The following is a 72,089-nucleotide window of genomic DNA, read 5'->3' on the forward strand; positions in this document are numbered from 1 at the left end:
TGAGCCATAAGGCTCACACGAATGGGTCGGATTCTGCATGCAGATTTCCGCAGCGGAATACCTACGATAATTTGTGGAACTAATTGCAAATGATTGCGAAGATTGCAGATGCGAGCATTTATCCGCGTGGGTGTACGCTATGCACAGCATAGTGTCTGTGTGGAATCAAAATCTCTATTGCTCCCCTCCAGCCGTAATTCAGTTTTTTTAATCTATTTTACTTCGAAGCTGTGAGGATTTCTGTCGCTCATACACAATGTTAATTGCATTTAGGCAACAGAACATTCGTATCCATTGACTTCAATGGGGGTTGTCCGTGCAGAATCTGCGCTAAAATAGAGCATGATGCGATTTTTCTTCCACTTGTGGAATACGCAATTCATTTCCGCGATTGGGAACGAAAATGCATGGCTTTCAACGTCTATGTTTTACCGTGGATAACCCCCGAGGACGGCAATCAAAATCCGCCCATGGGAGCCCAATCAGCCCAGCCTAAGGGTGACCAGATCTGCACCTGATGTAAACAGCATGAAGACATATCCCATGGCTGCACTGTTGGGATTCAACATGCTGGTGGTGTCATGGTCTGGGGAGTGTTTTAATGGCATGGCCTAGGACCATATGGTATCTTACCACAATTCTTCAATGGTGAACAGTACAGAAACCTGTTAGCTGACCATCTGAATATCTTCAGGAAGTCTTCCCAAACTGCAGTGCCATCTTTCAACAGGACCATGCTCTGTGTCATGGAGCTCAGATCACTAGGGAATGGTTGGACGAATCCGACAGTGAATTCTCCACACTGCCTTGGGCCCCAAACTCACTAGATTGTAACCCCATTGAACATGTTTGGGATATGCTGGAAAGAGCTGTGAGATCTGCTCCCACTTATATATTTGGGCCAAAATAATGCTACTGTAGGGACTTGTAAGAAAACGAGGACCCTTGAGATGTGAGATGCATATTTTGGTCAAAATATCAATATCTCATGTTTATTAGTATTTAGCATTATTTTTGCTGTAAGCAGTCTGGGTTTAAATGCTGGGGAACCTGGGGTGTTAGAGCCGGTGTGGTTCCACCTTTTAGGTGCAGGGCAACACACCGGGCTGAATTGTATGTGGCATCATTAAAAAGCTGTAAGCCTGCATGGTACACTACACGCATCAGTGGGTCTGACACCCTCTGTATGCCTTATCTATGTGCAAGTATAATACTAAGCAGCCCCTCTTCTTCAATATATGGTAGGTGGGTGAGTGCTGTCAGCCATTCTATGGACTTCGTTGCTTATTGACTGGAGAAAAGGTGTTTCTGAACCAGGAAACCGGTGCAAAACCACTAATGGGTATATATTGGTAAGTTGCCCATTTTTCTGTCTTCCACGGATAAGAAAATTGCCAACATAACATGGTCAACCCCTTTAAACGACATGATGTGACCTAATGATAATTTCTGGTTTCCTTTTCCTGGCGGGAGGGGATATCGTGGACCTGTAGGGACTACATAGGGCTCAGTAGAATAGCTCATCTTCCCATACTATGCTTATTTATATACTGTATTTGATAAAGTTGGTACTGTGACCCTCTTTTTTCCTCCTATTTATTACCATTAAAGGGTCAAGTAAAATGCAGGCATGCAGAACTGTGTACATACCAGTAACCCCTCTCTGTCACATTATTGATAAATATGATAAAATAACGTGATTCCTAAAATATGATGCTTAATATTAACTCTTTCTATTCCTCTCTTTATTGATTGTAACATATTATGCAACATATATCTTTAGGTATAATGTTGCTAATTACACTTACAACACTCTCAAGCATTGGATTAGACTGCAATTCTGAATGTGCAATTTGCTTTCATAGCGCCACCTTGTGGCTCCTTGCAGATTTGCTGAGATGTGACAATTCAGAGGGAGTGTCTTGTTCTTATTGATGCGCAGAGCAGCACATAAAACATTACAGAGGATCTGGAGGCAAGGAGCAGCCAGCATTCAATGAAACACATATTAACCCTTGAAGAACAGACCAAGGACGGATTATATAGCTAATGGATGTCTCCCAAGGCCTTACCCTACATTGGTGCTTTGAAGAAGCTCCCTTATGCAGCTGATGCCCCTTTTTTACCCCAGCTGCCTGAGTGTAAATGCCAATGCCTACACTAGGTAGCCCTCCTACTCCTCCCTGTGTGATGCCTTTCAGGAGACCAAGAATCCCTCAACTATCATGGGAAATAAGCAGACTATATTTACTGATGAACAGTTAGACGCCTACCAGGTAAGGTCCAGAAGTCTGCCATGAGTATGAATGGATATAATATGGGCTCTGTGGGGTGGGAATCTGTAGCCGCGCTCATAAAGTATATGTTTCTTCTTCTAAATGTCATGAACATGAATTCATATACACACAGACACATGTTTGTGTATAGGTTCATGATCTTGTTATATAGACATTGAGCATACATTTCATGCACTGTTAATAGGGTTGTGTTCTATAGTATATAAAATCTAAAATGTAAAGATGTGTTTCACTTACTGTATATATTATTTTGTCTTAATTAATATATTTTTCACTTGTGAGTATTGCGTTAACCATTAATATTGTATATGAACTATGTCCAAACTCCATTAAGTTGTTGTGATGCGTAAACACAGCTTACAGGAAATGATATGTTACTGCTGTGTGACTCACATAGAATGATCATTAAATGGGTTTAACGTAAATCCTCTTCTAAGGACATGGCAGAATGACAGCAGGACATTGCCTGGTACAATTGTAGGAAGGCCATGGTGAGTGGAGAACATTATGTGGTGCTCGGTGTCACTGGCAGAGATGGAATATGGCAAGAAGAGATTGAGGTTGCATGGCAAAAATGAGGGCTTTTCTCAAAATGGGAGCTTGTGGATGGGTTTCAGGTAGCAGTATGGATAGCGTTGGAATGACGGGATTGGGATACGTAGACTGCTGATACCAGGGAACGGTAAAGAATATAGAGATGCAGTTTACGGTAGATTATATCTATGCTATAAACAACACCCTTTCATTTTCCTTTTAGGACATCTTAAATTACTTGATCATGTATCTGGCCTTGTTTCAAGTAGGGTAATAATCTAATCAGGAACGCCCTCCACCATCCAGAGCAGAGATTTCCTGTGCCTTTCTGCTCATGAGAACTGTCAACCATTGAAATGTATGAGTACCCAATTATTTCATTGGGCACCACCATGTAAAGCGCTATGACATTGAACATTTACAGTGTGGTGCTACTAGCTCTTAATCAGTGGAGGGCCCAGCAGTTGCATCCCCCACTAGTTTATTCCCTGGGGTAACACAGCTTTTCCGGTTTTCCAAAGTAGACACCCTCTCAGGTAAGAGCATAAGGGTATCTCCACTTGGGACAACTGTCAGGGGTCTTACAGCCGTCCCATGGGCTACTGCCCAACTATTGACCCTGTGCTTTACTCTGGAGTGATAGCCGTTCAAGTGGATGGAGGCGGAGTGGGCCAGGGATCGTTCCCGCCCGCCTCCATTCACAGTAAACAAGAGTAAATCAAACATTGAGTGTCTACTGTTTAGATGGCTCCTACAGTCACTTGGGTTTTAGTTGTGAAGGCTGAATGATTTCTCGCTCAGTACCCTTTTGGCGGCTACGTGTACACAGGACGATTATCGCCCAAATTCTGGTGATAGTTGCCCCATATAAAGGTATCGTAACTATCTGTCCAGGGATTGTGAGGCCTAAGGTGTTATGCCCACGGACTGGGCAGGATACGCCCACAGATTTACGCCGCAGGAGTACCACGGTGGTAAACAAAAAATCCCCACTGGTGATCGCGGAAAACGTGTTTTTCCGCAGTCTCCATTAATACATCTATTTTGGCTTAGGATGACGAACAGGATCACAGTAGCAGGAAAATACCAAATGATACACAGTCTGCTTTTTATTATGTATTCTTACCAGCGCAGCAGCATCTCTGGATTGTATTTAAAGAGGTTGTACCATGAAAAATATTCTTTCTAGTTAAAGGGGTTTTCTAGGCAAATAATATTGATGACCTAACCTCAGTATAGGTCATCAATAGTTGATCAGTTGGGGTCAGTCGCTCAGGACCACGGCTGATCAGCTGATCGGGTGCCTGTTGTAAGCACCCCAACACACAGGAGCATGTAGTGGAAGCCGTTAGCTCCGACCCCTATGTAGTGGTCTTCGCTTGTAACTGCAAACACAGCTCCCACTGATTCTAACGAGAACTGCGCCTGCAATTCCAAGTGACGCCCACTACATCAGGGGCAGAGCAGCATATGCTCCATACCTCTATATGTAGTGGGGCTGACAGCAGGCAACTAATTGTCTGAGCTCCCGAGCGGCGGACTCTAGTCAATCAACTTTTAATGACCTATCCTAGTATTTCCCTGGAAAACCCCTTAAATTCAGACCATAATTATAAACATTTGTGTATTTATTTGGAGCAACTACTTTAAAAAGTTTCTATCTCCAAATATTCCAAGATTAATGTTAGAATAGCGTCACCTGCTGTTTCTATTGAACATCTATTCTATCTCCAGTCCACCTCAGTCAGCATGAGTTCACACATTGCAGATCTGCTGTGGAATTTCAATGGCAGATTTCATGCTTACATTCTGCAGCAATGTACAGTACAGTGTAAATGAGTAGGCTTCTAACAAATTCCATTTACTGCTGAAAAGTCTTGCTGCAGATTTTGAATTTTGCAGTATGCTCTATTTGTTGTGAAAATTGTTGTAAAATGGTGTATTCAATGATTGGCTGAGCGCTGCCCCTGATTGACTGAGTGCTGTGACCATTAACAGGCAGCGCTCAGCTGTCATTCAATGAATGGCTGAGCGCTGCCTGTAATTGGCTGAGCACTTATCCAATCAAACTAGCACTTTCTGGAGGCTGGGATTTTTAAATCCCCGGCCAACAGAAACTGCTTCAGAGCAGTGTCGGCATGGAAGAGAGAAGACGCGCCAGAGCCTCTACAGCGGCGAAAGGTGATGTATATATATTTTTTACACCAGCTAGGGATGATTTTCAGGGAAGGGCTTATATTTCAAGCCCTTTACCTGAAAATCACTGCAGGGGATTGCCTGCATCTTTCAATTGCCTGATTTTAATTGGGCTCGCTGCAGTAGCACCAGCCCCTTTGAACGCAATGGGCACAGAGCTTAGGTCACGTGCAGTTTTAACATGTGTGGTGCAGGGGTTTTTTGCGCACATATGTGCGCAAAAAGAAAAGCTCGACTGGCTGGGCCCTAAGGGTGCTTTCACATGATGCATATCTGCTACAGGCTTTGCACAGTGGAAAATTCACAGCGAATATGCTGTAAATCTGCAGTGGCCAAATTTTCACCGAAATGGTGGGGATTTGGCTATGTGTTTAATTGTGGAAAAGCTGCTGATTTTAAGCATTGTCTTTTAAGAGTTGAAATCCGTACCCTAAACAGACATTTAGAATCTACAGTGTCTTCTAAAAAACATATTGGATTATTGTGAAAATTTCCACACCAAGTAAAGGAGTTTTTTAAATCTTGACATGGTTTGTACTGTAAATGCTGTGGAATGTCTGCTACGATTCCAGTAGTGGAAATTCAGCAGCATTTCCATGACATGTGAGGATGGCCTAAGGCTTCTTTCACACGGCTGTCCTTTCACACGGAAAATGTACCCATTCATTTAAGTTTGATGGTCTGAGTTTGATCACTGGAAGTCCCATTTTTGGGCAAATCTGGCATGAAAATGGGGCAAGAAATGTGCAGTATCTCATATAGCACAGAGACAACATTCTCGGACAACTTGCATCGCCCATGTAAATGCAGCCTAAATGTTCTTCTTTAACACTACCGTTATTCATTTCCATTCCATTTCCTGTTCCATTTTTGAGAAGAGAAACGGAAATCAAACTGAATTAGGCTTTTCTGTTCATTTCCCCATTGATTTCAATCGGTTTTCAGAAAAACTGAAATTTTCCGTTGTTTCACTTTCGTTTTCAAATGGAACAAATGGCACAAACATCTGCGCAATTTGTTCCATTTTGAAAACGGCCTGAAATTAAGGGCTCATGTCCACGGGCGGGTTTGAATTCCAGGATCCGCGTGGGGCACCCGCATGGATGATCCGGAGTTTAAGCTTCCCATAGACAATCATGGGCGCCGCTTAAAGGGGTTGTCCCGCGGCAGCAAGTGGGTCTATACACTTCTGTATGGCCATATTAATGCACTTTGTAATGTACATTGTGCATTAATTATGAGCCATACAGAAGTTATAAAAAGTTTTATACTTACCTGCTCCGTTGCTGGCGTCCTCGTCTCCATGGTGCCGACTAATTTTCGCCCTCCGATGGCCAAATTAGCCGCGCTTGCGCAGTCCGGGTCTTCTCCTGTTCTCTATGGGGCTCCGTGTAGCTCCGTGTAGCTCCGCCCCGTCACGTGCCGATTCCAGCCAATCAGGAGGCTGGAATCGGCAATGGACCGCACAGAAGAGCTGCGGTCCACGGAGGAAGATGATCCCGGCGGCCATCTTCACCGGTAAGTATAGAAGTCACCGGAGCGCGGGGATTAAGGTAAGCGCTCCGGTAAGCTTTCTTTAGGTCCCTGCATCGGGGTTGTCTCGCGCCGAACGGGGGGGGGGGGGGGGTTGAAAAAAAAAAAACCCCGTTTCGGCGCGGGACAAGCATGCAGGTTTGCTTTCGGGAAAACAAATCGCAGCGTGCTCCATTTTGCCGCGGATCCCGCAGGGACGGCTTCCATTGAAGTCAATGGAAGCCGTCTGATCTGTGGCACACCCGTAACTTTCACTCTGGGTGTGCTGCAGGTCCCGCAGGAAAGCAGGGGATTTAAAAAAACAAAAAACCCTCAACTGCACATGTGCCTCCCATGTGCAAAGAGGAGATGACGGACAACCCGCATGCATCTGGACTGGTAAGTAATGTCCTCATGCTGCGGGCAGGGTGGGATCCCGCGGCGGTGCTCCCGCTCATGAAACCCGACCCACCCGTGAACATTAGGCCTAAGAGTTTGCAGTGCTCACATAAGCGCTATGACCCTTCAGCTGTGTTTGTTGTCTTTTGACACCTCTTGGCAGCTGAAGAAAGGTGCCTAAATGTTCATAGATATCTATACATCCATCCTCAGCTTCCAAGAGGAGACAACAGGCGACAAAGACAGCCAAAGGAGGTGAGAGCTGAAGCGCTTTCATTTCAATTATAATCAGGTTTCTCAGCAACCCGGGCCAAAACTTTTGATATGTCATTCTGATATGTCAAAAAAGTGTTTCAAAACTGCAGTTAGTCTTCTTAGTGTCCAAAGGATAGCACAGCTAATTATTTACAAAAATCAGTCCGTTTTGGTTTATATTGTTCCATTTACTATTATGTAGTCTGATTATTTGGTAATTACACAATAAAACACATCATTTATTCTAAGGCTGGGTTCTCACTGGGCGGATTCCCGACGGAAATCCCGCGGTTTGGCCGCACGAAAAACCACGAGATTTCCGCCGGGAGAACCGCTGCTTCAAAACCCGCGGCGGTTTCGAAGCGGCCCAGCCGCTCGCTCTTCCGCTGCGGCCAGCGCTTCCATAGAGGAGAGCGCGGCCGCAGCGGGAAAAAAAAAATCTCGCCCACATGGCTGGCTAATCCCAGGATTAGCGGCCGCATGCGGATTTGCCGCGGCGAAATTCCGCACGGAATTTCCGCGGCAAATCCGCCCCGTGTGAACCCAGCCTTAAAGTCCAGTTTGTCATGTATTTTTTTTAACAATACATTTTTATAAACATTTCCAGAGTATACAATCCACGCAAACGTATATTGATTTACATCAACAATCTCAATTATTACAACTTTATGGGGAAGGGGACGTAGAGGAAGGCTGGCGGAAAAGGTAAAGTTGAAGAGGGAAAATTGACAACCTTGGGAGGTACCTCACAAAACTTGTCGTGTATTTTAACCTATAGTATGACACCCTTGGGATGGTAACACACACAGCATTTTGAGGAAAAAACACAGTAGCCAGATGTTAGCTGTAGGTCAATAGGAAGTTTGAGTTACACTAAAAATTGCATTCTTTGTGGAGTTCTACCTCAATTTTTGTGCATTTTTTTGCGTCTATTGAATTATTTTTCAAAATCCATTTTTTTCTGGCATTCTTCAATAAATGCCTGTGCAAAACAAAACATGAATTTCATAGTGTTTTGTGCAAACCACAAAACATGTGCCTTAGAGGTTGGTTCTGAGGGGTGTCATCCATCCATGTGGATTGAGTTCTTTATGAAGGCAGAGGTTGCCTGATTATGAACAAGATGTAGTATGTTTAGAGTCACAATGCTTTGCCATATATATACAGAGTGCTATCTTATCCTTAGCACAGACCTGAATTATTCATCCCAGAGACTCTAGAGAACAGACCTGGAACTCTAGACAATGATAACATATCCTCCAGAACGTTCTGACAGCCTCGCTCCCATCCCCCTCCACTTATTAACACTGTGATGGCTAGTGATGTACGTTAAATAACACTGCACATACAGTAGCACAATAACATCTCTTGCAGTAATGACACCAATTACACATGTGCTGCTGCAGAAACCACATTTACCTCTATTATAGTCATCCGAGAACGGACGGACTTACATTCTATGAACTACATTTGCATTTTGCTTTTATGATGTGATGCACTATTAGTACTATGCATATACTTATTCTTACAACCAGCATGTTTAGTACAGTGTTGCACTTGTATTTGTCTCTATCTAGTAGGCTCACAATCTGCTTTCTTTCTCAGTTTCGCACTTTGATAGGAAATCAAAATTCTGAGATCACTAATGAAAATGACTATGTGAACTTAAAGGGATTGGCCAACTAAAAGCATTTATTACTTAACCACAGAATAGTTGATAAAGGTTTGATTGCTGGGGGCCCAACTTCTGGAACCATCGGAGATCAAGAGAATGGTGTATCCCAAGTGTTGCAGTGGTGCACATGCTCCATTCACCGTCTATGGAAATTGCCAAATGTTCTCATCTTTCTCCCCGAGTCCCATAGATGTGAATGTAGTGATGATCACGTATGTTCAACATTATTCTATTCTCCCAGGTGACTTGCATACTCTGTTCTCAACATTCTAGGGGGTCTTAACAGTCAGACACACCTCTAGAAATGAAATATTTGTTGAATAGAATAGAATGGTAGAGTTGAAAGGGACCTCCAGGGTCATCGGGTCCAACCCCCGACTCAATGCAGAATCATCACTACTAAGGCTGCCTGTCCACAGGCGGGTTTTCATTACATTCCCCGTGGTGATAATACGGCCGCAGGGAACGCAGTGAAAGCTATCCATAGCGTTGCTATGAAGAGCGTTTCCCCCGTCCTCACGGGTGGCAATTCGCAGCATGCTGCGAATTGACCACGATTCTCCGCGGTCAGCCTATCTGTCAGATAAGCTGACAGTGGAGATCCGCCTGCCGACTCCTGCTCCCGGGCAGCGGTATCCCGCGGTGGATCTCCAATGCCCGTGGACAGGGAGCAACGCCCGTGGACAGGGAGCCTAAATCATCCCAGACAGATATTTGTCTTGCCTTTGTTTGAAGACTTCCATTAAAGGAGAACTCACCAGTTCCCGTGGTAACCTGTTCCACTCAATGATCACCCTCAATGTCAGAAAGTTTTTCTAATTTGTGTCTCCTCTCTTTCAGTTTCATTCTATTGCTTCTAGTCTTTCATGCCATTGCTTCTAGTCATGACTTACTGTATCCTGTGGATTGGTGATAAATGTTTTTTGGTGGGATAACCCCTTTAAACTGGGTTAGACTTTACAAGATTTCACGAAAACTGATTATCCTTTGTTATAAGAGTATGATGTGAAAATGTTCCAAAGAGTGTCTTGTGGTGTTACTGAATGCTTGGCCTTTTCGTTCTTTAATTGCCCCCATAAATGTTTGATGAGTTTGAGGTTAGGTGGCTGTAGAGGGACGTCCATGGCGGCACTTCTTACTCTTCAAGTAATACTTTTTTCCTCTAAAATGAGGAAAATTGGCTTTTACCTCATGGGGTTTATTTTGGCCTTCTCTGGATCAACATTGTAGGATACTAGGCTGAACTGGATGGGTGCCTTTTTTCAGCTGTAGGGTATATTCACATGTTATTTGTTTGTTTTCAGTCTTGAAAAATTTGAACCAGTTTTCATGTGATTTTTCACAAGATTTTTATGCATTTCTGCAAATTTTTTTTTGCTGCCCAATTTTCAACCATTTTGCACCATTTTGCACATGATTTGTACACACTTTAAATTAAATAAGCACGCCTGCTGCCTTGGGGTCATATTTGACTCCGATCTCTCATTTACCCCCTACATCCAATCTCTTGCCCAAACATGTCAGCTGCACCTCAAGAATATCACAAGAATCCGCTCTTTTCTCACCCTAGACACGCTAAAAACGCTTATTGTTGCCCTCATCCACTCTCAGCTCGATTATTACAACTCGTTGCTGATCGGCCTCCCCGGCACCAGACTCTACCCTCTCCAATCCATTCTGAATGCGGCGGCCAGGCTCATTTTCCTGTCCAGCCACTACTCGGACGCCTCTGCCCTGTGTCGGTCACTGCACTGGCTGACCGTTAAATACAGAATTCAATTTAAACTCGTTACCTTCATCCACAAAGCCCTCCACAGCGCAGCGCCCCCCTGTATTGCCTCCCTCATCTCAATCCATCACCCAGCCCGGGCTCTCTGCTCTGCTAACGAAACTAGACTGCGCACGCCTCTAATTTGAACTTCCCATTCCCGCCTCCAAGACTTCTCCAGAGCAGCACCGGTCCTCTGGAACGCACTACCAAAGGATACCCGGGCAATCCAGGACTCGCAGAACTTCAGGCGTGCTCTAAAAACGCACCTCTTCAGGGAGGCATACCGCATTCCCTAAACAAACCCTTCTGTATCCACCTGATAACATGCTCCCTGACCTACTGACTGCAATCCCTGCTAGCCATCATAAACCGCTCCTGCAGTCATACCGTTTCTGCCATCACACAGCTAAATGTCTGACCATTGTCTATGTGTATAGCATCCCCCACTCTCCACCTCGCCATGCCATACACATCTCCAGCCCTTTACCTTCTGTATCCCCCATTATCTGTAGTATGTAAGCTTGTTGGAGCAGGACCCTCACCCCTATTGTTTCCATCAGCTGATTACTATATAACCGTGGTTCTGTAATTTTTGTACTTTTGTCTTTCTGCATTCCCCCAGTCTATGTAAGCACTGCGGAATATGTTGGCGCTATACAAATAAAGATTATTATTATTAAATAAAAACACAATGGGTTCTGCACACTTACTGGTTCTGCACACTTCTTTTTTAAGGTTACCATGGTTGCATGCGATACAAATGGATTGCAACCTCATCAAATGAGTGCAATCTGTTTGTTTTTTTAAAAGCACTGATAGACTTCAATGGGAGATTTTCATCTGAAATCGCTGCAAAATAGTACATTCTGCAATTTAAAAATTTTTTTTGGAAAAATCATTTGTGTGCATATACCCTTGGTTATTAACTATTGGCGTGTCTTGAGCCATTATCCTCCTTCGGTGTGAATCCTTCTCCACAAAGAATCTACAATGTTTCATTATTTGGCTACACAGTAGTATCAGTCTGCCTTCTATATTTTATTACATAAATTCTTATGTTACTGCCTGATATCTGAAAATTCCCTATTTTCTCCTGCAAGCTATTGTGAAATGCTATGCTTTAACCCCTTAAGGACATGGCCTATTAGGAGGGCGCAATGGTTTTTGGGGTATTTTCATCTCCACTTTTCAAAAGTCATAACTTTTTTATTTCTCTGTTGACATGGCCGTATAAGGCCTTATTCTTTTGCGTGGTGAACTGTAGTTTTATTGGTACCATTTTTGGGTGCATATAATGTATTTAAAAATTTTATTTATTTATTTTTTGAGAGCAGGGAGAGAAAACGCATCAATTCTGCCATTGTTTTTTATTTATTTTTTACAGCGTTTTCACGCCCAGCCGATATACGTCGTCTCTCTTTTTGCAGGGGAGGGGGGGAGCCTGGAAGAGCGAGGAGTAGTGCTCTGAGCTCCTGCCCGCTCTCGGCCTCCTCACCGCCCCTCTGCATTATTTGCAATGGGGAGAGGCAGGACAGGGGCGGGGCTAATTCTTGGAATTTATTTATTTATTCATTGCAAATAGTGCAGAGGGGGTGGCGAGGAGGCAGAGAGGGGGTGGGAGCTCAGTTCCTGCTCCTGGCTCTTCCATCCTCGCCCTTCCCTGCAGATGAGGATGACGTATATCGGCTCGGCGTGAAAACTGAGCCAATATACGGTCGTCTGAATCCACCCTTAATCATACAGCATAAACACAATTTTTGTGCTGGTCAGTACAATTACAACCATACCAAAACTTTTGTAGGTCTTTCCACTTTTGTACAATGAACCCCCTTTTTTGGAAATCGAATGCAGTGATGCAAGAACAGATATCAAAAGTCCCATTACCTTTTTTATTTTTTTAGGAATGGAGCTCTGTGAGGACTTGTTTTTTTTGTGTCACGAGCTGTAGTTTTTATTGCTACCATTTTGGGGTACACATAGCTTTTTTGATCACTTTTATTGTACTTTTTCGGAGGTAAAACAAACAAAATAAGCATTTTGGCATTTCTTAAAGTTTTTTGCTGCACAGGATAAATAGTGTGCTCAAATTAGAGTATAGCTCCTTACAGACACGATGATATCAAATATGTGAGGTTTTATTACATTTTTACATTTTTTCATACAGATAGGGGAAAATGAGCAAAAAAGTTTTTGTGTGTGTTTTTATCAGTAATCTGCAAGATAAAAAGTCTGACTGTTGGGGTTTTCACCGTTCCTGAGAATGAAGGTCCCATGTACCCCTCCTCCTCACCCGCAGTAATGTCAGATTGAATCAAGTAGCATTCGGGACATGCATGGTGCCACTCCATCCATTTTCAGTGGGACTGCTGGAGATAGTGTCATGTTTGCAGTTATTTCCATGAGCCACAGTGAAAAAGCGAAGAGAGTGGCGGTCACGCATGCACAGCATGCTTCATTCCTTTTTAATGGGACTGCTGGAGATAGCTGAACGTTTGTACTCGGCTATTTCCCTCAGCCCCATTGAAATGAATGGAGCCCTGCCATGCATGTATGACTGCCGCTCAATTCGATCTGATATCACTGTGGGTGGGTACAGCAAGCCCCAAGTGATGTGAAGAGCGGGTATGCTTACCGCGTTCTTGGGATTGCTGTGGGTCTTGGTGGTGAGACCACCACTGATCAGGATTATATCATCTATCTTGTGGATAGGTGTAAAAAGTTAATTTCGGTACAACTGCTCTAACATATGGCAATTACTTAGCTTTGTTTTCTCTCCTGGGAAGTGGTTTAGAATCTATTTATCCTCTGGCACTAAGGCTGCCTGTCCATGGGCGATAGTTCATTGCGTTACCAGCGGTGATAATCTGGTTGCGGGTAACGCAGTAAACGCTTTCCATAACGTTGCTATGAAAAGCGCAGCCCCCTGTCCACGAGCGGAGAATCAATATGATTCTCCGCTAGTGGGATTCAAATTGCGGCATGCCGCAATTTGCCACGATTCTCCACGTGAGCCTATCTGTCAGCTCTCCCCTCTGCTCCCTCACAGCGGAATATTGCTAGTGATACTCTGTTGTGGCCGTGGACAAGTGGCCTAATACTACCAAGCATCGGAGTAGCTCTTGTTTTTTTTTTTTTTTTATTCAGCCCATTTCAGTATCTGCAATGATGTTTTTTCTCTCAGCGCGCGAAGCTTTATGTATGCTGAACTCCTGATAGTGTGATCAGTCACTATGGATCTGATCATACTCTGAGTGCCATCTCCTTTAGAAAAGTTCATTTGATACTGGGGAAGCCCTTCTTCACTTAAAATAATTGTTTTATTTCTGTCACTTTTCATCTAGATCTTATATAATATTTTCCACTGTCAAGATGCTAGGTTCTATGACGTTAGGGCTCCTTCATACAAGCGTGTTTGCGTATGCAAAATTTGCATGCACAATATGCAGAGAATAGAGCTATAAGGCAGAGTTCACAAGGGGAGGAATTGCCGCAGAATTTCCGTGCGAAAAGTCCACACAGCAATTCCGCCTGCGGCTCCTAATCCCAGGATTAGCCAGCAAAGTGGACGAGATCTTGAAAAATCTCATCCACACTCTGCAGCCAAGCCGCACGAAAACTGACATGTGGCGTAGAATTCAATTCCGCAGCATGTCTATTAATTTCTCTTTTCCACAGCGGCCTCTGCATGGGGAGAGAAAGCCGCAGCGAAATGCCCACGGCAAACCTGCTCCAAAACCCGTGGCTAAAGGTCGCTTCCTTTAAAGCTGCGCTTTTTCAGCGGAATTCTCGCGTTTTTTTGGTGCAGCCATTCCGCGAGAATTCTGTCCCGTGTGACCCCAGCCTAAGGGCTTATGCAGACGACCGCATATCGGCCGGGTATTCACGCCGGCCGATATACGGCGTCCCTCTCTGCAGGGGGAGGATGCTGGAAAAGCCAGGAGCAGTGCACTGAGCTCCCGTCCCCTGTCCGTCTCCAATCCACCCCCTCTTTGCCCCTCTGCACTATTTGCCCCCTCTCATTGCAAATAATGCTGAGGGGCAGAGAGCGGGGTCGTCTGAATAAGCCCTAAGGGATGTGCTGGCTGGGATCTGTTGTGCTACATAGGTTTCCAGCAGCACAGCCCCACAGGTATGGAATGATTGAGCTGTCTGGGTGTGGTGTTCTCCTGCTAGCCAATCACCAGCGGTCTGGTTGCAGATAAATATCCGCCCTCTGCAAGAGAAAGCTGGGTTTGTTGGTCTTGCATGCCTGTTTTTGTGTTATGTGTTTGGACAGGGGCTTGTCCAGTGTTTGTGCAGGGGGCCAGACATTAGGTGTGGATAGCCCTGTTCTGTGTATATGTTGTAAACAGCTACATGTTCTGTATGTCTGTGCTGGTGGCTAGACATGAGGAGTGAACTGTCCTGTTCTATGTGGTTGTTCTGTCTTATATGTTAGCCCTAGTTTGTTGGTGGATGATTTGTTTTCTGTGTGCTAGTCTGTCTGGTTCCGTGTATTAACCCTTCAGGGATAGTCAGGACCAAGGTTCCAGTGTGTGGTCGCCTTTATCGAGGCGATCGCCTTGATTATTAGGTAGGGTCCTGCCATTCTCCCTGCAGCTTGGGGTCAGTTGTCTTGCTAGTGTAGGGACTGCGAGACACGAGGACCCTTGATCACTAGGCTCGCGGCTTAAGTGACTTGGCCAACTTACTAACTAATCCCTCGTATTTACCACAGCAGTTCCATCTGTTATGTGTGCTGGTATGCAAGGTGAGTGTTTGTTTTTCTGTTAGCAGTCCTCATCTCCAGTAACGTTCATGTGGGCCTGGTACTCACTTGCCCGCACGAACGTAACAACAGCCCATTGATTTCAATGGGTTCATCCACGTTTTCTCCTGCACACAAATTTCGCATGCATAGAAAAAAGTCCTGCATGCTCTACTCTTGTACACATTTGTGCACCAAAGGTCCCCACAGAAGTTTTTGGGGTTTGCGCAAATGTGCACACAATACGCAACGAGACGTGCAATACAGTGCGCAATTCAGTGAAAAAAGAACACATCTGGAACTCATTAGGCTCAATAGCCAAAAATTTCATAGGGATAGCCTTTTCTTTGAAGCTTAAAGGAGATGTCCCGCGCCGAAACGGGTTTTTTTTTTTTTAACCCCCCCCCCCGTTCGGCGCGAGACAACCCCGATGCAGGGGTTAAAAAAACCACCCGCACAGCGCTTACCTGAATCCCGGCGCTCCGGTGACTTCTCTACTCACCGCTGAAGATGGCCTCTTCCTCCGTGGACCGCAGCTCTTCTGTGCGGTCCACTGCCGATTCCAGCCTCCTGATTGGCTGGAATCGGCACGTGACGGGGCGGAGCTACACGGAGCTACACGGAGCCCCATAGAGAACAGCAGAAGACCCGGACTGCGCAAGCGCGGCTAATTTGGCCATCGGAGGCCAAAAATTAGTCGGCACCATGGAGACCAGGACGCTAGCAACGGAGCAGGTAAGTAAAAAACTTTTTATAACTTCTGTATGGCTCATAATTAATGCACAATGTATATTACAAAGTGCATTATTATGGCCATACAGAAGTGTATAACCCCACTTGCTGCCTCGGGACATCTCCTTTAATGGTTTGCAAGGTACTACTGCATTTCTAAAGTGAAACAGACTATGAAGGGCTGTGGGAGAAGATTGTGTAAACTGAATATCCTAGGCCCATGTTTCAAAATTTATTGTGTCTTTGGAAGGTTTTTCACCCGAAATTTGCTGTTTTTATTTTGCCTTGTGCTTAGAGTTTCCTTTTCAAAAGTTTCTTGTGCTGTTGTGTCCCATGTGCAAAAAACCATGCTCTGCGAGCGCAAAAATTGCAGTAAAATACGCCGATAAGCGCTCAAAAAGCCTTGCTCATAGTGCAAATATGTTGTGCTGAGGCTGCTCAAACGCATACACCTGTGTGAAGGAGGCCTAAATAATGATAATCGCCGGCATGTTTGGCAGTTCTTTACATGCAGCAACAAATAAATAAAATACATGAAAAAATGCTACAGAAATGGAGGTCTCTGTCCATAAAAGCTTACAATATATGAAATGTAATACTGAAAACCTAAGGCCTCATGTCCACGGGGAAAATGTGATTTAAAATCCGCAGCGTTTTTCTCGCAGCGTGATCCACGCCCCATAGGGATGCATTGGACACCCGCAGGTAGTTAAATACCTGTGGATGTCATTTTCCCCTGAGGCGCGGATTGCGTGTGCGGGAAAACACCCGCAGCATGCTCCATTTTTAGTGCGGGTCTCCCACAGGGATGGCTCCCGCAGGCTTCTATTGAAGCCTATGGAAGCTGTCCGGATCCGCGGAACACCCATACCTGAATTTCTGCTCTCCAGCGCAGTAGTGCGGGAGAGCAGGAGTTCAAAAAAAAGAATAGAGTGCCCGATGCATGCGCCAGGCCGAAGAAAGAAGATCCGGCCGCAACGGAGGAAAGATCTACATGAAGAATCCACGGCGGGCCTGATTTTCCCCGTGGACATGAGGCCTAAAACTACATAAGACTTTTTTTCACTGTTTTGTAACATTTTTGCCAGTAAAACTGCAGTATTTTTGCCTTGATTATGAAAGATGCCAAAATAAAAAGTAACAAAACTGGGAAGTTCAAATTCATGAACCTAAACAAGCAGATGAGTAGATCACATTCACCTCACCTGACATCTATTGCCTGACTATGGCCGCTGTCACGCGGTCGTGAAACTCACGCGAATATGAACCCCATTATTTTGAATGGAGTCATATACACGAGCAATGCCATGCGGGAAAAAATTGAGGCATGCCCTATTTCTGCGCATTGATTTCAATGGGATCTTTAATATATCACATGGCTCTCGCATGCTGTGCGATGTGTATGTGAATGCGATGCAAGGTTTTCAATCCTCTATCGTGCGTCAAACTCTTGCGACAAGATCAGGATTTTAACAGATGTAATGCGTTTTTGCCTGCATCCATGGGTAAATCATCATGGGTATAGGTAGCCTATTGCTAAAGCCTATGCTAGCTTGAAGTATCATGCATAAGTTAGGCTGGATTCACACAAGCGTATGCGTATTTACTAGAGATTGTAAGGCCTGGGAAAAAAACTGAAAAACTAGAAGACAAAAAAAAAATTCCTATTTTTTTCTTCCAGTGCCAATTTTTATGTTATATAGTTTGAATACCATTTCATAGATATATTATTTAGCATTGGAAAATAACATATTCTACGCCCTTTTTTTCCCCCAATATTTCTGGAAAAAATATCTTTGGAGAAAAAAAACGAAAAAACTTTTTTCCCAATTTTTCAGGTTTTTTCCCAGGCCTTCCCATCTCTAGTATTTACACATGCATTTGCACAGTGTTTTTGCAGATTGGGCATTGCGTATCTGTGTGTGCAAGTGCGTTTTTTACTGTACTTTTTGCGCTTGCAATTGTGTGTGCAGAAAAAACACATAACAATGCTCTCAGCCATTGAAATGGCCAATTAACGCAATGAGTTTAATGTGTTCTCAGTAATGGGAAAATGGCAAGCAAATCCTACAGCTGCCACAGAAGTTCCAACCCCACCCATAGAGAAGAACTGCAATGTGCGCACAACTTCATGTTGCTGTGAGGTTGCATCTACTCACCCCAAATTCATCATGGCATCCATCCAGAGGTATCAGAGGACCCGAGGTGTGCTAAGAAAACATTCCCTACACCGTTACTCCACCAGCCTGGACTGTTGAAACCAGACAGGACATGTTCATTGATTCATGCTGATTGCGCCAAATTCTAACCCCCTATGGGCATGGTGTTACAGAAATCGGGATTCATCTGGTCAGGTTATATTTTCCCACTACTCACCATTCAGTGTTCAATAGTACAGTCATATGAAAAAGTAAGGACACCCAATGTAATATGAGCGCTATATAATGACTAGAGGTAGTGCCGTTCCCTCTATTTGACCCGGCGATCGCATGATTACCGGGTGCCCACTAGCATGGCAGAGCTGTTTTTGTTTTCCTCCCAACTTACAAAAAATCATACGGTAGTTATCATTATTTATCCATCGATGTAGCCGTCTGAGGGATTGTTTTTTGCAGGGCAAGTTGTATTTTTTAATGGTGCTATTTAATGTGCTACGTTATTTCTAAATGGACTGAAAAGGGAAAAAAATAAACTCTGCAATTTACAGGGGGTGGTGGGCTTGTTTTATGGCGTATACACTGCTGCAAATATGACGGGATAACTTTATTCTATGTTGTGTATTTTCTTTCCAGGCGATGGTCACCGTGTGGAATAAATAATGTGTTACTTTGATAGATCTGACTTTTTTTTACAGACACAGCGATACTTAATCTCTTTTTTTTCTTCTTGTGTTTTTTAATTATAAATATAGGAAAAGGTTTGTTTTTTTTTACTACCTTTAATTTTTTTAAATAAAACCTTTTAAAAATCTTTTTTCTCTTATTTTTCTTTAAGAACTTGCGATGGTTTGATTGCTCCTGCAGTACAATGTAATACTAAAGTATTACATTATGCCGCAATCTGACAGACAGTCTACCAAGCCACACCACAGGCATAGCTTGATAGGCAATCAACAATGGCAGCGCCGGAGGCCATCAAAAGACCCCAGGCTATCATGGCAACTAAGGGCATCTTGCAGTCTTATCGCAGGGCGTCTGTTTGCAACCTCGCGAAACTGATTGAGGGATTTAAATGATGCTGTCAATACCGACAGTGGCATTTACAAGGTCCTGTGTCATTAAGGGGTTAAATATGCACAATTAAAATCCGATGCAAATGTTTGGGACAGACTCACACAAGCTTCTTTTTGTTCCATATTATGCGCATAATATGGAATCTAAATATCCCATTGACTTGCATTGGGGTATGTAAACGTGTTTTTTCCACGTAAAAAAAACAAACCAGAATGTCCTATTTTGGTCCATATTACTGACTGAAATAGCACATTGCAATCAATGGGATTGCGCAAATATATGCCTATTTACTGCGTATTTATCACATAAAAACAATGGGGTCTTCTTGCATTTTTATATGTGCAGACATATGCAGTGATCACTGTGAATTTCTGTGCCAAATAATGCACAAAGGTGAAATTACAGTTTCGCCGTGTAAATATGCAGCATATTTACACGACTGAATATGCTATGCCTGTGTGAGTGAGTCCTAAGGCTGGGTTCACACTGGGCGAATTTGCCGCGTAAATTCTGTCCGGAATTTTGCCACGGCTAATCCGCCTGCGGCCGCTAATCCCTACATTAACCAGCCATGTGGACGAGATTTCTAAGAAATCTTGTCCACACGGGACGGCGAATCCGCCACGGCAAAGCGGCAGAAGCCTGCGCTGCGGTGCGGATTTGCCGGCCGCAGCAGGTTCATTTTTTTCTAATTCCGCTGTGGCCACGCTCTCCTATATGGGAGCGCCGGCCGCAGCGGAAGAGCGAGCGACCAGGCCGCTTCCAAACCCGCGGCCAAACCGCAAGATTTCCGCCGGGATTCTGGTGTGTGTGTGAACCTCATTCTTAGCACAAATACGTTGCGCTGAAGTGTACGCATTTGTGCATACGCTTGTGTGAAGGAGCCCTTAGACCAGGTTCACACATGATGCCTGCAGCCTAGATGGAGGATAGTGAAGTAGTGCAACAAATAAAGTTATAAACAGTTACTATAAATGTCTTGACTGTGTCTGGACCCGAGCAACAACATACCTGCTAGGTGGTGCTGCTGGAGTTTGTTGTTCTACAGGGTTCCAGGAGCACACCTGCACAGGTGAGAATTAATTGAGCTGGCTGGGTGTGGTTGTTCAGGTCAGCCAATCCCCCTGGGTTCGGGTGTAGATATAGGTTCACACATGATGCCTGCAGCCTAGATGGAGGATAGTGGAGCAGTCCAACAAATAAAGTTATAAACAGTTACTATAAATGGCTAAACTGTGTCTGCACCCGAGGCACAACATACTGTCGCGGCTTGACGGTCTCCACAGCATTGTGGCATGGTGGCCTTGACGCAGGCCAAGACCTGGCGCCTTGTTATGCAGGACTAGGGTTAATACACCATATGCAGAGACTGCTGGGTCCTGTCTCTCTTTGCTGCCTGGATGCATGCTGGGTTAGTCATGCTTGCAAGAAGGTTGGAGGTCTGGTTTGCTAATTGCTCTGCTAGTCCTTAGGTGTTAAGTAGCTTTATATTATCATCCCTCCCTTTGCTCAATGCTGCTTATTCCGTTCCATAGAGGAGTAGTTGGAGTGTGGAGCACCTCTGTTCTGGGTGTATTGCTACTTCCAGATAAGTGCTGCAGTTTCCTTTTCTGTTGTATTTCTGCTTTCATTTCTGTATTTCTTTGCTGTGTCTGTTCACTTATCCAGGGGCTCCTATAGGGACAATCAGGGCCCTGGAAGAAGACCGTGCGGCCGTCTTTATCAAGGCGATGACTCCGCTTCTAGGCAGGGACCCTTCACAACCCCCTGCTAGGTTAGGGCCAGGTTTCCTTCTCCCTGGAGTGGTGTTACTGTTCAGCTTAGCATGGTGTGCTTCGGTTTCCAGCAGTGGGTACGTTATTTGATGCCATGCTAAGCATAGTACTCTTGTGTCGCACGGGCTTTACATACTCCTGTTGTGGTGCGCACTGTTCTACAGTGCATAGTATTTTCTACTGCAGTAGTTGTGAATGTTACTCTGTGTCCGTGCCGAGCGTAGTGCTCGTGTGCCGCACAGACGTGACACATACCTTGTATATCGCAACTCAGATTCTAATTAGACACAAGATGTATTACCATATGAAGGAATACTGGGGATGAAAAACTGTCACTCACCAGTTCTATTCCAAGAATGGAAGAAGACTGGAGGACGAAAAGATGAGCATATTTCCCCAGTTGTATCTACAGTAATGCTTCGGCCCTGATAAAGACTCAACACATATGCAAATAAAATAGAGAATGGATGCATGAGTTTTCTTTTATTCCAAGGCCACTCCCAGGCCTTCACCAGTGACCCGCATACACTCCATCAACACTATTGAGTAAGCTGCTCGAATACGATAAGCTCCTTTTTAACCGGCTCATTTAACTCAGATTTTGCCCCTGCTGCACATTCGGTATGTTCTGGAGATAGAAGTCATTGCATCTCAGTAGGACTGTGCTGTGATTAACGCACTGCTGCTTCTAAGGTCACTGGAAGTTCTTGTTGCATTGCATGCATTTAATTCCTTGGTTTTTGGAAAGGGTCATTACAAAGAGAAAGGGATTTGGAAGGAAATTAGCAATAAATCTATATTTGCATCATTCACAAATCCCTTTCTTCCTGTCTGACTCAGATACAGTGCAGTGAGCCATAGCTCTTGTCCCCAAATGCACTTTACTCTGTATGCATGTGTGATAAATCACTTTATGACCAGTTTTTATATCTAGAACTTTAGTACATAAAACATCTCCTCCCCAGCTCTGCATTGACGTTGCAAGCCTCTCCCACCTGCTCCATAGAGACCGTATTGACATCTAATAGGCATCAGCACAATATTGGAGGTAGTTTCAATCAACTGTTTTCGTCTAAAGTTAAAATGATGTCCATCATCGTGATTGTCGTAATAACGCTCTCACTCCTCTTCTGTAACTGAAGCATAACATCAATGATAGAGGACGTACTATATGCCCCCTGTGTGGGGAAATATGCATAAACATCTTTGTAATATTTTGAAGAGTTCACAAATAAAGTACTTTGATACTTAAAAAAAAGAATATTTATGAAACACAGATATTTCGCAATAATGTAACTTACTGGGTGATTTACTGTAACATGGTGCTTCAAATTAAGGCAAGAGAAGTGCAGTACAAGAAACAAAAGGCTGTTTAGAGCTTTCTAGAGATATCAGTGGCTTCTGATTTCTCTAGTGTCCCAATTTGGTAAGGGCTGTAAGTGCTGTTAGTGTCACAGGTGTATTCTGCCGCATATTACGTACGTGGGTTTTGCACACTTAATACGTGGTACCAATCTTTACATTACTTTCAATTGTGCCTCTCACCCACAGCGTATGAAATGCGTGTACAAAAAAGGATGCAGCATGCATTACCTCGGCACATATTACATGAGCAAACACGCCAAGATAGTGTATGGTGATTGTTGGCATTTGGCAGCGCACATGGTGCGCTGCCAAAAAACACTTGCATGAGACAGCTCTAACTATTTGTAATACATTACCTTCACACTGATGAATGAGTCTCCAGATCTTTTTAGGTACCAGGCTGTTTCCATGCTGTCAATCCGTCTCCTCTATGCAAAATTGGCTATTTTAAAGCACCAATAATTCCAGGTTGCTATACATATGAAAAAGGGGGTTTAAAGGGTTATTTCCATGTCAGTGAGTTAAGTCCTATCCACAGGCTAGGGCATAACTTGCTAAACGGTGGGGTTCAGACTACTGGGATCCCCATCCCCGAACTTTTAAACCCTGCACATCCAAAAATGTGAGCAAGGAAGGCTGCGGATTCCCGCCTGGGCTCCATTTATTTCAATGGGACAAGGGATTGGCTATCTCAAGTACTCCAATTCAAGTAAAAGCAGTGGAGGTGCACATGCGCTGCCTCCTTTGTCCACTCTTCAGGAGACACCATGGATGAAATCTTGAGATGGATGAGGTCCTAAGCAATCAACACTCCACTGATTAGGAAGTTATCCCTAACTTGTGGATATGATATGAGTTACCGAGATGGGAAAAACACTTTAAGTGAATTACGCAACATTAAAACAGGTACAATAAAAATGAACGAAATGAGTAACAGACTGATACAGAGGGAGAGCTAACAATCTATAAGGGAAGAGCGAAGGAGACAGTAGGTAGGGGTAGAGGCTCCTATATGGTAGTGTGGGGGCAGCATGGTTCTTGTAGGTTGTAGGTTTTTCTGAAGAGGAGGGTAAATATGTGCATACATTATAATCTTGACCCGAAGCCCTTCTTGAATGATGTATTCCATCTGTATGAAAGGGTGACACATGGAGTGGTCACTCAATCAGCACAGCTGGCAATGCTTTCTATTATCCCAAAGAGTCTGTCAGCGATTAAAAAGGGTGTCTTATGCCACTTTCCCACAGCGGCGGGAGCTGTGATCCCTAGGCACTGGCGGAGTACACGGACCCCCACGACACTTAAATTTGTTCAAGATTTGTGTCACCTGAAATACATGAAGGAATTAATGTCAGAAGACTACCCAGAGAGCAGAGACTGCATGGGAAAGTGGTTAGCTTGGACCCTTTTCTTAGAGACGGCAGGGTAGGTAGATCAAGGCAGTCTCAAACATTGAGTTAAATGACTACAACCAGATAGGATACGTATTAGCATTAGGACCCATCTGAGAACTTGGTCACCTTGACGTTGGTAGATGGGCCAATGTAATTCGATCGAATTACATACCAAGAACCTTGCATGATTTAATGCGGTTAGAGTATTGATTATAGGTATGTATAACTTTGATAGTAAATTTATTTTGCATGCTGTTGCCATTTTTAGTTTCTGCTTCTCCTGTATGTTGCAGTCATGGTTTGACGTGCACCTATATATTTCTATTGAGATATAATTCCATTGGGTAGTGCTGACCTATTTTATCTTTTTTTTAGCTAAATATAACACAATTTATTTATCATTGTGCTTCAATTACTTTATTTTTGTAAATTAATACAAAAACTTTGATTTCTCTTTCAGGACTGCACTTTTTTCACACGCAAAGAGATCCTCCGGTAAGTAGAGACTAGGCATATACATGGAAATCATAGGGCCCAACAATAACAAATCCACAATATACTACACCTTTATAAAAAAAAAAAAAATGAATGCCCACAATTTGTTTTAGGGTGAAGTCTGTGCTGGTTAATTTCATAGTACAATGTATATGTATAAGAAAGTTCTGTTTTCCGTCTCAATAAATGACATTATTATGGCTATCAGCGGTAGACCCTTTCCCTCCAGAGATCCCATAGCAATCATACATCCTGCTTCTAATGTAAGTACAATACTCTATACGATCTAGTATTTTATTAGCCTCCAAAACTAGCAGTAACTTAACTAAAAGGATTAACTCTATCTTATTGTCATGTCCCAGGACCTGTAGTTCTATGGGTTTCCAGGAGCACACTTCTGCAGGTGCGGTTGATTTGGCTGACTGATCGCGTGGAGTTCTCCAGTCAGCCAATCATCACTGATCTTGTGCACATAAATAACCAGCCCCCTCTTACTACAGGGTTCTGGTCATTTTGCCATTTAGCCACTATTACTTTCCCACTCAGGACTTGGTGTTGTGTTATGCATGCTGCTAGTTTGAGTTGCTTTCCCCACTTTCCCTGAAGATGGTCTGGATACCTGATCTTCCTGTTTGCCTGTTTTGCAGACCCCTTCTCCCTTCCCTTTTATCAGATGCGGCCTCCAGACATCTGATGTCCTGTACGTTGTCAGGTGATATCCGACAACATGTTTCTTTTATGTCAGATTGGTGTCTAACTCTCTTATCCCTTTCTTGGTGTGTGGACACTTGAACTAGCTCCTGTTTTATTTATGCATGTATGTGGTATTGAGTGGGGTTTCCCTCTGTCTGTGAGGTGACCACACTTTTGGTGTGAACAATGACTTGTTCAGTGTATGTCTGAAGGTGTGCACTGCACTTGGTGTGAACAATGTCTTGTTTTGTGTGGTGTTGCCTTTATGTTGCAGCCACTTGATGCGAACAAGGTTGTGTTCTATGTATGTCTGTAGGTGTTTACTGTAATTGTTTCCAGCAACAGAAACCAAGTAATCTTGTAGATATGATAACTTTTAATGGCTAACAAAAATACATGATGTTAATTCAAGCTTTCGAACCTACGTAGGGTTCTGCTTTAGGCTTAAATGAAATAGATACGAAGAGGCATATATATATATATATATATATATATATATATATATATACACACACATATACTAATGACAAGGCACAGACATGGATGTATTTAATTTTCACTTAAAACAATACTACAACAGAAATACAAACATCTTTAACTAGTCACTGTAGGTGTTTACTACACTAGATGTGAACTGTCCTGTTCAATGTGTATTTTGTTGTATTTCCCTTGTCTACTGTTCCTGCCTGTTACCATCTATGGTGAGCCAGCATGGGGCTGTCCTTATTGGGACAGTTACCCTGCTTGTAGGCAGGACTCCCTTTTTGTGTTTTTAGTTGTCTTGTTAAAAACAGGGACTTACAAGACAACGAGGACCCTTGACGTGGGCTTGTGAGCTTACGTATTCTGGCAAAAATACAAACCAATATTTCATACGTACTTATTCATATTTCCATCTGTTTGAGTTGTAGTGTATTTGGTAGTATTTTGGCATCAGTTGTCTTTGTGGTTGTCTGTATGCTCATTTGGTTTATTTATGTTTTTGGCATGCATTCAAGTGCATATTCCTCCTTTTTTCCCTTTCCAGCCTTTGTTTGGGTTGCATTTCTGTAGGTCGTTGTTCCCACAGCCTGCACTGACGTAACACTTATTAACCATGGAAAGCATTTGGAGAAAAACCCTAATACTATGGGAAGAAAGCCACTAATCCTTAAGTCAAGAGCTTACAAACATGCATCCAGTAGCACACAAGCCATAAAAGCAGACCAGGCAGTTGCTTTAGGATCCACGGAGGAGGGAGCCCTAGCACGGGTGGCCTCCTCCTACTCCTCAATGGTTGATAAGTACTTAATAAAGACTCCACCTCCCCATGAGCCCTGCAACGTTGGCAAATAAAGGCAAGGAGCTAGTTAGAGAGTCATGTTGCCATTTCCACCCTTAGGGGATAAGATGGGGGCAAGCAAGCACTAGGACTTTCATGCTTCAGACAGGTATTTAGGAATATATGTAGTGGGGGTGAAACAGTTGCAAGGCGGGCCCTATTGAGATGCTACCTATGCGGCCCTCTCTAGTCTTCGTAAGTCTCTGGGCACAACTGTTAGAAAATATAAAGCTGGAAGATTGAGCACTGATCACTGGAGCTGACAAATGCGAATAAGCTCATATTGTATGGTTAAGCCAGGGATATCTCTATGACAGGTTTGCTATACTCCTTCAATTCTGTGCTTTTATGTGGCTGATTCCTCTACATTTACAGAATTCTGATTTCTTGATTTCATCTTTGCAGATGTCACATCTGTGCCATGTAACTGTATCTTGGCTCATGACAAAATTTGCACCTCTTCTTATCCACCATCTTTCTTGTAACTTTCTTGTTATTGAATCTCATGAAATGTTTCTTTCCCAGTGTATGCTGTCTAGATTTCCTATTTACCAACATTTTCAATATCTTATAATATATATTTAGATCTTTTTGTGACAAGCTGATCCACACACAGTTCTGGTTAAGTTGTATTCTCATTCTGTTCTTTTTGTGGACGTGCATATTTTAATAGTTTTGTTTTATTATATGATTTTGGTGCTACATATAAAAATCCTCACTCTATACTTCCAACAGGTCACTGCTATCTTGACAACATATAGTGACTATCCAAGGACACTTTCTCAAATCTGCTGGTGGATAACAATGAGATTAATTGGCAGCGATTCATTGTTATTGACCTCTATTGGATAGGAGACTGGTTAAGAAGACATCTGACATACATTAGGTTCCATTATGTAAGCTAAATAGTCCTACTAGGGTAATATACAGGAACTAGAGATGAGCGAGCACCCAAATGCTCGGGTCCGCGTTATTAGAGTCGAGCTTTTCGCAAAATTTGAGAGCTCTACTCGAGTAACGAACCCCATTGACTCGAGCATTTTTGTATGTGGAACGCAGGGTGCCAAGCTTTTTTTTTTTTTTTCTTGGTTCGTCTCTCCCTCTCCCTCTTCCCCTCCCCCTCCCTCCAAAACAGGCACGACACAGCAGGGAGGAGCCAAAAGCTGGGCCGGGGTCGAATGCGATTTGATGCTCGTTCGAGTAACGAGCACCAATGAGTACGCTAATACTCGAACGAGCATCAAGCTCGCCAGAGTATGTTCGCTCAACTATAACAGGAACATATCGTATGGCATATGTCCATGTTTAATGGTAATAGCTTTTAGGGATTTTCAATTCCTCTATATGTTATAACTGTTTGCAAATGACTGATTAACGATGTATGAATTAGCTTATATGTTTTATGGGTCTCTTGCAGGTTACACGGAAGGTTCTATGAACTGGCTCCTAACATAGTTCCGATGGATTATACAGATGACCCTGATGTCAAGCTACCAATACAACTTATTCTTAGTATGCCTGAACTAATGGTGGGATTTAGCCACTTGGTTGAATGTCATAAAAAGAAGGAACATAATGCTGATGTTGTGCTTTTCAGGCTTTAAGCTTTGTTATTGCAGAAATAATCTCACTAGAAAACTTTAAGGAAGCACAGACTACATCCATACAATATGTCTGTTAGGCCGCATGCACACAGTAGAGCCGGATTCGGCAGAGGAATCCGGTACTGGCAGCGGCGTCCGTGCGTACCTGCTTTCTTGAATCTTCAACTGTACTGCGAATGGTCAGCATGGTTTGCCATCAGATGTGCACAGTACAGATTTTTTTTTTGTAAACTCCTGCTTTACCTGCGTCATCGCCTAGCGACCTTTCCGCAATACCAATTGCGGAAGGGCTGCAGATAAGACAGTTTCCTTTTACTTCAATGGAAGCTGTTCGCATGGAATCCACGCAAAAATGGTGTACGCTGCAATTTTTCATCCGCGAACGGAAACGGCAATTGGTTTCTACTTGTGTGCATGAAGAATCACTTTTGCATAGCATAGCGGTATTTACTGCGGGATCCGGAAGCGGGCGCCCATTTCGAATTCCGCAGTTCAAATCCACCCGTGTGCATTCACCCTATCTGTGATCGCATGTCACAGATTCGTCGACATGATCTACATACCATCACAACAAAAGGTCTTCTTATAATGATGCTGATATGCTAATTATATTATGTAGGCTGTAAGATACTTTTTACGAAGAATGCTTATTGGTCAGATTCTCGCTGGATTGTGCAAACCTGAACGACAACACTGGTCATCAAAATAAAACTTTTTTTCCCACCATAAACAAGAAAACATTTTTCTAAACCAACTTTTCATGCTGATTCCAAATATGCATTTGGGTTTTTCCCCTACCACGTCAAGTTTTTGAAATATGACCCCTATGATTTTTACCAATTTTATGTATATTTTAGAATATACCAAGAATGGAATCATCCCAAAGTGCACCTAAATAACATGTATCATACACATTTATCAATTTTCCATTTATATTATAGTTTTTACTAAACAAAACAGATTTGTAGTAATTTTATATCGCTGTCCTGAAGCTGTAAAAAAAACCCCACAGAACTAGCAAAACATTTTTTTGCATTTTCTAGGCATGCCAACAAATACATTTAAGGCAGGTGAAATCCAATCTGAAATGAGAAATATTGATTACATAGTACTCATATTACAACTAATACTGAAACATAATGCATCCCTTCCCAAAAACTAGACGTGCTGCAAAAACAAAATCTTTCTAGTTCACCTGAAACCAACTCGGATGAAAAACATTTGTTGACCAGTGTACTCGTTCAGTGTAAATGCTGCTAGCTACTGAATGACAAATGATATTTAATTCGCTTATCATTCGTCATTCAGTTTGTGCAAGCATAACAATCGAACAATGATTGGCCTGTGTAAACAGGCAGTTGTTCATCTAAGAACGACTGCCTGTTTACTGTGAATGTGGTCTTTTTGGGTCGTCAATCTTTTATGTTTCAAGCAGCCACTTTATGACATAAACATCATTATAAATGATATGTATCCTTGAAGAAGATCTGCTGGTTCTCCTGACAGGTCTATATTGGTGCATATCTGCATTCCCTGTAACAACACCATGATGAAACTAGTATTTTGCTGTTTTCTACTGTTTCTCATATTTCTTCCAGTATTATAAGCACCAAGTATTAGAAACTGTAAATAATGTGTCAATAGGATGTCTCCCTATATCACTCTAGGTAAAGGAAAACAGGCAGCATCCACAGTGCATAATGTACAAATAAAACAAGACTTTATTCCCCCAGGTCCATGACAGCGACGTTTCGATCTCACCTGAGGTCTTTGTTAAGCTGACTATACATTTACAGAGCCCCATATATATAATAATCACATATCCAATCACATTAAAACAATCAAATAAAAGACTCCCATCACCAGCTGTTGATCTCTCCGCTCACCAATGGGAGGCATGCATCTGAATCATGGCATCAGCTCAGTTTCTGTTAACTAAATGCCATATGTCTGTCCGGCATCCCTCAGTTCACATCGCACATGCGTGAGATCTCGCAATCACCCCGAGACCTCCCAACTCGGGGCACCAGACTCGTGCATGCCCATGTTTATATAGTGTATCGTGATGGCCATGTTACTATGAGCTCAAAGTCCACAGCTAACTATACCCGTATCTCTCTCGCAATGTGTCACTACAGCGCATGCGTGGAAAGCACCGCTCATTCTGTTTGTATGAATAATACTCCCTATCTCCAAATGCCCCCAATAGTCATCACATAATTGACTGGGACTCTTGCAATTGACTACCCATGTATATATGGTGACAAAACAATTAATTTATTTGGAGTCCAAAATGCATCTTAAATTCAACACAAACCACTAAACCCCTCCCCCCCTTTTGTTCTCCCTTCATTATCATCTCCTTTTTCCAATTTTTTCCTGTTTGTTTGGGATTTTCTTGCATGCAGCATCTTAAAAAAATCAAAATAATAGATTTAATTACCATATATACTCGAGTATAAGCCTAGTTTTTCAGCACATTTTTTTATGCTGAAAAAGCCCCCCTCGGCTTATACTCGAGTGAGGTAAAAAAAAAAAAAAAAAAAAAAAATGTAATACCTGCAATACTTACCTCCCCAGCAGTGCGGCAAAATGCTTAAGAATTCCCTGCTGTCATGTCCCTGCTCAGCTTTGAATTTCCCCGCCATCAGTGCTGTGTAGGTAAGCGCTGTGATTGGATCGATCGCCAGCCAATCACAGCCTGCGCTCAATCATTCACAGCCATTCAGTGGATGACATCACTGAATGGCTGTAATTGGTTTATCGAGCGCCGGCTGTGATTGGCTGGCACTCGATTCAATCACAGCGCTTACTTACACAGCGCTGATGGCGGGGGAATTCGAAGCTGAGCAAGGAGATGACAGCGGGGAGAATTCCCAAGCAGCATGCCGCACTGCCGGGGAGACCATCGTGCCGGGAACACAGACACCGGCTGGGAGGAGAGTAAAGCATTTCTTTTTTACTTAGCATATACTCGAGTATAGCTAGGCTTATACTTGAGTCGATAAGTTTTACCAGTTTTTTGTGACAAAACTTATTGACTCGGCTTATACTCGGGTCGGCTAATACTCGAGTATATACTTTGTTCTTGGGACAAATAATCAATAAATATATGTATAAATGTAGAATGTGTCAGGGGTAGTTCTGAACTCCTGAATACTTTCTTATTCTTATGGTCTCTGCGAGGGATAAATTTGAGGTTACACTACTTTGTAACCAGATGAGTTGGAGAGCGGCCTCCATATATATTTAGCTTAGAGGAACTGGCAATAGTTCTGTAATTTTAAAGTGTCTCTTTAGGTGTTTTAATTATTATAATCAATGTGATGCTTTTAATATAGATTGGAGCCATTTGTTCATTGATGAAATAGCCTGGTGTGACCCTGGGCAACTTTGGCTTTTTTTTGCTCTACATCAGAGGTAGACCTAAATAAACTTTCCTTTTTGTTCTAGGAAAATCCTTTCAAGGAACGAATTGTGCAGGCATTTTCTGAAGATGGAGAAGGGAACCTTAGCTTCAATGACTTTGTAGATATGTTCTCTGTAATGAGTGAGATGGCTCCCCGTGAGCTGAAAGCAATCTATGCCTTTAAGATTTATGGTACTGTCATTATATGTAGCATGATATATTAATTTATAACTGTATCTGCATCTGAAAATATAACATGTTTAATGAGATTCATCTAAACATTACAAAAGTCTATAAATATAAAAACAAAATGTTATCAATGTATGCTGCCATAAGGATGTAGCGCTGCCACATTCCCCCTTACAGAAGCAGTGGCTCTACTACTGTGACCGGCGGCTCTGGCCACATAGAGTAAGCCCCGCCCTCTCTTGCCCAGTACCCGCCCAAGAGGGAGAGTGGGGAGAGAGTAGGAAGCAGGCACTTCAGGCACTGTGACGGCCCCCTCTGCTGGCCAAGGAGATGGCTGGGGAGGAGGAACAAAGAAGGCATATGGAGGTGCCAATTTGAGCCCCACCCCCTACCTGGGAGGTGGCCGGGCAGGGGGGGAGGGGTTGCAGCAAGCACTCGGAAGTGCTTTAGCGGGGTTCTGCCTTCATAGTGATACAGGTGGTGAAGTGGCTAGCACATCATGGCCCAGATCAGCACCTTCCATAGGGAAAAGTATAAGGCTTAAACCTTGCCCTTCTTATGAGGGTTGAAGGTTGCCATCTTGTAGGTGTAACATCCGGTTAAAGTTAACAAGCAAAACATTTAATTATAAGTTTCGCTAGTAAACGTGCTATAACACCACCATCCACCTGCTTCACTGCTGAGAAATAAGACTGGTCGATAAGATGGTGGTGAAATGAAGCAAAGTAAGAAGAAAAGAGTAGAGAGTAGATTGATGATAGCAATAAGAGCAGACAAGACACTACATGCAAGAAAGAAGACAAAGGGAAGGTGACAATAATACAGTGTTGAAAAATAAGACAGATATGAAGCAAGTAATTGGAAAGGATACCGTATATACCGGCGTATAAGGCGACGGGGCGTATAAGACGACCCCCCAACTGTCACCTTATACGCCGGTATTCAGTGGAGAAAAAAAAAAAATTTTATTACTCACCTCCCCCGGCGTCCTGTCGCGCTCCGGCAGGATGTCGCTCGCTCCGGCAGGCTGTCGCTCGCTCCTCGTCCCCGCCGCAGCATAGCTTTCTGAATGTGGGGCTTGAAATCCCCGCTTCCAGAAAGCTAATACACACGCCGGCAGCCATGACATCATTGAATGGCTGTGATTGGCTAAAGCACACGTGGCTTCAGCCAATCACACTATTCAATGACATCATTGAATGGGTGTGATTGCTAACACGTGCGCCTTCAGCCAATCACAGCCATTCAATGATGTCATTGAATAGTGTGATTGGCTGAAGCCACGTGTGCTTTAGCCAATCACAGCCATTCAATGCTGTCATGGCTGCCGGCGTGTGTATTAGCTTTCTGGAAGCGGGGATTTCAAGCCCCGCATTCAGAAAGCTATGCTGCGGCGGGGACGAGGAGCGAGCGACAGCCTGCCGGAGCGAGCGACATCCCGCCGGAGCGCGACAGGACGCCGTGGGAGGTGAGTAATAAAATTTTTTTTTTTTTACACTTTTTTTTTTTTTGTATTACCGGCGCATAAGACGACCCCCGACTGCAGAGCAGATTTTTCGGGGTTCAAAAGTCGTCTTATACGCCGGTATATACGGTAATTAGTGGCATATATTAGGGTTCATGGCTTTACTAGAAAGGCATTCTGTTTCACAATGCTGAGAAATGATTGAGAACAAAGCAAGTATAAGATATGTCATATATCTCGCCAAATCAGGGACTTGCATTGAATGCACTTTCCATTATTCCACTGCTGGTTGAGCTTGTTGTTTGCTACATCTTAGCAGACTGAGAAAGATATACTTTATTGACTATATACCGGGCTGAAGATGCAAGCCACAATTAATTTCTCTCTGGACTACAGTTATTCATGTTGTTGATTACAACTAATTCTAGCTTCTGAAAGACATATATGTAATCTCATTCCTCAGTGTTTTTGATTATGAACATGTGTTCTCTTCTTGTCTGTTGCTTAGATTTCAACACAGATAACTTTATTTGTAAATCTGATCTGGAAAAAACCCTCAATAAGGTGACACGAGAAGAACTTGAGGAGGAAGAGGTGACATTGGTTTGTGAGAAGGTTATTGAGGAGGCAGATATGGATGGTGATGGAAAACTGGCATTTGCAGATTTTGAGAATATGATCTCTAAAGCACCAGATTTTCTCAGGTAATTTTATCTTTGAGCAGAAGAATAACAAGTATATACTGTATCTTAAAGGGGTATTCTGTGGGGTTTTTTAACTGATGACATTTCTTCTAGAACTCTAGACTATTAAAAGGGTATTCCAGGCTTTTTGAAATGGTGACCTATCCTCAGGATAGGTCATCAGTAGTTGATGGATGGGGCTCCACCACTCGAGACCCTTGTCCATCACCTAATCGCCTGTACCGCTGTCACTGTAGTGGGCTGGATGGAGTCATCAGCAGTCAGCGCAGGAAGTGGAAGCGCAGTGCCCCTTGCACTTCCTGCTTTGCCTATGGTCAGCACGTCACATTCTGTCCTAACCATAAAACACACAGGAAGTGTAAGAGAAGTGCTGCACTCCCATTAAGGCACATGGAGGTAAAGTATGGCACCATAAGATTCTGTGGGTGCCATGTTATTAACCATATCATAACTCAGAGGACATATTAATGATGTTAGGAATATAATTAAAGTGATATTCCTACTACAGAAAGTGCTCGCATAACTTAATGTGATTGGATTACCCCTTTAACCATAGTGTAAATATTTTGTATTACTGAAATGCCTACCAGTGTGATATCAGGTAATGTTTATACGTTTTTTTCCCCAAAAGGAAGGCCTACCCCTGAAAGTAAGCCCTGCCCTGGTTTTCGAGGGAGGCTTGAAATATAAGCCCTCCCCAGAAAATAAGCCCTAGCTAAAGTACGTGAAAAAACATCAATACTCACCTAGTCCCTGGTGCTGCGTCAAGCTGTCGTGTCCTCTGCACTGAGCTATCCACTTCTTTCTGCTGACGGGGCTTTGAATACTCCACCTCCAGCAAAGCGAGTACTGTGATTGGATTGAGCGCCAGCCAGTCAGAGCCGGCGCTTGATCATTCACAGCCATTCAGTGAATGACATCACTGAATGCCTTTGATTGGTTTATCGAGTGCCGGCACTCACTGGTTGGCGCTCGACTAGGGATGAGCGAGCGTACTCGTCCGAGCTTGATGCTCGTTCGAGTATTAGGGTGTTCGAGATGCTCGTTACTCGAGACGAGCACCACGCGATGTTAGAGTTACTTTCATTTTCTTCCCTGAGAAATTTGCGTGCTTTTCTGGCCAATAGAACAGGGAAGGCATTACAACTTCCTCCTGAGACATTCCAGCCCTATCCCACCCCCCTGCAGTGAGTGGCTGGGGAGATCAGATGACACCCGAGTATTAAAATCTGCCCCGCCCGCGGCTCGCCACAGATGCATGCTGACAGAGATCAGGGAAAGTGCTGTCCTGCTGTAGCTGCTATAGGGAGAGTGTTAGGTGTTATATTCATCTTCAAGAACCCCAACGGTCCTTCTTAGGGCCACATCTGACCGTGTGCAGTACTGTTGAGGCTGCTTTTAGCAGTGTTGCACAATTTATTTTTTTTTGTATATCGGGCGTGCAGACCATTGCGTCCTCAGTCTGCAGTCATTGTACAGAGTATAGGGGCAGTACTGGTGAGGCAGGGACAGTAGGAAAGGTGAAAGAGATATACTGTCTATATAGGCAGTGGGCTTTTTCAAAAAAATTGGGGAAAAATACTATATTTGCGCTGCCTGTGACCGTCTTCAGTGTACTGCGTGTCTACTGGGGGTAGAAGTCGCTAATTAATACCCAGCTAAGCGTTACAGCAGACTTGCGCATAATTGTTTCCTGGCTCTGCTGTGCCCGTTACATGACCGCCGTCATCCCGCCAGAGGGAAACAGTATACATAATATACGCTGCATACAGTGTCTGTCTGGTGTTTCACCTCACCATTTAAAAAAAATAGAAGCAAAATACTTAAAGCGTACCACTGGCCTTTGGCCACTTGACTGCTTCTGCGCTGTGAATTCCAGTAGCTGAGTCATACGCACCTACGTCTCATTACAGGCTTGCGCATAATTTTTTCCTGGCTCTGCTGTGCCCGTTACATGACCGCCGTCATCCCGCCAGAGGGAAACAGTATACATAATATACGCTGCATACAGTGTCTGTCTGGTGTTTCACCTCACCATTTAAAAAAAATAGAAGCAAAATACTTAAGGCCTACCACTGGCCTTTGGCCACTTGACTGCTTCTGCGCTGTGAATTCCAGTAGCAGAGTCATACGCACCTATGTCTCACTACAGGCTTGCGCATAATTGTTTCCTGGCTCTGCTGTGCGCTCCGTAAGCGAAGTCAGCCTCCAACCACAGGCCAATAAGCGGCACATTTAATTACAGGGTTCTGTTTCTGCTCTACTCGTAATACACCATGCTGAGGGGTAGGGGTAGGCCTAGAGGACGTGGATGCGGGCGAGGACGCGGAGGCCCAAGTCAGGGTGTGGGCACAGGCCGAGCTCCTGATCCAGGTGTATCGCAGCCGACTGCTGTGGGATTAGGAGAGTTTCTAGGGGTCCCCAGATTCATCTCACAATTAATGGGTCCACGCGGTAGACCTTTATTAGAAAATGAGCAGTGTGAGCAGGTCCTGTCGTGGATGGCAGAAAGTGCATCCAGCATCTATCGACCACACAGTCTTCTTCGCCGTCCACTGCTGCAACTTTGAATCCTCTGGCTGCTGCTCCTCCTTCCTCCCAGCCTCCTCACTCCATTAAAATGACACATTCTGAGGAGCAGGCAGACTCCCAGGAACTGTTCTCGGGCCCTCCCAGAATGGGCAGCAATGGTTCCTCTCCCACCAGAGGAGTTTGTCGTGACCGATGCCCAACCTTTGGAAAGTTCCCGGGGTCCGGGGGATGAGGCTGGGTACTTCCGGCAACTGTCTCAAGAGCTTTCAGTGGGTGAGGAGGACGATGACGATGAGACACAGTTGTCTATCAGTGAGGTAGTAGTAAGGGCAGTAAGTCCGAGGGAGGAGCGCACAGAGGATTCGGAGGAAGAGCAGCTGGACGATGAGGAGACTGACCCCACCTGGTTTGCTAAGCCTACTGAGGACAGGTCTTGAGAGGGGGAGGCAAGTGCAGCAGCAGGGCAGGTTGGAAGAGGCAGTGCGGTGGCCAGGGGTAGAGGCAGGGCCAGACCGAATAATCCACCAACTGTTTCCCAAAGCGCCCCCTCGCGCCATGCCACCCTGCAGAGGCTGAGGTGCTCAAAGGTGTGGCAGTTTTTCACTGAGAGTGTAGACGACCGACGAACTGTGGTGTGCAAGGTTTGTTGCGCCAAGATCAGCTGGGGAGCCACCACCACGAGCCTCACCACCACCAGCATGCGCAGGCATATGATGGCCAAGCACCCCAAAATGTGGGACAAAGGCCGTTCACCGCCTCCGGTTTGAACCACTGCCTTTTCCCCCTGTGCCCCTGTGACCGCCGAACTGTGGTGTGCAAGGTTTGTTGCGCCAAGATCAGCTGGGGAGCCACCACCACGAGCCTCACCACCACCAGCATGCGCAGGCATATGATGGCCAAGCACCCCAAAAGGTGGGACGAAGGCCGTTCACCGCCTCCGGTTTGCACCACTGCCTCTCTCCCTGTGCCCCAACCTGCCACTGAGATCCAACCCCCCTCTCAGGACACAGGCACGGCCGTCTCCCGGCCTGCACCCACACCCTCACCTCCGCTGTCCTCGGCCCCATCCAGCAATGTCTCTCAGCGCAGTGTCAAGCCGTCGCTAGCGCAACTGTTTGAGCGCAGGCGCAAGTACGCCGCCACGCACCCGCACGCTCAAGTGTTAAACGTGCACATAGCCAAATTGATCAGCCTGGAGATGCTGCCGTATAGGCTTGTGGAAACGGAGGCTTTCAAAAACATGATGGCGGCGGCGGCCCCACGCTACTCGGTTCCCAGTCGCCACTACTTTTCCCGATGTGCCGTCCCAGCCCTGCACGACCACGTCTCCCGCAACATTGTACGCGCCCTCACCAACGCGGTTACTGGCAAGGTCCACTTAACAACGGACACGTGGACAAGCACAGGCGGGCAGGGCCACTATATCTCCCTGACGGCACATTGGGTGAATTTAGTGGAGGCTGGGATCGAGTCAGAGCCTGGGACCGCTCACGTCCCACCCACCCCCAGAATTGCGGGCCCCAGCTCGGTGCTGGTATCTGCAGCGGTGTATGCTTCCTCCACTAAACCACCCTCCTCCTCCTCCTACGCAACCTCTGTCTCGCAATCAAGATGTGTCAGCAGCAGCACGTCGCCAGCAGTCGGTGTCGCGCGGCGTGGCAGCACAGCGGTGGGCAAGCGTCAGCAGGCCGTGCTGAAACTACTCAGCTTAGGAGAGAAGAGGCACACGGCCCACGAACTGCTGCAGGGTCTGACAGAGTAGACCGACCGCTGGCTTTCGCCGCTGAGCCTCCAACCGGGCATGGTCGTGTGTGACAACGGCCTTAACCTGGTGGCAGCTCGGCAGCCTCACGCACGTGCCATGCCTGGCCCACGTCTTTAATTTGGTGGTTCAGCGGTTTCTGAAAAGCTACCCACGCTTGTCAGACCTGCTCAGAAAGGTACGCCGGCTCAGCACACATTTCCGCAAGTCCAAGACGGACGCTGCCACCCTGCGGACCCTGCAACATCGGTTTAATCTGCCAGTGCACTGACTGCTGTGCGACGTGCCCACACGGTGGAACTCTACGCTCCACATGTTGGCCAGGCTCTATGAGCAGCGTAGAGCTATAGTGGAATACCAACTCCAACATGGGCGGCGTAGTGGGAGTCAGCCTCCTCAATTCTTTACAGAAGAGTGGGCCTGGTTGGCAGACATCTGCCAGGTCCTTGGAAACTTTGAGGAGTCTACCCAGATGGTGAGCGGCGATGCTGCAATCATTAGCATCACCATTCCTCTGCTATGCCTCTTGAGAAGTTCCCTGCAAAGCATAAAGGCAGGCGCTTTGCGCTCGGAAACGGAGGCGGGGGAAGACAGTATATCGCTGGATAGTCAGAGCACCCTCATGTCTATATCTCAGCGCTTTGAGGAGGAGGAGGGGGAGGAGCATGAGGAGGAGGGTGAAGAGACAGCTTGGCCCACTGCTGAGGGTACACATGCTGCTTGCCTGTCATCCTTTCAGCGTGTATGGCCTGAGGAGGAGGAGGAGGATCCTGAAAGTGATCTTCCTAGTGAGGACAGCCATGTGTTGCGTACAGGTACCCTGGCACACATGGCTGACTTCATGTTAGGATGCCTTTCTCGTGACTCTCGCGTTACACGCATTCTGGCCACTAGGGATTACTGGGTGTACACACTGCTCGACCCACGGTATAAGGAGAACCTTTCCACTTTCATACCCGAAGAGGAAAGGGGTTCAAGAATGATGCTATACCACAGGACCCTGGCGGACAAACTGATGGTAAAATTCCCATCCGACAGCGCTAGTGGCAGAAGGCGCAGTTCCGAGGGCCAGGTAGCAGGGGAAGCGCGGAGATCAGGCAGCATGTACAGCGCAGGCAGGGGAATACTCTCTAAGGCCTTTGACAGCTTTATGGCTCCCCAGCAAGACTTTGTCACCGCTCCCCAGTCAAGGCTGAGTCGGCGGGAGCACTGTAAAAGGATGGTGAGGGAGTACGTAGCCGATCGCACGACCGTCCTCTGTGACGCCTCTGCTCCCTACAACTACTGCGTGTCAAAGCTGGACACGTGGCCTGAACTCGCGCTGTATGCCCTGGAGGTGCTTGCTAGTCCTGCGGCTAGCGTCTTGTCAGAGAGGGTGTTTAGTGCGGCTGGGGGAATCATCACGGATAAGCGTACCCGCCTGTTAACTGACAGTGCCGACAGGCTTACACTCATAAAGATGAACAAAGCCTGGATTTCCCCAGACTTCTCTTCTCCACCAGCGGACAGCAGCGGTACCTAAATAATACGTAGTCTGCACCCGCGGATGGAAGCATCGTTCTCTATCACCATCAAAAACGGGGACCTTTTAGCTTCATCAATCTGTGTATTATATTCATCCTCCTCCTCCTGCTCCTCCTCCTGAAACCTCACATAATCACGCCGATTGGGCAATTTTTCTTAGGCCCACAAGGCTCAGTCATATAACTTTTGTAAACAATGTTTATACGTTTCAATTCTCATTAAAGCGTTGAAACTTGCACCTGAACCAATTCTTATTTTAACTGGGCTGCCTCCAGGCCTAGTTACAAATTAAGCCACAGTAACCAAAGCGATTAATGGGTTTCACCTGCCCTCTTGGTTGGGCATGGGCAATTTTTCTGAGGTACATTAGTACTGTTGGTACACCAATTTTTTTGGGCCCTCGCCTACAGTGTAATCCTAGTAATTTTTATTGGCTTCGCCTGCACTCATGCTACAGCAAGGTGTGTGGGGTTGGCCTACACTTTTGCTACATAAATGTAACTGGGGCCTTGTCTATACTGCAACTACTGAAATGTGAAAGACTGTTATCTCCCTAAACTGCTGCAACTGGAATGTTACTGTGGCCTGTCTTGACTGCTACTACTACTGAAATGGAACTAAGACTGTGCTCCCCCCTATACATTTATGTACCGCCGATGGGTTCCAGGGAGTCACCCATGCTGTGGGTCCACAGGGACTTCACATTAGGGAGTTGTACCTGCCAGTGTCTATGTATTAAAAACCCCGATCTGACTGGGGCATGAAGTGTGGGCTGAAGCCCACCTGCATTTAATCTGACGTTACCTCAGCTGTGCTGGGCAATGCAATGGGATTTATTTATGTACCGCCGGTGGCTTCCTGGGACCCACCTATGCTGTCGGTCCACAAGGAGTTGTAACTGCATGTGTCTTCTTATAAAGAACCCCAGTCTGACTGGGGCATGCAGTGTGGGCCGAAGACCACCTGCATTTAATCTGACGTTACCTCAGCCGTGCTGGGCACTGCGATGGGATTTGTTTATGTACCGCCGGTGGGTTCCAGGGAGCCACCCATGCTTTGGGTCCACACGGACTTCACATTAGGGAGTTGTACCTGCCTGTGTCAACTTATAAAAAACCCCAGTCTGACTGGGGCATGTAGTGTGGGCCGAAGCCCACCTGCATTTAATCTGACGTTACCTCCGCTGTGCTGGGCAATGCAATGGGATTTATTTATGTACCGCCGGTGGCTTCCTGGGACCCACCTATGCTGTGGGTCCACACGGCGTTGTAACTGCACGTGTCTACTTATAAAGAACCCCAGTCTGACTGGGGCATGCAGTGTGGGCCGAAGACCACCTGCATTTAATCTGACGTTACCTCAGCCGTGCTGGGCACTGCAATGGGATTTGTTTATGTACCGCCGGTGGGTTCCAGGGAGCCACCTATGCTGTGGGTGCACATGGAATTCCCATTGCGGAGTTGTACCTGCCTGTGACTATTTATAAAAAACCCCGGTCTGGGGCATGCAGTGTGGGCCGAAGCCCACCTGTATTTAATCTGACGTTAGCTCTACTATCCGGGGCACTGCATTGGGACAAACTACAAGAGCAATACAGCGCTAATGAGACGTGCACAGCTACGCTAGCATTGGAGTCCACTGTAGGCCCGCGATTGCTGAGGGTTTGTGCAGAGGCCTATGTCCTGGGTGCAGTGAAAGTCTGCTTCCTGCCTAGGATTGCTGAAGCTGGGGGCCGAGGCCTATGTCGTGGCCGCGGTGCAAGTCTGCCATGTTTGGCCGGTCAGATCAATTTTTGGTTCATGTCTTGGGTTTCTTAGGACCCACCTATGCTGTTGGTGCAAACTTAGCTCCCATCGCAGTGTTTGACCTGTCTGGCACAAAGACACTGACTGACTTGGGTAGGGGGCAGAGCGCAGATGGCTTTCCCCTTGCAGTGTCGATTGAGCTATGTGACACCTTGACAGAATGAATAGTGTGTGGCACATGGGTTCCCCATTGCTATGCCCATGTGTGCAGCTCCTGATGGAGGTGGCACAGGATTGGATTTCTCATTGCTTCTGTACAGCATTGTGGGCTATCGCCCCGTCCCTTTTAAAGAGGGTCGCTGCCTGGCCCTGCCAACCCTCTGCAGTGCGTGCCTGCGGTTCCTCCTCATGGCAGACGCACTTATAAATAGACATGAGGGTGGTGTGGCTATGAGGCCAGCGTGTGGCATGAGCGCAGCTGAAGGCTGCGCAGGGACACTTCGGTGTGCGCTGTGGACACTGGGTCGTGCGGGGGCTTGGGCAGCATGTAACCCAGGAGAAGTGGCAGCAGAGTGTCATGCAGGCAGTGATTGTGCTTTGTTGGAGGTAGTGTGGTGCTTAGCTAAGGTATGCATTGCTAATGAGGGCTTTTCAGAAGTAAAAGTTGTTGGGAGGGGGGGGGCCCACTCTTGCCGCTATTGTGACTTAATAGTGGGACCTGGGAACTTGAGATGCAGCCCAACATGTAGCCCCTCGCCTGCCCTATCCGTTTCTGTGTCGTTCCCATCACTTTCTTGAATTGCCCAGATTTTCACAAATGAAAACCTTAGCGAGCATCGGCGATACACAAAAATGCTCGAGTCACCCATTGACTTCAATGGGGTTCGTTACTCGAAACGAACCCTCGAGCATTGTGGAAAGTTTGACTCGAGTAACGAGCACCCGAGCATTTTGGTGCTCGCTCATCTCTACGCTCGACCCAATCGCAGCACTTCCTTTGCTAGAGGTGGGGTATTCAAAGCCCCGTCACCAGAAAGAAGAGGATATCTCAGCGTAGAGAACACTGCAGACTGCCACATCACCGCCAGAGACCAGCAGCACGAGGCAATCGGGATGCCGCGGACCAGGTGAATATTAGCTTCCCCCCATGAAATTAAGGCACTGTGCCTCTTTTGGGGCAAAAATTAATATAATACAGCGTTTTATTTTCAGGGGAAACACGGTATTAATGTCCTTGTCCTCAGAAAGGTACCTGTTTTTTTATTTGATCAAATAACTTTATTTGTTAAAAAAAGTTTACAGGCTTGTTAAAGATTCCTATTAGTTCATATTTCTTGAGAACATCTTGCTTGCAGCTTGCATTGACAAACTTTTAGCTACTCTGTGACCTGGAATGTTTCTTTTATGTTATTATTTGCTGGTACCTGGTTAACTCCCTTCTTTTTCTTTTAGTACTTTTCATATAAGAATATGAATATGCTGTTATTAAGTCGTCTCGCTGGTTCAGAACAATTGGATCTCAGGCATCCACAGGACCCAATCTCTCCAAACTGCAAAAAATATCATGGCCGTCTTTTCACATAAAGTTGATGTCACAACAGGAAGTCCAATCTTCTTACAATGGAATTCTGAATTTGGCTGCATTTTTTGTATTGTGAAACTTTTGTTATTGTTAAAGCAAAAAAAGTATTTTGTCTGGAATGTCACTCCAGAATAAGGATGAAAGCTGACTATGTGAGGCCTTAACACATGGATGTCCATATAGAACTGCACAATATATGGTTTCGACCTGTTCAACATTATTTTGATTAGTATTTTTTTACTTAAGTGCACATTACTCTTGTCAGTCTAAATATGTACATCTACTCTGAAGAACATGGAATACAAGGGCTTATATCAGGTGGTGAAATGAATTGTACTGTAGGTCAGAACAAAATGCCAATTTGAACTGTCGATGACTGGCATTCAGGATGTCTCAGGAATAATCGGATAGAAGTATACTTTTAAAGAAAAGCTTGCTGAAGAAAAGCATTGGAGGAATTAATAACCTAATTTATAGATATAATGGGGCTGAACATGCAGACAGTATATTTTGTGAATTTAGAACCTAGGGACATATATATGGTGGCTTATTGTAGCCACTTACATGTATTGCAAAGCAGTGTTACACTGTATTCTCCATTTGTGTTTTCAACAAAAATGTCAAATATCCTGTGTCCAACGAAGAAAATTCAATGCATGGATATTTCCAAGTGGTCTCATTGCTTTAAATGAAATTGCTCATAATTGTAGTCACATAATTCATGGAGCTTCACTCTGACTGACGGAAGAAAGGACATTTATAAGGGCTAGCATGAATGCAAAGACAGTTATTCTAGTCCATGCAGTCTATGAAAATGGAAGTCACAAAATTACGAGGCCTCTACAGTGACAAATCAATGGACTTCTAATGGGCATTGCTGGATGTGGGAGATGTATATAGAGGTATTAAAGATTCTCCCAGAGTTAATATGGTGCCTTTTATAATCATTGTCAGTTTCCGTGCATTTCAAGCAATGGATACGTTATTTCTTTGTTCTGAAAAGAATCTTATTCACTTACATTAAATATGACTTCTGTTATAAGTAAAGAAAAATCTGTTGCACAGTCCACGATTGTTGCTTCTTTTCTTCTCTATTCTGTATATTTTATTTGGAAGATCTGTTGATAAAGCGCTCTTCCTGAATCTTGATTTCCAATAAAACGGTTTTACCATTATTAGAAGTGATGGCTTATCTCATCCATTGGGATCTGAAAACTGGGCCTCAAAATAATAGGAGTGCTATGCAAAGTAAGTACTGCGACTGCTTTGCAGCTCTTTTTTGCACAGTCACTATAGAAGACAGTGCTGCTCTATCCACTTGATGGGGGGCTTCTTGCACTCTCCTGCTCAGCAAGTAGTCAGGTATGCCCCTCTGCAGGAAAAACGGGGAAATCACATATCCAAAATTAAAAGGGGTTAAAAAAACAACTTCAGGCAAAAAAAAAATTAACTTGACTTTGCCTCTGAATCTTTATTCCACTAACTGTGCATTATTGCTTTTGTAAGTTCAGCTGGATGTACCCCAAACTTCTGCCTTTATGACTACTTCCCATACTAGCTTCAATTAGACTAATTTTCTTGCTCCTGGTCACACAAAGGGTCATATTCCTACCTTTTCCCCTGATATTCATTCACACAGCATTCTGCTTACAGCTCTTATCTCCCAAAGTATACACATGCAAACAAGCTTGTGTTCTTAATGGAAGAGGGGAGAAAGCCACTGCCAGGTAGCTCTGGTGGTGGCTTATCTCCCTTAGAACAAAAGGATTGGTCATGTTGAAATCCAACAGCTTGATATCTGCTATTGGGGACAGTCAGGAGGCCTCCATACACCTTAGATAGCTGGCTGCCGCAATTGGCACGTTTGGATCGTGTACATCTAATGTAGATCTCTCTCTCTTTCTCTCTCCCCCCCGCCGCCCCCCCGAGCACGCTCAGACAAGAATGCAGTTACTCGAGAAGAGCGAGTAACTGACTTATCCGAGCGTGCTCACTCATCTCTAGTAGTGACCTTTTTTAACACTTCTGTTGAGCTTGTTGACCACTAGACGCCTCAACGATGCAATCCAAGAGCTTTTGCCCAGTTAACATAGTTTGAGAGGGGCACATTATTGGAATGCGAGAAGCTGGATGATCGTATCAACGAATTGACCACCACCTGGGCTGTTCTGATCAGACTGTTAGGAGGTCTTGGGACCAGTGTATGTGTGAGGGCACACAAGGTGACTGGGCTAAGGAAACACTCGGGGATCGCCTGATCATCCAACAAGCACAAGCAACTCCAACAGTTTTGTTGTCTGCTATCCAGAGGCAAGCCCCTGTGTATGTTGGAACCATTTCAAGGCTCTTGGCTGAAGGATATTTGGTTCCACGGCACCAGTTACATGTATTATCTTTCACACCTACCCACTGTTGTCTCCATTTGTAGTGGTGTCATGAATGACAAAGCTGGACTGCCATGGAGTGGAACTGGGTTGTCTTCAAAGCCGAATCCAGGTTTAGTTTGGGCACTGACGACGTCTATGTTCATGTGGAGACCTAGGGTGAGCACCTCAATCCAGCCTTTGCTGTGGAGCAGCACACTGCCCCCCACTGCTGATGTGATGGTCTGGGGGGCATCACATACAACAGTCAGTTACCCCTAGTAGTGTACAAAGGACAATGACAGCTCAGCGATATGTTCAGGACATCCTGCATCCACATGTGTTCCTCTCATGGCGGCTTCCAAGAGGCATTTCCCAGCAGGATAATGCTCGGCCGCACACACGAGTGTCACAGGAATGTCTCTACAACATTATCACACTTCCATAGCTGCCCGGTCACCAAATTTATCACTAATAGAACTTGTATGGGACCATGTGAGATGCCAATTTCAACAGCCTACAAGTTCACATGATTTAGAGGCAAATGTGGACCAATACAATACAGAATCTGTATGCCTCCAAACCTGCACGTATCAGATCTTACATCCGTGCTAGAGGCGGTACAACAAGGGACTAGAGTTTACCTTCAAATGTTCAGTTTTCCGCAATAAATAATCTTTTTTCTCTGATATTGTAACAACTTACTTATATCAACATTACAATCACACATATAGGCTGGTTTCTCACAGGGGGGAATCCCGCCAGAGATCTTGCAGTTTTGCCACAGCAGCGCAGCTTCAAAACCCGCGATACTTAGCCGTGGGTTTTGGAGCGGCTTGGCGCCATGCTTCTACCTTGCGGCTGGTGCTCCCATAGAGAGCAGCACGGCTGCAATGGGAAAAAAAAGACATGCTGCGGCCGGGAAATCAGCACCGGCTTCTGCCGGCTGTGCCACGACAGATTGTCCGTCCCGTGTGGACGAGATTTTTTAAAAATCTCGTCCATATGGCTGGCTAATCCCGGGATTACCGGCCACAGGCGGATTTACCGCAGTAAAATTCCACACGGCCGGTATTATTCAGACCGCGACCTGTAATACGTAATTTACAAGTAGCTCTGGGAACGCTCGCCTTCCTGCAGTTCCAGGAGCAGCTTGTTGAGCGCCTTCTGTGTGAGACCGCCACACCTCAGCAAGCTTACGACGTTTCACAGAGCACCACTTTTTACACCCCATTCCTGCCGATCAAGAAATACCACACAAAAAGCATGAGAGGAGGGGAATACCCAGTTTTATTGCCCCATGTGCCCATCCCAACCAGCCTCCGTAACTACCCCTGTCTTCGGAAATACCACACAGTTCACATTATTACTTTTACCTAAGATTTAGAAAACGCCAAAATTTGTGAAGAGGAAGGGGGGGGATTTTTTTAAGGTGGCAATTTTTATTCCGTACAAGTCAGCAATGAGGCCTGGAATTTATTCAGTTGTGCCCTGCAATCCAACGGGTGTTTCCTCCATTATAGGCTTAGCCATGTGTCCTATTAGGGCCACAACGGGAATGTTTCTGAACACGGAACAAACGGGGGTATCCATTTTGGGGTGAACGTCTTCATTCCTGTGTATACTGTACAAAAAAACCTGTTTTTAAATTGACACAATTGCCAAAAAAATGAAAATCGTAATTTTTTCGTTCTGCTTTGCTTAGATTCATTCAAATACTGTGGGGTCAAAATACGCAGTACATCCCTATATGAATTCGTTAAGGGGTCTAGTTTTCAAAATGGGGTCATTTGTTGGGGTTCTCTGTCATTTTGGCAGCTCAAGGGCTCTACAAGTGGGCAATGGGGCCTAAATCACCTTCATGCTAAATTTCTGTTCTGAAAGCCACCAACTACTCCTTACATTTTGGGCCCCATTGTGCATCCAGACATAAGATTAGGGCCACAATTGGTATGTCTCTGAACACGGGAGAAACAGGGGTATCCATTTTGGGGTGCAAGTCTTCATTCATGTTTGTGCTGTACAAAAAAGCTGTTTTTAAAATGACAGAATTGCCAAAAAAATGAAAATCACAATTTTCTCCTTTTGCTTTGCTTGAATTCATTCAAAAACTGTGGGGTCAAAATAAGCATTGCACCCCTAGATAAATTCGTTAAGGGATCTAGTTTTCAAAATAAGGTCATTTGTGGGGATTCTCATAAGATTAGGGCTGCAATGGGTATGTCTCTGAACACGGGAGAAACAGGGGTATCCATTTTGGGGTGTCAATCCTCATTTTCATGGGCACTACAGGAAAAAAATATGTCTTTAAAATGACATATTTGCAAAAATATGAAATTGTATTTCTTCTCCTCTAAATTGAATTAATTCCTGGAAAAAAAACTGTAGGGTCAAAATACTAATGACACCCCTCAGTGAATACATTAAAGGGTGTAGTTTTCAAAATGGGCTCATTTGTGGGGGTATCTATCATTCTGACACCCATGAGCCTTTGCAAACTTGGCTTGCTGTACGAAAACAAAGTGTTCCTTAAAATGCTGAAAAGTAATGTTAAATTTGTACGTCTCCTAAATGGTTAAAAAAAATGCAAAACTTTTTCAAATGTGCATTCACAATAAAGTAAACAGATGGAAGTATATATCCTATCAAAAATTTGTACAGTATGTTTGCACATATTTGAGATATTACAGTTGAAATGGGGAAAAAACGACAATATGTGACTAAAAAACAATGTCAGAATTCCTTGAATATGCAAAACCTTTACAGAGTTATACTATGTTGAGTACCACACGTCAGTTTTCCAAAATTTGGCTCCGTCACTAAGGCGCAAACAGGCTTTGTCACTAAGGGGTTAAATAAAAAATAAATAACTTAGACAGCCCCTGTAAGCATCCTTTCTTTGTGTTTTTGTTTTCTTGAGTGAATTTCTTGATTGCAAATACTTTATTTTAAATACTTCAAAAGACAAAAGCAGATTACCAACATGTAGTGGTGGGTCTATGAATAATAATTTTGTGGTGCACTGGGGGGATTAACACAGCAGGCTAGCAAGGAGCTGTAGTTCTTATGTCATGTAGCGGAGTGACTTCACTAACCTGAGGCTCCCAGGCCCTACACACTGTACCTTTGTCAAGGGAGTTGCTCCAGTAATACAGAGTGCAGGATGGACTTCTGACACAAGGATTTCGTGAAACAACTTTAAAACTTTACTGCAACTTGTTATGCACATTTCAGGTTACAACAGTCAATTATAGCATAACGTGAGGTATTACAAAACAGTAGATGAATGCTTATTTGGTTATCGTAACTTTAAAAGTGGCTGCTTCAACAGAGTTACTGGAGCGACAGCCTATAATGCACTTAGGAATGTCTCCTACTTGGTTGGTAACGGGTACATACTTGCTAACAGTTACTGATTCAATTCTTAACATGCACAGTCTAATTTAGATTAATCTCTGTTGTGGGGGCTCCACTCAAATTGCATTACAATATTCACTTGTTACTCACAATTCAGTTCCGTCATGCAGTACCTGGAAGGACGCATGTGCGGATGATTCATCAATGTGGTAGCTGACTGGCACTGTTCCTACCAGAGGTTAGGAATCAGTGAATGCAGAGGGGTCCTTGTTCAGCATTATCCTCTCTGTCTGACTCCAGCTCTGTTCCTTTTCCTCAGAGCCCATGACACTGTTGTTACCTTCACAGCGTGGACTATCACAAAAAAAAAATCAGCATTGCAGAAATGGCAGGCTGGGTGAAGATTGCAGGGGCCTTTTCTTGTAACCTGACCTTCTTTCCTTAGAAGTTTACCTGAGAATTCAGAGGTTTGACAGCTTGATTTCCACCCCCACCTCCCTACGGACTGGAATGTATTCCTCTTGCTCACTAACATTAATCTCTCTCTGGTCATCTCACTGGGCTGTCAGGTTGCTGCTTCTCTCTCTCCCCATCCAAAACTGAACTCAGCCTGTTTGTCTGCTGTCTGGCCCCTTCCACATTCCCAGGGACCGTGCTGCTTTGCAATCCTGCTAGAGTTCTGCTTTGCAAAACTGATGCAACTCTGCAAAATCTGCTGAAGGTATGTCTGATAACCAAAATCACATCTCATCTGTACAATTTAACCCTTATATCTATAAGTATAAGGCAGTGCAATGCAAGGTACAAACAATATATATTATCATGCATGTGAAAAATATGCTTTATGCAACCATACAATAACTTTGCACTGGGCTGTAACAGGGACTCTGGTTCTGGAACACTACAATTATACTTCGGATGAAGGTGTTATTTTTTCTTATCCCCAAAAAAGAATCTTTTTTGTTTATCAACCTGTGAAAAAAAGAAAGAAAAAGAATATTAGTCTAGCTGTTTTGTCACACTAATGAACTTGATCTGATATTCTCCAACTGAGTTTCCTTGTGAACCAAACATAATTATTTTTTAGTGATCACATGATTTTATAGAACAATTTTTTTGGCAACTAATATCTATGGCGCTGCAAGGCATTGCCGATTTCAAAGGTAGACAATATTGTTGCAGTCCAGCACAAGAGAAGGCGGTCCTACATATAGTAAAGACTGAGGACTGTTGTCCCAGCCTATTTGTGAGCCACAGACACATTGCAGTGTATAAGATATACAGGAGATTTGCCACATCTGTCAATGTCCCCGAGTACAGTATGTATAAACCCATTGGTAGAAGCTTAGCACATTTCAAAGCAAAAATGGAAAAAAAAACCATGGACAGACATACCTTAGCAACATTCGGTTTCCTCACAGCTAGCTTTGTTAAATCTCTTGAGATCTCTTCATAAGGATTGCCTTGAGCAGTGCTTGCATGAGATACTCTCTTGTTAATTTCTCTAGAAGCAACTTCTTTGGATGTCCGTGTAGACGTAGAGATATGATCATAAGTATTGGTAGTGCACATAGAGTAGCTTGACATTGTGTCCACTGTATGATATTCATTTGTGCAATGGGGTTCTCTAAAGGGAATTTCTGCATAGGTGTCCTCAACCTCAGAGTGGGACACAGCAGTAGGAAACAAAAATGAGCTGCCAGGAGTTTCAGCCCTAGCATGTAAGAATGGACCACTTAATGTTTTACTGTTAATTGTTTGAATAGAAGTTGCAAATCTCATCTCCAGAACCTCACATTCTGAAAGTTCATTCAAGCTGGAAATCAGCTTGGGTTTTCTACAGTCTCCTGATAGAGACTGTGATGAACTTTGTAAGTGCCCCAGGGCTGAGGGCAAGCCAGGGTCTAATTTAACCTCAGAATAAAGCACGCTTTCGGGATTGGTCTTCGCCATATTCTTCTGATTGATTTGAGTTTCTTTAACAAGAGAATAATGGACATCTTTGTTAGCAGTTGAAGAATATGGATTTCCATTTGTCTCTTTTTTAGGCTTTGCATAGATTTGCTCATCGTCATCATCATTGTCGTCATTTAGATGACTACTTCTCTCCGGCAAAGGTGGTGCAGTGTCCTAGAACAATTTTATACAAAACTTTATATACTTATATTACTGCATGTACTGGTTATGACATAATCAACTGCATGATGAATCCTAACCCTATAAGTGTATTTGCTAAAGAAATGCAAATAGCTATATCTTAGCTATTCATGAATGAATAGCTAAGAGCTATGTGTGATTGGCCGAGCGCTCAGCCAATAGCTAAGCAGTAGCTGCTATTGGCTGCGCCCTCAGCCAATCTGCACAGCCCTTTCAGGAGGCGGGGATTTTTAAATCCCCGACTGCTGAAAGAGCTTCATAGCAGTGCCAGGGAGCCAGCAGGAGGATGCGGCTGAGAGCAGGAGAGGTGAGTATAATTAAAAAAAAAAAATTTTCACACTTTTGGCAGATTATCGGGGAAGGGCTTATAGTTCAAGCCCTTCCCTGATAATCATTCCACGGGGCTTGCCAAAGCAGTGCTTTCAATGGGATTGGCAGCTGTGCCGATCCCATTGAAAGCAATAGAATAGAATGCCGTGGCAGAAGTCCTCGGCATTCTCCCTATACTTTCAATGGGGCTAGTGCTGCTGTCGCTAGCCCCATTGAAACCATTTGCGATATGCCGGTACTATACCGGCCTCTTTCTTGCGCTGCGATGCGAGATTTTTCTCGTGCTCTTGAAGCGCAAGAAAGAAAATATCGCCAGTGGGTGGGAGCCCTTTGAATGGAGTCATATACATGAGCAATGAGGTGCAGGAAAAAAAATTGCTGCATGTCCTATCTTTTTATGTTCCTCGAAACGCACTGCCCATTGTTTCCAATGGCACACTAAAACACACTGCACCGCGTGCGATGCAAGGTTTTCCACTGTTTTGTGTCACTCTATGTCTAAGTGAAGGGAAGAAGGGAATTTGGAGCTCTGTAACCTAAAAATGCATCATCACGGAATTTTTTTAGAAACATAGATTGATGGCAGAAAAAAAAACACAATGTGATTGTTCCCACCAAAAGAAACTAAGTAATCTTGTAGATATGATACCTTTTATTGGCTAAAAAAAATCTATGATGTAATAGCGAGCTTTCGAACCACTCAGGGATCTTCCCCAGGCATAATCAAATAGATCTGAAGAGGCATGCATATATACACACACATACTTATGACAAGGCACAGACATGGATGTGATTAATTTGAACTTAAAAGAATACTGCAATAGGGGGCGTGGCTTGTGAATGGCAGGTTAGGACGCACTTTGTCTGAGCTCCCGCTTCCCCACCCAATATCCAGCTTCCCAGGCACCTTATCCGTATCAGGAGGATCCGCTTCTGCTCAAGATGGACAAAAGGAGACCCCAACAAAAGCCTGCAACGGTTGGGGGGAAAGAGACACCAGCGGCATTAACCGCTTCTTCAGCCCTGATCCTGCTGCAGACCAGGAGCTCGCTGGACTGTCGGCACATGCACCCCAGGCATTTCTCCCTCCCACACAGCCAGTGGAGCCACTCACCTACAGCTAAGAGGATGACATCGCTCCCGGCTCTAACGGGGGGGTACGAGAAGGAGAACACAGCACCCTGCTCCGGCGCTCCAGTACCGGCGGTGATGCGGCAGTGGAAGCTGGCACTCAAGGTCCTTCCCTGCCCCACAAGATGGCGCCACACCAGCTGCCTGCTCTGCCTCACGTGGCCTCCTCCATGACTTGCAGGAAAAGAGACCCATTCCACCATGCCTCAGACACCAGCCCAAAGGTCACAGTGAGTACCAGAGGTGCATCCTCTCATGCTATGGACACTATGCACACACAGCAGCAGCAGTGTCGTCTATCCTTGGCTGGGACTTGTAGTTCTCCATCATGGCGTTCCTCTTCTGTGAATAATATCGGCAGCACATGGGCTTCTTGCTCTCACTCACCAAATAGCTAATCTGATGACAGCGATTGGGACTAAAAGGCACATATCAAATCACTCCCTACCAAATCAGAAATTGATCTCTTTTTCTAGCACTTTGAGCATACCCACAAACAGGTGGTAACCAAGATCCAAAAAGAAGTCCAACAAATAGGCCATAGGGTTAACGCAGTAGAGGAGGCGCATGAACGTACCCTAAACATGCTTGAACATCACAGGCAGGTCATAACAGCTCACTCAACGCAGATAACCACCATCCTCTCCCATATTGACAATCTAGAGAATAGAAACAGGTGGAACAACATCCACATAAGGAGTCTCCCAGAAGAGGTTACAAATGCACAGCTGGAGCAATGGGCTCAGAACCTCTTTGAATCACAAACGCAGAGGTCCCAAGATAAGCAAATAGACCAAATCCATAGAGCTTTAGGCCCTAAAGTCGCTGATCCGAAGCACCCACGGGGTGTTATATGTCGCATTCACTTCTTCAAAGACAAAGAGGATATTCTAAAATGAGCAAGAGGCTCCAACAAATTGTTCTATCACAGCTCCCCAATTCTGCTGTTACCGGACTTTGCAAGAAGAACCCTACAGCTCCGCAAAGCCCTGAAACCACTATTGGATGCACTGAGGGGGAGATCCCCTACCGCTGGGGGTACCCATTCCAACTAGTGGCCTGGAAGGATGGCAAATCAGCCACATTCTGCACCCTGGGGGAACTCCCAAACTTCCTGGGGACCTTCAACCTACCCATGATTTCTCTACTGGAGTGGCCAACCTTTCCGTCTCGGCAAGCCCAAAACTCGGGAGAACCTTGGCACACAGTCTCTCCGAAGCGCCAGAGGGAAAGCCGTAGACCCCGAGACGCGCATACCTGAAGACCTTCTCTCCTCCAGTTGAACTCATAGTTTTTTCTCATGGGTTCTATGTGAAGGCTTAGCTACCTTCCAATCCCCCTGGTAATAACCTGGGGTGTCTTCACTCTGGATAAGCCTTGACATACGAATATGCCACTGTATGTTGATAGGGTCTCGTTAAATTTTTGTTATGTCAGTTCAAGACTCCAGTCCTCAGTCCTGTTCATACCTACAATTTATTGCCTGGTTCATAATTATTACCCTTCAGGGTTTCATTCTCTCTTAATGAGGGCGGGCAGGAGTGCCTCCCCCGCTGTTTTTTTCTACCTCCCCACTTAGGTTGGACATCACGATGTGTGGTCCACTACCTGGTGCTAAACCAGGGATAACCTTACTAGTTCCGGAGCAGCTCTGGATGTTCAGTTATTTTCTATGTTTTCCCTCATCTTTTCCCTACCCTTGCCCCCATTGGTCTGCGGCAGCGGGAGCCAGCAGCCCTAGATGGTGTACATGGATAGCCTAACCTTCTGCTCCTACAACACCAGAGGCCTTAACAAACCAGCAAAAAGAGGCCAGATCCAAAAGACTGTTACAAGAGACTCACTTCTCCTTGGCCAGCATGCCGAAATGTGCTTCTAAGCACTACACTACCTGGTACCACAGCCTGCAGTCAGAAAAAAAAACCTGTGGAGTCTCAGTTGCTTTCCATAAACAATTTCCCCGCCAAGTCATTTCCTCTGAGATAGATCCGGAGGGATGATACATTTTTCTTAAAATCTCAGTAGGTACCACGGTGTTAACGATTGCCAATGCTTACTTCCCAAACTATTCACAGGTATCCTTTGGTCTTCGGATTGAGATTATTGCTAGCAAAGCTCGACACTCTGGAGTCATCCAATAAAAGGGTCCCATCAGATGACCTCAGGGGAGATATCTCGGATACCCATAGAAGAATTCTCTCCATCCTGGACCAGTATTCGCTCTGTTCCAGAGATAAACAATGTGGAGGTTTTTATGAATACGGCAATAAATGCAGACAGTGGCTGGCCAAGGCTCTCCATCCCAGAATGTCCACACCTTATGTAATCTCCCTAAATTCTCCAATTAAAGGGGCAGTCCATTCCACTTCAGAAATTCTAGAATGTTTTAGATCATACTACTAAGACCTTTACAACCTGTGGGATAGCCAGGGAGAAAGACGAACGCAGGACCTTTTGGATGTAGGTGCTAGATTTATCCCAGAGACCCTTTTAGATGGAGAGTTTAATAGCCTAGAAGGAGATATTTCTGAACAAGAGATCCAAGAAGTGATCAGGGATCTAAAGCTAGGTAAGAGCCCAGGCCCGGGTGGTTTCACCCCCAGATTCTTTAAAGCCTGTGGAGACCTATTGACCCCACTTTTAACGAGATCCTTCAATTCAATCTCTAGATCATGCCCATTCCCGCACCAAGCCCTACAGGCAATAATCACGGTGATCCCTAAGATAGGCAGAGACCCCACTTCTTGTAGCAACTACTGTCCTATATCGCTTCTAAACATAGATACTAAAATATTCTCCAAAATCCTGGCATCCCGCCTGAAACCGTTTATCCCAGCTTTAATCAACAAGGAACAGACTGGCTTTGTGCTGGGCCGAGAAACCAGGGACAACACAATCAGATCTATTTCCCTGATTTCGCGAGCTCGGCTCACTGGGGCTCCCATGTGACTTCTGTCAGTTGATGCCGAAAAAGCGTTTGACAGGGTCCATTGGGGGTTCCTGGAGTCGACCCTGCGGAGGATTGGCCTGGGCCCTAGGTTTCTGAATTGGATCACGGCTTTATATCAGAACCTCACAGCCTGGGTGAGGGTGAATGGCTCCCTTTCCTCTCCTCTGAAAATTAACAATGGAACAAGACAGGGATGCCCTCTCTCCCCTTTCTTGTATGTTCTGGTGATGGAGAGCCTGGCCAATGCCCTCAGGAAAAATCCGGACATACAGGGGTTTAAGACAGAAATGTCCGAACACAAACTTGCCTTATTCGAGGATGACCTCCTGATTTACCTCACAAATCCGAGAATTGCCCTCCCGGTTGTCCTGGCGGAGTTAGAGAGCTTTGGTAGAGTTAATAATTTCAAAGTTAATGTTTATAAATCAGAGACCCTCAATCAGGTGATCTGACCACCTGGCTCCAATTAGGTGTTGTACCCCCATAGACGTGATCAAACTTACTATACAAGAGGTTATGTAACAAATGCTGCACTCCCTGCTGCCGTGGATGCCTACGCCTACTCCTTTTGTTATCCCCGGTTATCCCCCCTAACCTTCCTACACCTCCTCAGCATTCTTTCTAGTATGCTCATGCTTGGGACTTGCCACTGGTCTCTTACAACTATTAAGTGATATTGGCGGAGTCATCGGTTTTTACCGTTTTTACCGTAGACCCTCACGCCAGTCAGTTTATACTGTCACAGAGTCACAGAGGAATATTGTGTATACCTTTACATGAAGCTGTGTCAAAGAGCAAGTATAGTAATATGTTCACAGTATAATGTTTTGTACTGTCCTTCTAAAAGCTGAATAAAAACATTTAGAATGATAAAAAAATACTGCAATAGGATGAGTAGAGAAATAAATGACAAGGCACAGACATGCAGGATCTATTTCATTATGCCTGAGGAAGAACCCTGACAGGTTCGAAAGCTTGCTATAACATTATGTATTTTTGTTAGCCATTAAAAGGAACTAAACTTTTTTCATTATATCCCCCAAAAAACACACATGCTCTCTAGATCAGTGTACCTCAACTCCAGTCCTCAGGGACCCCCAGCAGGATTTCCTCAGTGTTGCACAGGTGATGTAATTATTGTCAGTGCCTCAGACATTGCCACAGGCGTTCTTACCATAGGATATCCTGAAAACATGACCTGTTGGTGGTCCCTGAGGACTGGAGTTGGGGACCCCTGCTCCAGATTATTTCTTACTACTGAATTTCCAATCACATGTGCTGGAAGTTTTTTTCCAAGCATCTACTATTCTATGAGTAAAATAAGATTTTCTGACATTACTACTGATCTTCCCCCAACTAATTTCAGTAATGTGATACTGAACATCCTACTAAGCCCCCATTTAGTGGTTGTATATATATTTATTAAACTGTACAGTGTTTGCAAACTTGAAGTAGAAAACATGACAAGACTAGATGAGTAAATAAAAGTTGTAATTGGAAAAGTCTATTTGATTGGATAAATATGAAATGTACCTGTGTACTGGCCACGGTTCGCTTCTTTTGTCCATTTGGGTTATTGCCACTTTTGTTTTTGGGAAGTCCTGCTTTATTCTGAGAAACAGATTTTTCTGTCTTTGAATTTGGCCCCTGAATGTTGTCATAACTGTTATTTTCAGAAAACTGTAGAATAAATAATTTATTGCATTTATCATAATAAAATGAAAATAAACAATATACAATATAATAATCACAAAATGCTGAGGAATATAAATAATGAATCTGTTTCTTCGTTAGGCTGGCTTCACACGGGCGAGATAACTGTGCGACATTTGGGTGTTGCGAGATGCACAAATCTCGTGTAAATATGAACCCCATTCTTTTGAACGGGTCATACACATGAGCTATGTTTTCCTGCATCGTAAACTATTGATGGCCTATCCTAAGGACAGGTCATTAATGGTAGATCAGCGAGGAACCATTAGCAGGGAACCCCACTGATCAGCTGTTCACTGGGATGGTGCACTCATGCGTTGAGCTGAATTTGCAGGAAACAGACTGCTCTGTTCTCACTGCAGTGGTCAGGTTTGGTAATACAGGCAAAGTTTCCATTGAAATGAATGAGAAATGTACCTGCAGTATTAGGTTATGCAGAAATCAGGTCAGTACATGAGCCCACGAACCCAGTGAACAGCTCATTGGCAGGGGTCTGACGCAACAGAACACCCTTGATCTGCTTCTAATGACCTATACTGAGAATAGGCCATCAATAGTTTACGACTAGACAATCTCTTTATAGAGTTCTGTATTAAAAATGATTATTTCTAGAGGTAGGAAGTCTTATAAAACAAAAATCATATATTCACTAGTTGAATCCTCTTCCACTCCAGCACTGACTACAGTGGTGACTTGCCTGTATACCCATGTATATGCTGCTCTCATGCAGTTCTGCCACAGACCACTGGGCCCAGTTATTGGCTGTAGCAATTATGTATAAAACACAGAAAGGGGATCAAACCAGTGAGTGTAGCTTTTTTTCAACTTTATAACATTTTCAACCTTTAGAAAGAAAATATCTCAGACAATCTCATTAATACGTGCTGAAATCACTGCAGCTAAGGGTTCACTGTGCTTGGGGGATCCCAGCTGCACTTTCAGCTTTTACAAGACACAGTACCAATTTCAACTGTGCACTGCATCTGGTATTGCAGCTTAGCCCCATTCAAGTACCAGACAAAGCATGTGTCTGATTACAGTCAGAGAACCCTCAGTGCTCCATTAGGCCTTAGTCACATGGGCGTTTTTTCGCGCGATTTGCGGATTGCATGACGGATGCGCATCCGCAAATCGCGTGACCGGGGCCAAAAAAATCGCCCGAAAAATCTGCTCCTAGCCGTGTTTCATTAGAATACAGCCGGCTCCATTGAAAGCAATGCGCTGCGGGCGAGCACGGGATGAATTGTCGGGAAGGGCTTAAAGGGGTTGTCCCGCGCCGAAACGTTTTTTTTTTTTTTAACCCCCCCGTTCGGCGCGAGACAACCCCGATGCAGGGGTTAAAAAAACAAACCGGAGAGTGCTTCCGGCGTCTTCATACTCACCTGCTGAAGATGGCCGCCGGGGTCTGCTCCCTCCGTGGACCGCAGCTCTTCTGTGCGGTCCATTGCCGATTCCAGCCTCCTGATTGGCTGGAATCGGCACGTGACGGGGCAGAGCTACATGGAGCCGGCATTCTGCACGAGCGGCCCCATTGAAGACAGCAGAAGACCCGGACTGCGCAAGCGCGGCTAATTTGGCCATTAGAGGCCGAAAATTAGTCGGCACCATGGAGACGAGGACGCCAGCAACGGAGCAGGTAAGTATAAAACTTTTGATAACTTCTGTATGGCTCATAATTAATGCACAATGTACATTACAAAGTGCATTAATATGGCCATACAGAAGTGTATAGACCCACTTGCTGCCGCGGGACAACCCCTTTAAATATATAAGCCCTGCAATTCATCCAGAAATGTGTAAAAAAAATATATATATATATATACTCAGCTTGTCCCGGCAGACGGAGTTCAGAGCAGCCGGCCTGCAGTGGGTGTGAAGGGGGTGTGAATCAGACTTGCCTCTGATTGGCTCAGCGCTGAGCCAATCAGGGGCAAGTCTGACTCACACCCCCTTCACACCCCCTGCAGGCCGGCCGCTCTGAGCCAATCAGGGGCAAGTCTGACTCACACCCCCTTCACACCCCCTGCAGGCCAGCCGCTCTGAACTCCGTCTGCCGGGACAAGGTGAGTATATATATTTTTTTTATTTTTACACATTTCTGGATGAATTGCAGGGAAGGGCTTATATATTTAAGCCCTTCCCGACAATTCATCCTGCGCTTGCCGGCAGCCCATTGCTTTCAATGGAGCCGGCTGTATTGCTGGCTCCATTGAATTCAATGGGCAAACATCATTCTTCTCTGCCACAGCTGTTACAGCTGTGGCAGAGAAGAATGATTTGTCTTCTATATGTTCTCAATGGGGTCGGCGCTGCTGCCGCCGGCCCCCTTGAGCGCATATAGAGAAGAGAACAGGAATCGCAGATCGCAGATAGGTGCGATCTGCGATTTCTGTTCTATAATTTATCGGACGAGCGCATAAAAAGCGCTCATGTGTCCGATACCATTGCAAGGCAATGGTTTTAAAAAGTCGCCGGACGCATGCGCATGCGCAAATTGCGCAAAAAAACGCTCGTCTGACTAAGGCCTAAGGCACCATGGCATCCTAGTTCTGATCAATAATGGTTCACACATAGTATACATGGTCATTGCATGCATTTGAGGGCGGTGTCAGATGACCATATGCTCAACTGCGCTTGCCGCTATGGAACGAAGTCGCGCATGAACAAAGTTTTTCTTTTTTTTTCTTTGGCTGTTCAAAGTCCACGGCATAGCGGGAAGATAGGTTCTGCCCTATCTTTACCACAAATAGTTAATACTATTAACTATACTAATACTGCGGGAAAGATTGGGCAAGTCCTATCTTTTGTCACCCATACAATTATCGGGCGAGAATCCCGATAGTGAAAACAAAGCCACTGAAATTAATGGTTTTGTTTTGTCCCATTATGTGGCCATTATTTTTCCAGCTGTATAATGGGACTAAAACACATTCCCCTGTTTAAGCTCTGAAACACTTGCTGGTGTTGTAATAAGAATAGGGGTGCAATACTGTAGTTGTGTTATTTGTGGAAAGGACACCTTACATTTATATACTGTATGTTGTAAAGGCAATGCTCTTCGGCTGACATTATTCTTGGTAATATCTTAGGCTACCTTCAGACGTAAATCACAGGAAGGACATATCAATTCAAAACTCACAAAAGACTGCCATACTTACTGGTAAACTGATACAAAACACCACAACAGACTACACACCACATCCCATAGCCTTCAAACAGGCAAATTGCAATAAGGAGCATTGCACAGGTAATCTACACTGATGAACAGCCATTCACACACCTACCACATATTGGGGGGCAATGGCTACTTAGACATCAAATCCCCAATGAGTGTAAAATACTAAGTACTGTACTTTATTTTGCTAGTAGTTGTGGGAATCGAATGAAACTTTCTATGTGTGATTGTAATGTTGGTATAAGTAAGTGATTACAATATCTGAGCAAAAGCATAATTTATTCCGGAAAAATAAACACGTGAAGGGAGGCTCTAGTATCCTGTTGCACCGCCTCTAGCTTAGATGGAAGATGTGATATGTTCTGGCATGGAGGCTCTAGTATCCTGTTGTACCGGCTCTAGCTTAGATGGAAGATGTGATACGGGCAGGCATGGAGACTCTAGTACACATGTGTCAAACGAAAGGCCTGCGGGCCGAATCCGCTGATCCCAGCGCACACTGTGACGTCAGTGTGCAGCCAGGATCCTCCTGCCCTGAGTCCCCTGCTCGTAAGTTCCGTAGGAGAGGACTCAAGGAGGAAGCATGCCGGGCGCACACACTAACGTCAGAGTGCACCCGGGCTCAGCGCGAGCAGCGCTGACAGCAAGGAGGGGGTAAATATATGGGTTGAGGGTTGGGGGTTAATGTTGCTGCGGGGGGTTAATGGTTGCTGATGAGGAAGGGGTAATGGTTGCTGAGGGGGGGGTAATGGTTGCTGCTGAGGGGAGGGGTTAATGGTGGCTGCTGAGGGGGGGTTAATGGTGGCTGCTGAGGGGGGGCTTAATGGTGGCTGCTGGGGGGGCTTAATGGTGGCTGCTGGGGGGGTTGACTGTGGTTGCTGAGGGGGGTTAATGGTGGCTGCTGAGGGGGGTTAATGGTGGCTGCTGAGGGGGGGTTTAGTGGTGGCTGCTGAGGGGGGGTTAATGGTGGCTGCTGAGGGGGGGTTAATGGTGGCTGCTGATGGGGGGGTTAATGGTGGCTGCTGAGGGGGGGCTTAATGGTGGCTGCTGAGGAGGAGGGTTAATGGCGGCTGCTGATGGGGGGGTTAATGGTGGCTGCTGAGGGGGGGGGGTTAATGGCGGCTACTGAGGGGGGGTTAATGATGGCTGCTGAGGGGGGGTTAATGGTGGCTGCTGAGGGGGGTTAATGGTGGCTGCTGAGGGGGGTTAATGGTGGCTGCTGAGGGGGGGTTTAGTGGTGGCTGCTGAGGGGGGGTTAATGGTGGCTGCTGAGGGGGGTTAATGGTGGCTGCTGATGGGGGTTAATGGTGGCTGCTGATGGGGGGGTTAATGGTGGCTGCTGAGGGGGGGTGTTAATGGTGGCTGCTGAGGGGGGGCTTAATGGTGGCTGCTGAGGAGGAGGGTTAATGGCGGCTGCTGAGGAGGGGGGTTTAATGGCGGCTGTTGAGGAGGGGAGGTTAATGGTGGCTACTGAGGAGGGGGGGTTAATGGTGGCTGCTGGGGGGGGGGGGCGGGAGTGTTAATGGTGGCTGCTGAGGATAGGAGGTTAATGGTGGCTGCTGAGGGGGGGTTAATGTTGGCTACTGAGGGGGGGGGTTAATGGTGGCTGCTGAGAGGGGGGGTTAATGATGGCTGCTGAGAGGGGGGGTTAATGGTGGCTGCTGATGGGGGGGTTAATGGTGGCTGCTGAGGGGGGGCTTAATGGTGGCTGCTGAGGAGGAGGGTTAATGGCGGCTGCTGATGGGGGGGTTAATGGTGGCTGCTGAGGGGGGGGTTAATGGTGGCTACTGAGGGGGGGTTAATGGTGGCTGCTGAGGGGGGGTTTAGTGGTGGCTGCTGAGGGGGGGTTAATGGTGGCTGCTGAGGGGGGTTAATGGTGGCTGCTGATGGGGGGGTTAATGGTGTCTGCTGAGAGGGGGGGGTTAATGGTGGCTGCTGAGGGGGGGCTTAATGGTGGCTGCTGAGGAGGAGGGTTAATGGCGGCTGCTGAGGAGGGGGGTTTAATGGCGGCTGTTGAGGAGGGGAGGTTAATGGTGGCTACTGAGGAGGGGGGGTTAATGGTGGCTGCTGGGGGGGTAATGGTTGCTGCTGAGGGGAGGGGTTAATGGTGGCTGCTGAGGGGGGGTTAATGGTGGCTGCTGAGGGGGGGGTTAATGGTGGCTGCTGAGGGGGGGCTTAATGGTGGCTGCTGAGGAGGAGGGTTAATGGCGGCTGCTGAGGAGGGGGGTTTAATGGCGGCTGTTGAGGAGGGGAGGTTAATGGTGGCTACTGAGGAGGGGGGGTAATGGTTGCTGAGGGGGGGTAATGGTTGCTGCTGAGGGGAGGGGTTAATGGTGGCTGCTGAGGGGGGGTTAATGGTGGCTGCTGAGGGGGGGCTTAATGGTGGCTGCTGGAGGGGCTTAATGGTGGCTGCTGGGGGGGTTGACTGTGGTTGCTGAGGGGGGTTAATGGTGGCTGCTGAGGGGGGTTAATGGTGGCTGCTGAGGGGGGGTTTAGTGGTGGCTGCTGAGGGGGGGTTAATGGTGGCTGCTGAGGGGGGGTTAATGGTGGCTGCTGATGGGGGGGTTAATGGTGGCTGCTGAGGGGGGGCTTAATGGTGGCTGCTGAGGAGGAGGGTTAATGGCGGCTGCTGATGGGGGGGTTAATGGTGGCTGCTGAGGGGGGGGGGTTAATGGCGGCTACTGAGGGGGGGTTAATGATGGCTGCTGAGGGGGGGTTAATGGTGGCTGCTGAGGGGGGTTAATGGTGGCTGCTGAGGGGGGTTAATGGTGGCTGCTGAGGGGGGGTTTAGTGGTGGCTGCTGAGGGGGGGTTAATGGTGGCTGCTGAGGGGGGTTAATGGTGGCTGCTGATGGGGGTTAATGGTGGCTGCTGATGGGGGGGTTAATGGTGGCTGCTGAGGGGGGGTGTTAATGGTGGCTGCTGAGGGGGGGCTTAATGGTGGCTGCTGAGGAGGAGGGTTAATGGCGGCTGCTGAGGAGGGGGGTTTAATGGCGGCTGTTGAGGAGGGGAGGTTAATGGTGGCTACTGAGGAGGGGGGGTTAATGGTGGCTGCTGGGGGGGGGGGCGGGAGTGTTAATGGTGGCTGCTGAGGATAGGAGGTTAATGGTGGCTGCTGAGGGGGGGTTAATGTTGGCTACTGAGGGGGGGGGTTAATGGTGGCTGCTGAGAGGGGGGGTTAATGATGGCTGCTGAGAGGGGGGGTTAATGGTGGCTGCTGATGGGGGGGTTAATGGTGGCTGCTGAGGGGGGGCTTAATGGTGGCTGCTGAGGAGGAGGGTTAATGGCGGCTGCTGATGGGGGGGTTAATGGTGGCTGCTGAGGGGGGGGGTTAATGGTGGCTACTGAGGGGGGGTTAATGGTGGCTGCTGAGGGGGGGTTTAGTGGTGGCTGCTGAGGGGGGGTTAATGGTGGCTGCTGAGGGGGGTTAATGGTGGCTGCTGATGGGGGGGTTAATGGTGTCTGCTGAGAGGGGGGGGTTAATGGTGGCTGCTGAGGGGGGGCTTAATGGTGGCTGCTGAGGAGGAGGGTTAATGGCGGCTGCTGAGGAGGGGGGTTTAATGGCGGCTGTTGAGGAGGGGAGGTTAATGGTGGCTACTGAGGAGGGGGGGTTAATGGTGGCTGCTGGGGGGGGCGGGAGTGTTAATGGTGGCTGCTGAGGATAGGAGGTTAATGGTGGCTGCTGAGGGGGGGTTAATGTTGGCTACTGAGGGGGGGGGGTTAATGGTGGCTGCTGAGAGGGGGGGTTAATGATGGCTGCTGAGAGGGGGGGTTAATGGTGGCTGCTGATGGGGGGGTTAATGGTGGCTGCTGAGGGGGGGCTTAATGGTGGCTGCTGAGGAGGAGGGTTAATGGCGGCTGCTGATGGGGGGGTTAATGGTGGCTGCTGAGGGGGGGGGGGTTAATGGTGGCTACTGAGGGGGGGTTAATGGTGGCTGCTGAGGGGGGGTTAATGGTGGCTGCTGAGGGGGGGTTAATGGTGGCTGCTGAGGGGGGTTAATGGTGGCTGCTGAGGGGGGTTAATGGTGGCTGCTGAGGGGGGGTTTAGTGGTGGCTGCTGAGGGGGGGTTAATGGTGGCTGCTGAGGGGGGGCTTAATGGTGGCTGCTGAGGAGGAGGGTTAATGGCGGCTGCTGAGGAGGGGGGTTTAATGGCGGCTGTTGAGGAGGGGAGGTTAATGGTGGCTACTGAGGAGGGGGGGTTTATGGTGGCCGCTGGGGGGGGCGGGAGTGTTAATGGTGGCTGCTGAGGATAGGAGGTTAATGGTGGCTGCTGAGGGGGGGTTAATGTTGGCTACTGAGGGGGGGGGGTTAATGGTGGCTGCTGAGAGGGGGGGTTAATGATGGCTGCTGAGAGGGGGGGTTAATGGTGGCTGCTTGGGGGGGGGTTAATGGTGGCTGCTGGGGGGGGTAATGGTGGCTGCTGGGGAGGGGGTTAATTGTGGCTGCTGAGGGCGTTTTAATGGTGGCTGCTGAGGGGGGGGGGTTAATGGTGGCTGCAGAGTGGTGTTAATGGTGGCTGCTAAGGGGGGGTTAATGGTGGCTGCTGAGGAGGGTTAATGGTGGCTGCTGAGGGGGGGGTTAATGTTACTACTGGGGCCACTGTGGGGGTCACTATTAAGGCTCGTTCACACAGGCGTAATTGTATTTCGGTCGCACAAATACGCTGCATATTTGCGCAATCGAAAATCGCTTATGCCTGCATATTTGGGCACACAAAAAAGAACGCAGATGGGCCCGCTAAAATGTTACTCAAATATGCAGTGAATACATTGGTTTCCTGTGCATTCACCACGTACTTTAGCGGCCCATTCACTTCAATGGCCTATCGGGGTACGTAGTATGTAACAAAATAGGTCATGCTGTGTGAGAATACACATCATGTGAATGAACTCACTGACATCAATGGCTTCTATTCACTGCATATTATGTACGCAAATACGCTTGTGTGAACGAGCCCTTACTATACTGTCTTACAATCGGCCCTTTGAAGGTCACCATAAGCCTGATGTGGCCCTCGGTGAAAATGAGTTTGCCACCCCTGCTCTAGTACCTTGTTGTACCGCCTCTAGCTTGGATGGAAAATGTGATATGGGCAGGCATGGAGGCTCTAGTGTCCTGTTGTACCGCCTCTAGCTTGGATGCAGGATGTGACACTGGCTGGCATGGAGGCTTTAGTACCTTGTTATACTGCCTCTAGCTTGGATGGAAGATGTGATACAGGCGGTCATTTGCTGTAACTGAGCCTCTAGATCGTGCAAACTCATAGGCTGTTGAAGGTGGCGTCCCAGATGGTCCCATACATCGTCTATTAGTAATAAAACCACCTCCTGGCTTATTTTATGTTTCCTGGGATTCCTGACAATTTCCATACTAAAGAACGCAAATTTATTTATGCCTCCTGAATTCATTCCCAAGAAAGCTGCTCCCAAACTACCTACTTAGGGATTTTTATTTGTCTAATATGTTCCGCAATACGCCAGGAGATGGTTTTCAAGAGGGAAGCGTATTGGATACTAACACTTAACACTAGGTTTCCTATAGGAATGAATATTAAAACAGATTTGCTATATATTTATTGAATAATTCTGGAACAATGGAAGCATAAAATAAATGGAATTAAAAAGTTATTTAAATGGATATTCTACAGCATAGTATTAAAATATGTAATTCAGACTGACATTGATTGCCTAAATCATAGCAATCTGTAATGGGTATATTCCCTGATGTCAGTCCTTTTTGAACCAGAAGACACTAAACATTGGCAAGAGACGCAAGGAGTTAATAATGGCATAACTATTGTTTGCTTAACTATATTAAAGAAATCTTTCTGTCTTATCTATAATTGTATGGAATATGCAGGTGTTTCTTTTATGGGAACTAATGAACACAGGCATATTTTATCCACTAAGTATTCTAAGGGTTAATTATCAGGTGTGTTTTTAAAGGAAGTAGGGGAATACTACAGATGAGGTGAACAAGGTCTCGTACGAGACTGAAACGCGTTCTCCAGGTTAGCCTGTAAATGTGAGCACTATATAATAAAGCAGAAGTTTTTTCACAAGCCTTCAGTTCCCGAGTATTTGGATTTTCCTGAAAGGATTGCCGCTGTGACTGGGCGGTGAAGACGGCGAGTGGATTAAACCTGCATGTACAGAATGAGAACACGGAGCAGCCAGCAAGGTGGGATCTTTCTTCTTTATTCACTACATAGGTCTTAAATTTTACTATTGACCTACAGAAAACACCCGAATAGAGTGTTTTTTTTTACCAGAAAAAACGTCACAGTGTCAAAATACCAAAACACACTATCTGCACTTTTACTAATCAGATCTATAGTCCATTGGCGATCTGCTGTAAATCATAATTACATTGTCGGAGTGAGTAAGGGTATCTCTACACGGAACGACTGTTGGCCTGACAGACGTACCTGTAACTATGGCTTTACACAGAAGTGATAGTCATTCAATTGAATGGAGGCAAAGCAGGCCGGGTATCGTTCCGACCGCCAGCCTTCATTACCTGTAAATAGGAGTCACTCATAGACTGAATGATTCCTGTTTATACTGAGCAAGAAGCCGCTCAGCAGTTGTTCCATTTCAGTGAACTGAAACAAAATGACTAGTGACAACTGAGCAACTTCTTCCTTAGGGCCCTGTCGGGGGCCGTGTCTACATGGATCAACAGATGCCTGAAATCCCTCATCTGGGCAATTATTCGGGCAACCATTGGCCCGAGTAAAGATACCTTAGGAGAATTCTATCAGATAAAAAGTATTTTCCAAATGATATTACTTTTTAACAATTAACCCCTTCCCTGCCCCAAGCTATCATTTATTAATATACTCACAGTAATGTTGGAGTACCATTTTGACATTCTCTTGGCATGTAATGGGATCTGTGACATCGTCGAATCTTTTGCTCCCAGTGATGTCCCAAAAACAGGTCACATGGGCTTCTAATGTAAAGCCCCCAGCCTGTTTAGGAGATGTCAGTGATGATATCTCATTTTTAGGGCCTCCTATTGGCTGTTTACCCATGTGATCTATGCAGTCAATGTAAACAGCAACTGGCCAAAGGATGGGAGCAGCAGAAAGATGAGCATTACCTAAACTTTTATTCCCCCCCTTCCGCACTCACGCACGCACGCACACACTTTTGCCAATGTTTTTTTTTTTTTATTTGAAAAAACCCTTTAAGTGATTTGGACACACAGTTGCCCTATGACAAGACAGAATGATCCAATCACATCAGAGGTACTGCTATTATAATGACACATGAATAGAGGAGCTACAGGCTGATATTTACACTTAGGAAAAAGTGAAAATAACTTTTTATATCTGTAATGTGCAGTTAAGGGAAGAAACAGGTTTTCGATTGTTTTTGCTAGTTCTAGCATACCTTAACATAATATACTGACAACTTCTCTCCGAATGGTTCAATAGGTGTACTTTGGTAATGGCATATCAGAGCAGGCAAGCTTTCATGGCAATAGGAATCCCCGGACACTACCAATTCTCCATTGGACAACTGGTTTATAACATAATGCCGGCATCTGTCTCTCCCCCTGTAAAAATAAATACAATGTATTCTGTTACTGAGCAGAGATCCACATTCACAGATATTCCCCACACAAGTGTGTCTACAGCAACAACATACCGCCACCATGTTAGTATCAACTGCATTAACAAACTGTCATTCTGCAGTCAATTTCCAGGAGCATCTGAGATTACCTCCTCTTACACAGCGATGATCGCCCTGTGCTTTTTGCTTCATTGACAGTAAACAGACAATCATTCAATTGTCTGATTGCATTGAACAATGCAGCCACAGAGCAATGATGTTTTATGATCTGCATGAAAGATCCGAGCAGCGATTTATCACACTACACTAATTAGCATGCAAGTGCTTGATTTAACCCTTTCAAATCCAATTTCTATCCTGGTTTTCCTAAGGGGCTTACTCTTTTTCTGCTGTTATACAACAACACTATATGCTGGGTAAAGCCAGTACTGCATGAGGTAGATAGGTTCTGACAGCAGAGAGGCTGGCCATATACAGTAAGAGAACCCCGACGGCTGTCTTTCTACATCTGAGCTGCACAACCTTAACCCCTTGAGTGGCGGGTTTCCTACCACCCTGTCGTGCCCACCAGGGCAGGTTTTTTAAAATGGTCTAATCATTGAATTTCAACTAATTTTGCAGTTGCGTCTCAAGAGCCATAACTTTTTCATTTTTCCATTGACATGGCCATATAAAGGCTTGTTTTTTGCGGGACAAGTTGTGATTTTTTAAACAGGGGGGAGGAAAAAAAGAAATGGGGAAAAAAGAAAAAAAGGGGCCATGTCATTAAGGGGTTAAATAATGTATTAACTTCCTTCTCTGGGTCATTACGACGCATGGATACCACATGTGTGATTGTATTTTTGATTTTTTACAAAGTAAAGGGAGACAAGTGTTTTTATAATTTTTTTTATAATTTTTTAACTTTTTTTTTTTTGTCCCTTTAGAGGACTTCCACAGGGACCCATCAGGACCCCTGATCACATTCCGGGGATCCGATGGTGACAGCCCTTTACATGCTGCAGTGACAGCCCTTTACATGCTGCAGTCACATAGACTGCAGCATGTAAAGGGTTAACACAGCAGAGATCGGAGGTTTTCTCTGATCTCTGCTGTAATAGCTAGTACCTAGCTGTCCTCTGACAGCTAACAACCAGCTCTCCCTGCCACAGAGACCATCGGCTTGCTTCTGACAAGCCGATGGTCTCTATGGCAACCTGTAAACAAAGCAGGAGATTGCCGGCATATCGGCAATATCTTCTGCTGGTTTTTCAAAGCCCTTGCTTTGTTCTCTGTGGGTCTGTGCAGGCAGAGCACACTGTCACAGCTTGTGGCACTGTGCTCTGCAGCTCCCATAGTGATACATAGCCCGGAAATCTTCTGGGCTTTGTTGCTATGAGCAGTGGAGCTCGTCCCGGAAATTTTCCGGGCGTGCCACTCAAGGGGTTAAATCATAATGTCTTCAGAGGTCAGACAGTGGATTGGAAAGGGTTAACAAGCCATTTTCACGATAATCGTCCAATATAAAAGGGGCGTTACACAGTTACCTGTTTATAAAATAATTCTGAAAGTGGATCTAGACTCTAACTAGCATATGTAGCAAGAACATTTATAGCAAAAAATACTTATGTCAAGATCTTGAATATTTAGGTCATTATTATTATTAAATTCTATGATGTTCACTGCAAATAGTTGGAGAGAGGAGAATCATATTTTTAGGCCTCATGACCACGGTCGGATCGGATTTCGACTGCGAAATCTTGCAGCAGAATAAACCCGGTGCCGGCCAGAGACCCTATATTCACCTGTATACAGTGTCTCAGCTGGCCAGCTATGACGTGGATCCGCGGCAACTTCAAAACTGACATTTTGGAATCACTGCGGATCCCACTGCTTCCTTTGACTGCAATGGAAGCCGTCCTTGCGATTTTCCGCACAAAATAGAGCATGCTGCGATTCTTCCCAGAAAGCGAAAAATCGCACTTGATTTCCGCTCATGGGCCTGGAAGAATCTTTTAACATGACATGCTTTGGACGGACATTACTGTGGAATTTAAGGCGGGAGTCTGGCCGTGAATTCCACAGCGATAATCTGTTTGTGGGCATTGAGCCTTACAGTAGCTATGAGAAAGTCAGTAAGATCCTTTTTTTGTCCCTGAAAGTCATCATTTTGCACATTTCACTGTTGACTTATTGTTCAATTAGTTTTTTTGAGGAATTTTCCAGATAAAATAAACATTTCCGACAGGTCGCGCAGGACCTTGTGAAAAAAAGATTAACATAATCTATAATAACACAAAATAGAACAATTCGGACCAACTCCTACTACATCGCACTCTTAACTTTTATGGTGTCGAATACATTCGGATGAGATGTAGATTTAGTACCTCAGCTAGTACTTGGCCCGACAAGAATATTAAATCTTCACCCATATAAGAAAAGAAGAAAGAAAAATATATCTGTGTGTGTGTGAGTGGGGGAAGGGGGTGATTGAAAGAGTAAAACAAGGAATAAGAGGGGAGTGAGGAAAGCAGGTAAACTTAGTATTCTTAGCCCTGCCATTCTGATGGCCCACAGATGGGTCCTATCTTCATCATGCCTAAGGGAACAAGTCTTGGAACTCTAGTGAGGACTCCCTTCCCTTCTCGCTTTCCCTCGCATTTCAAGCACTCACTGTTGACTTATAATGGGGCAATAGCCTACTATGCACTGTAATTTGTTCATTTATTTAGCATTTTCTCTTTTATATAGCGCCTACAATTCCCAATCATTGTTGCATAGACCTACATAAAAGGTTGGACATTGAATTGTAGGAATGCTGCAATCCAATAGGTGGCTCTTCAGAGGTATTGTTACATCTTCCTTATTTGCATATATTTCTCAGTGGAGCATGAATGGCCTTATAAGTCTCGTCACTGACCTTATAGGTGCTCTCCTTAAGGAGTGATGATACCCCTACCGACTTTCATATTCTCCAGCGCTGAACATCATATTGTTAGGAGGAAACTTACCAGCAGCGCGGTCGGGTCTCGGCAGCACGCCAGCCCAGCTGCGGGGGTCCAGGCACGGCGTTCTTCCTTCCGGGTCCGGCGCCGGTTCCCTTAGGGCGGCCGCGCGGCTCTGGGAGCCTTTTCTGATGTGAGTGAGTGGGGCTTCTTCCTCCACCCACCAGCATGTCATTTGGCTCCGCCCCTTTGCTAGGGATAAGAGGCAGCAGCTGGCAAGTTTTATTGCCAGTGTTTGTTTTGTATCTAGTGAGGTTAACTAGGTCTCTCTGGTCCTCTTAGTCCGTGTGCTTTAACCCTTGCTTTCCCTTGCTGTAGTTTTCATTAAGCCTTTTGTGTTTCTCTGTTTATCTTCTTTAGTTTTTGTGCTCCTTTTTCCCCTATAGTATCAGGTTATCCCTAGACAGTATAGGGACCGCCGCCCAGTTGTCCCCCTGGGTTAAGCCAGGGCGAGGCAAGTAGGTAGGGTCAGAGGTGTGGGTGGTTTTTAGGGACTCCCAGTCTTTTCTCTTTACCCGCCTGACAGAAACACTGGCCATATAAAGAAAAAAATATATATTTTTTTTCTCCCCCCAGCGTCCATTTTTTGTTTAGTATGGATGCGCTTACCATTCTTGCCGAGCAGGTTAGAAACCTAACTTGTGTGGTACAAGAATTGTCCAGCAGAGTCGTTCTTAGGATCTCTACGATGCCCCATTTGGTTTCTGAACCTAAAATTCAGTTGCTGGACGTTTTTTCTGGGTACCGTCAAACTTTTTTCTCGTTTCAGGAAGGGTGCAAGTTGTACTTTAAGTTGCGGCCCCATTCTTCAGGCACGGAAGCACAGAGAGTTGTTCTCGTTATATTTAGGTTAAGAGGGGGTCCTCAGAATTGGGCTTTTTTTTTGCCGGCTGATTCTCCCGCTCTATTGTTGGTTGATCATTTTTTTTAGAGACCTCGGTCACATCTATGATGAGCCTGATCGTGCCGGTTTTGCCGTCAGCAAACTTCTAGATTTGCGTCAGGATAGACGTTCTGCAGAGGACTATTGTTCTCTGTTTAGGCAATATTCGGTGGAATCTGGGTGGATTGACCACGCTCTTAAAGATCTGTTTCTCATCGGATTGTCAGATTCACTAAAAGATTTGCTTTTGTCTCACCCAGAGCCTAGAACTCTGGAACAGGCCATGACGTTAGCAGTCAGAGCTGACCGTCGGCTTCATGCTAGACGCAAGCCTCCTAGGGGTCCAGTCGTTACACCTCCGCGGAAGGAGTCCCAGGGTACTCCTTCGTTCACAACTGAACCTATGGATGTGGATTCCATGTCCCCACTAGAGCGCAGAGAGTTTCGCGTCAAAAATCGTCTATGTCTGTACTGCGGCAAACCAGGCCATGGGATCGCTACATGCTATAAGAGGAGACAGCAGGGCTCCCACTCCTAGGCGATTTGCGGAAGGAGC

General features: G+C 45.4%; 1 protein-coding gene across 1 annotated transcript; it reads left to right on the forward strand.

The window, feature by feature from the left end:
- The first annotated feature begins 1,951 nt into the window (after positions 1–1,951).
- Positions 1,952–43,977, forward strand: CIB2 (calcium and integrin binding family member 2). Its single transcript, XM_066589940.1, has 6 exons — positions 1,952–2,276; positions 24,346–24,380; positions 27,812–27,923; positions 31,452–31,599; positions 33,570–33,765; positions 42,781–43,977. The coding sequence occupies exons 1-6, from the start codon at positions 2,226–2,228 to the stop codon at positions 42,800–42,802; spliced, it is 564 nt and encodes a 187-aa protein (XP_066446037.1). The 5' UTR covers positions 1,952–2,225; the 3' UTR covers positions 42,803–43,977.
- Positions 43,978–72,089: the final 28,112 nt, after the last annotated feature.

This window comes from Eleutherodactylus coqui, chromosome 2 (genome assembly GCF_035609145.1).
Source record: "Eleutherodactylus coqui strain aEleCoq1 chromosome 2, aEleCoq1.hap1, whole genome shotgun sequence".
Taxonomy (NCBI): domain Eukaryota; kingdom Metazoa; phylum Chordata; class Amphibia; order Anura; family Eleutherodactylidae; genus Eleutherodactylus; species Eleutherodactylus coqui.

What these genes read in the sequence shown, in the direction of transcription:
- CIB2 (XM_066589940.1), top strand. Translation starts at nt 2,226, where the DNA reads ATGGGAAATAAGCAGACTATATTTACTGATGAACAGTTAGACGCCTAC. An exon ending in ACACGCAAAGAGATCCTCCG is followed by an intron (nt 24,381 to 27,811) that starts GTAAGTAGAGAC and finishes GGTCTCTTGCAG; the next exon opens with GTTACACGGAAGGTTCTATG. An exon ending in TTAGTATGCCTGAACTAATG is followed by an intron (nt 27,924 to 31,451) that starts GTGGGATTTAGC and finishes TTTTTGTTCTAG; the next exon opens with GAAAATCCTTTCAAGGAACG.